The sequence below is a fragment of the Arvicanthis niloticus genome, chromosome 27 (assembly GCF_011762505.2).
Source record: "Arvicanthis niloticus isolate mArvNil1 chromosome 27, mArvNil1.pat.X, whole genome shotgun sequence".
Taxonomy (NCBI): domain Eukaryota; kingdom Metazoa; phylum Chordata; class Mammalia; order Rodentia; family Muridae; genus Arvicanthis; species Arvicanthis niloticus.
In genome coordinates this window covers 1,207,313-1,258,018 of record NC_133435.1, presented here as the reverse complement: position 1 = coordinate 1,258,018, position 50,706 = coordinate 1,207,313, and the positions used below count along the sequence as shown (strand labels likewise).

Here is a 50,706-nt window from a genome sequence, read left to right as displayed (position 1 = left end):
TAAACAAAGTAAATTGGTGCCATTTAAGAATTTATATCTTCATCTTGATATTAATTATACAGATTTCTACTAATAGGTTATGGCTATGCAATAAACCCTAGATAATCCTCTCTATTCCGACAAAACCACTACTTTTCCCTAGGGAGACAGCCCAACATTTACCACCTTAGTCCCCATGCCCAGGGAATAGGGGCGCTGACTCATCATTAGCTTCTTCAAGCTGATTATGGGCGTTGAGATATTAGAAGAGGAGTGGGGGGGAGAGCAAGTTGACAATCCTCTGATGCTGTGTCTTCGCTGCCTCCAGATGGAATTCACGGACCTCAGAGGTTTGAGCAGGTCTGCCCAGCTTGCTTGTTGAGTAGATACACCAAGGCTGATCATTCTGCAATATACAATTCTCAAAACAAATTTTAGTATCAAGATAGTTTTTTTTTTTTTTTAAAGAGGGCTGACATTTTATTAAGAATGTTGGTTCTAACCGCTTTTCTATTTTTCCCCTCTTTTATTGGATATAATATTTACATTTCAAATTTTATCCCCTTACCATATTTCCCCCACCACCCAGGAACCCCTTATCCCATCCCCCCTCCTCCTGCCTCTATGAAGGTGTTTACCCACCTACCCCCAGCCTCCCTCTCCACCCTCAGATTCCCCCCCCCCCTCAGTGCTCAGCCTTCAGGGTACCAACGATCTTGTCTCCCACCTATGCCCAACAGGGCCATCCTCCCCTACATATACAGCTGGAGTCATGTGTCTCTCCCTATGTGCACCTGGGCTGGTGGTTTAGACCCTGGGGAGCTCTGGCTGGTTGGTATTCTTGGTCTCCTCACAGGGCCACCAGCCCATATGGTTCACGGTTCCTTCAATTTACTCTCTAACTCCTCCATTGGGAACTTTGATCAGATTAATGGATAGCTGTGGGTATCTGTCTCTGGGTATGTCCGACTCTGAGAGACCTCTAAGGAGACAGCCTTATCAGGCTGCTGTCAGCTTTCCCATCCTGACATCCCTATCAGCGTCTATTTTTGGTGACTGCCTATAGAATGAATACCCAGACACAATGGTCTCCCTACAACCCCCCCTTCAGATTCTGACCCACACTTTGTCTCCATATTTGCTCCCTTGGTTATTTAGTTACTCCTTCTAAGAAAGACCTAGGCATCCTCACTTGTTCTTTCTTCTTCATGAGCTTCGTGTCGTCTGGTAGTTGAATCTTTGTTGTCTCAAACTTTTGGGCTAATCTCCGCTTATCAGTGAGTAAATACCATGTGTGTTCTTTTGTGATTGGGTTACCTCACTCAGGATGATATTTTCTAGATCCATCCATTTACCTAAGAATTTCTCGAATTCATTATTTTTAATAGCTGAGTAATATTCCATTGTGTAAATGCACCACATTTTTTGTATCCATTCCTCTGTTGAAGGGCATCTGGGTTCTTTCCAGCTTCTGGCTATTATAAATAGGGCTGCTATGAACATAGTGGAGCATATGTCTTTGTTATTTGTTGAGGCATTTTCTGGGTATATACCCAGAAGTGGTATAGCTGGGTCCTCAGGTAGTGCTATGTCCAATTTTCTGAGGAACCGCCAGACTGACTTCCAAAGTGGTTGTACCAGCTTGCAACCCCACCAACAATGCAGGAGTGTTCCTCTTTCTTCACATCCTCGCCAGCATCTACTATCACCTGAGTTTTTGATCTTAGCCATTCTGACTGGTGTGAGGTGGTATCTCAGTGTTGTTTTGATTTGCATTTCCCTGATGACTAAGGATGTTGAGCATTTCTTAAGGTGCTTCTCAGCCATTCGAGTTTCCTCAGTTGAGAATTCTTTGTTTAGCTCTGTACCCCATTTTTTAATGGGGTTATTTTGTTGTTTGGCGTCTAATTTCTTGAGTTCTTTGTAAATATTAGATATTAGCCCCCTATCAGATGTAGGATTGGTAATGATCTTTTCCCAATCTGTTGGTTGCCGTTTTGTCTTGTTGACAGTGTCCTTTGCCTTACAGAAGCTTTGCAATTTGATGAGGTCCCATTTGTCGATTCTTGATCTTAGAGCATAAGCCATTGGTGTTCTGTTCAGGAACTTTTCCCCTGTGCCTAGGTATTCGAGGGTCTTCCCCAACTTCTCTTCTAATATTTTCAGTGTACCTGGCTTTATGTGAAGGTCCTTTATCCACTTGGAGTTGAGCTTTGTGCAAGGAGATAAGAATGGATTAATTTGCATTCTTCTACATGTTGACCTCCAGTTGAGCCAGCACCACTTGTTGAAAATGCTGTCCTTTTTCCACTGGATGAATTTAGCTCCCTTGTCAAATATCAAGTGACCATAGGTATGCAGGTTCATTTCTGGGTCTTCAATTCTGTTCCATTGATCGTCCTTTCTGTCTCTGTACCAATACCAAGCAGTTTTTATCACTACTGCTCTGTAGTACAGTTTGAGGTCCGGAATGGTGATTCCCCCAGAGGTTCTTTTATTGTTGAGAATAGTTCTCGCTATCCTAGGTTTTTTGTTATTCCAAATAAATTTGTAAATTGCTCTTTCTATCTCTATGAAGAATTGATTTGGAATTTTGATGGGTATTGCATTGAATCTGTAGATTGCTTTTGGCAGGATAGCCATTTTTACTAAATTAATCCTGCCAATCCAGGAGCATGGGAGATCTTTCCATCTTCTGAGATGTTCTTCAATTTCTTTCTTGAGAGACTTGAAGTTCTTGTCATACAGATCTTTCACTTGCTTTGTTAGATTCACTCCAAGATAATTTATTTTATTCGTGGCTATTGTGAAGGGTGTCATTTCCCTGATTTCTTTCTCTGCCTGTTTATCCTTTGAGTAGAGGAAGGCTACTGATTTGTTTGAGTTGATTTTATATCCAGCCACATTGCTAAAGTTGTTTATCAGGTTTAGGAGTTCTCTGGTGGAAGTTTTAGGTTCACTTAAGTATACTATCATATAATCTGCAAATAGTGAAATTTTGACTTCTTCCTTTCCTATCTGTATCCCTTTGACTTCCTTTTGTTGTCTAATTGCTCTAGCTAAGACTTCCAGTACTATATTGAATAGGTAAGGTGAGAGTGGGCAGCCTTGCCTAGTCCCTGATCTTAGTGGGATTGCTTCCAGTTTCTCTCCATTTAGTTTGATGTTGGCTACTGGCTTGCTGTATATTGCTTTTACTATGTTTAGATATGGGCCTTGTATTCCTGATCTTTCCAAGACTTTTAACATGAAGGGATGTTGAATTTTGTCAAATGCTTTCTCAGCATCTAGTGATATGACCATGTGGTTTTTCTCTCTGAGTTTATTTATGTAGTGGATTACATTGATGGATTTCTGAATATTGAACCATCCCTGCATTCCTGGGATAAAGCCTACTTGATCTTGATGGATAATTGTTTTGATGTGTTGTTGGATTCGGTTTGCGAGAATTTTATTGAGTATTTTTGCATCAATATTCATAAGAGAGATTGGTCTGTAGTTCTCTTTCTTTGTTGGGTCTTTCTGTGGTTTAGGTATGAGTGTAATGGTAGCTTCATAGAATGAATTGGGTAGTGTTCCTTCTGTTTCTATTCGATGGAATAACTTGAAGAGGATTGGTATTAGGTCTTCCTTGAAGGTCTGAAAGAATTCTGCACTGAAACCATCTGGCCCCGGACATTTTTTGGTGGGAAGATTTTTAATGACTGTGTCTATTTCTTTAGGCGTTATGGGACTGTTTAGGTGGTTTATCTGCTCCTCGTTTAACTTTGGTACCTGGTATCTATCTAGAAAATTGTCCATTTCCTCCAGATTTTCCAATTTTGTTGAGTATAGGCCTTTGTAGTAGGATCTGATAATTTTTTTAATTTCCTCTGTTTCTGTTGTTATGTCTCCCTTTTCAGTTCTGATTTTATTAATTTGAATGCTGTCTCTGCGCCCTTTGGTTAGTCTGGCTAAGGGTTTGTTTATCTTGTTGATTTTCTCAAAGAACCAGCTCCTGGTTTTGTTGATATTTTGTATAGTTCTTTTTGTTTCGACTTGGTTGATTTCAGCCCTGAGTTTGACTATTTCCTGCCGTCTACTCCTCTTGGGTATACTAGCTTCTTTTTGTTCTAATGCTTTCAGGTTTGCTGTCAAGTTGTTGATGTATGCTCTTTCCACTTTCTTTTTGTGAGCACTTAGAGCTATGATTTTTCCTCTTAGTACTGCTTTCAATGAGTCCCACATGTTTTGATATGATGTGTCCTCATTTTCGTTTAAATCTAAAAAGTCTTTAATTTCTTTCTTAATTTCTTCCTTGACCAAGTTATCATTGAGTAGAGCATTGTTCAGTTGCCAAGTGTATGTCGGTTTTCTGATGTTTTTGTCCATGTCAAAGACAAGTCTTAATCCATGGTGGTCTGATAAGGTGCTGGGGATTATTTCAATCTTTTTGTATCTGTTGAGGACTGTTTTGTGACCAATTATATGGTCTATTTTCGAGAAGGTACCGTGAGGTGCTGAGAAGAAGGTGTATTCTTTTGTTTTAGGATGAAATGTTCTATAGATGTCAGTTAAGTCCAATTGGTTCATAACTTCTGTTAGTTTCATTGTGTCTCGATTTAGTTTCTGTTTCCATGATCTGTCCATAGCTGAGAGTGGGGTGTTGAAATCTCCCACTATTATTGTGTAGGGTGCAATGTATGCTTTAAGTTTTAGTAAAGTGTCTTTTATGTATGTGGGTGCCCTTACATTTGGGGCATAGATGTTGAGAATTGCAAGTTCCTCTTGGTACATTTTTCCTTTCATGAATATGAAGTGTCCTTCTTTATCTTTTTTGATTACTTCTGGTTGAAAACTGATTTTATTTGATATTAGAATCGCTACTCCAGCTTGTTTCTTGGGACCATTTGCTTGGTAGATTGTTTTCCAACCTTTTACTCTGAGGTAGTGTCTGTCTTTCCACAGAGGTGCGTTTCCTGAATGCAGCAAAATGTTGGGTCCTGTTTACGTATCCAGTCTGATAGTCTATGTCTTTTTACTGGAGAATTGAGTCCATTGATATTAAGAGATATTAAGGAAAAATGAGTGTTGTTTCCTGTTATTTTTGTTATTGGCAGTGGAGATATGTTTGTGTAGCTACCTTCTTTTACGGTTTTTGGAAGATTACTTTCCTGCTTTTTCCAGGTTGTAGTTTCCCTCCTTGTGATGGAGTTTTCCACCAATTATCCTTTGAAGTGCTGGGTTTGTATTGAGATACTGTGTAAATTTGGATTTGTCATGGAATATTTTGGTTTCTCCATCAATAATGATTGACAGTTTTGCTGGGTATAGTAGTCTGGGCTGACATTTATGTTCTTTTAGGGTCTGTATGATATCAGTCCAGGATCTTCTGGCTTTTATGTTCTCTGGTGAGAAGTCTGGTGTAATTCTTATAGGTTTGCCTTTATATGTTACTTTGCCTTTTTCCCTTACTGCTTTTAGTATTTTTTCTTTGTTTTGTACATTTGATGTTTTGACTATTATGTGGCGGGAAGTATTTCTTTTCTGGTCTAAACTATTTGGAGTTCTGTAGGCTTCTTGTATATTTATGGACATCTCTTTCTTTAGGTTAGGGAAGTTTTCCTCTATAATTTTGTTGAGAATATTTACTGGTCCTTTAAGTTGGGAGTCTTCCCCCTCATCTATTCCTATTATCCTTAGGTTTGGCCTTCTCATTGTGTCTTGGATTTCTTGTATATTTTGGGTTAGTAGCTTTTTGTATTTTGCATTTTCTTTGACAGTTGTGTCAATGTTTTCCATGGTATCTTCTGCACATGAGATTCTCTCTTCCATCCCTTGTATTCTGTTGGTAATACTTGTATCTATGACTCGTGATCGTTTTTTTAAGTTTTCTATCTCCAGGGTGTTCTCCCTTTGTGATTTCTTTATTGTTTCTACTTCCGTTTTCAGATCCTGCATGGTTTTGTTTAATTCCTTCTCCCGTTTGGTTGCATTTTCTTGTAATTCCTTAAGGGATTTTTGTGTTTCCTCTCTAAGGGTTTCTATCTGTTCTTTGAGAGTGTTATTTATGTCTTTCTTAAAGTCCTCTATCATCATCATGAGAAGTGATTTTAATTCTGAATCCTGCTTTTCTGGTGTGATGGGGTGTTCAGGGCTTGCTATGATGGGGGAACAGGGTTCTGATGATGCCGTGTAACTTTGGTTTCTGTTGCTTATGTTCTTGTGCCTGCCTTTTGCCATCTGGTTAGTTCTAGTGCTACCTGTACTTCTGTCTCTGATTGAAGCCTGTCTTTCCAGTTGTCTCGCTTTTGTTTGGTCTTCTAGGAGTCCAGATGTCTTTGTGATTTTTTTCCAGCTGCCCTGATTACAGTGGTATCTCTAGGATGCCTCAGGATATGGTGCCTCCAAGGTAGCAGTCCAGCTAGATGTCTGCTGTTCTGGGTGCAGTGTCTCCTCTTGGATATCTCAGGGTATGTTGTCTGACACTCTGAGTTCAGTTGTTCCTCTGTGGCTCTGGGTTGAGCGGACCTTCCAGTATGTCTCAGGTGGAATCCGGGGTCCACACAACTGCAGACCTGGTAGAGGTCTGGTCTGGGACTCAGACCCTGCAGGCCTCAGACCGGAGGGGGGGCGAGCAGCAGAAGGAGCGTGCTAGCGCTGGCTATGGGTTCTATGGATCCCCCAGAATGTGTCTGGGGGACTCCTGGGTGCACTCACCCGCAGGCCTCAGACTGCAGGAGGGGCGAGCGGCGGAAGGGGCGTGCTAGCGCTGGCTATGGGTTCTATGGATCCCCCAGAATGTGTCTGGGGGGCTCCTGGGTGCACTTACCCGCAGGCCTCAGACTGCAGGAGGGGCGAGCGGCGGAAGGGGCGTGCTAGCGCTGGCTATGGGTTCTATGGATCCCCCAGAATGTGTCTGGGGGGCTCCTGGGTGCACTTACCCGCAGGCCTCAGACTGCAGGAGGGGCGAGCGGCAGAAGGGGCGTGCTAGCGCTGGCTATGGGTTCTATGGATCCCCCAGAATGTGTCTGGGGGGCTCCTGGGTGCACTTACCCGCAGGCCTCAGACTGCAGGAGGGGCGAGCGGCGGAAGGGGCGTGCTAGCGCTGGCTATGGGTTCTATGGATCCCCCAGAATGTGTCTGGGGGGCTCCTGGGTGCACTTACCTGCAGGCCTCAGACTGCAGGAGGGGCGAGCGCATGATCTAGTTTTAAACTTCACCTCCCTTCATGGGAAACCTTCATCAAGAAGATAAATGTTAAACCAGCACAAGTAGACTAGGCAACCCTGTGTTGACAGATCACCAGCATCACAAAGAAGCAGACAAACCCACTGAAGGCACTGTGAGACCATGCTTTCCTGGTGATGGTACCAGTGTGCAAGTCTTCAGGTGAAGGAGACAGTGTGAAATGGAAAATAGCCAAGAAAGCCCTTGGCTTTCTTTTGAAGTATCTTCCAGAAATCCCCTAACAAAAGGCAAAATACAAAAAGACAGTATCTATTAATTTTATATTGGGAATGTTTGTTGGAAAAGTTGAATAATTTTGTACTTTTATTTCACTGAACTAAAAATGTTTTTATTAAATAGATACTCCTCAGGACCAACTTGGTTGACTGAGAACAGCCTACTTCATTTAAAGGAACTATAATCCCTGTTTTCCCAGACACTATCATCAACCCCCTAATTTTGGGAGTTACAGGGTCAATAATTAGGATTCAGTGATACTTCTGTGCTAAAATCATAAGCCACCTGAGAAATGGATTCTAGAGTCTTGCTAGTTCTTTTCAGTAATACTATCACTCATGAAGAATTATTTTTCTCATATTCAAACAGGCTTATCTAACTGCAAATAATTTAAAAAATCTTCCTGATGGTTAGATGATAAAATTATAACAGATTCTGGTTTTGACCTTGAAAAATAGCTGAAAAGATCAAGAAAGGAAGGAGAGAAAAGGAATAAGGGTGATCATGGTGGGGTCTAACAAACTGTCGGGCAGCTGATTCAATCAATGCTTTTTGTTCTGTACAAAGATCAACTGTGTTCAATGCTACCTATCCTAAGCTCCAAAATACATAAAGTACCCTCAAAGAAACATAGTTATCAAATTAGTATTTATTACTGATAGAAGAGTGGATTTTATTTTGACATTTGAAATAATAAATTTTGCTATTATTTCTGGATTCTCTAAAGGAACAGAACCGATAAAATGACTTGTAAAATTAACAGGGGATTTATTAGGTTGGATAATAGTATGTGGTCAGAGTAGCCCAACAATGACTGTCTCACAACCAGAAGGCTGAGAATCTAGTAGGTGTTGAGCCCGTGAAATTGGATGTCTCTGCATTGTAAATATGTCCCTAGGGTCCTGGGTGATTTCTAAAAAGTTAGTTGTCCTTAGTCTATGTGCTAATCTTAATGAAGCTGAATTTAATTTTGGCAAAAGCAATAAGATAAACAAAACTGCCAGATGTGAGGGCAAGCAGGCACAAAGCAAAAGCTTCTTCCATGTCCTTTCATTTAGACTGCCACCAGAAGGTTTGGACCAGATCTAGACTGAGTATGTCTACTTCTAATTATCTGATTTAAAAATTTTCTTACTCAGTTAGGTGTGGTGGAACAGGTTTTTGATCCCAGCACATGGGAAACAGGCAGATATATTTTTGTGAATTGAAGGCAAAGCCTGGTCTACATAATGCATCCTAGGAAAGTCAGAGGACAGGAAGAAAGAGAACTCCTTACTGGGGTAAGGAAGCTTAGATTAAACTGAATCAAGAATCACCATCACAGAAAGTTTCTTTGAATTTATTAACACCTCATCAATGAAAGAATCTATGATAGACCTACATCCTCCATCACACAACAGAAAAGTAGCCATGAGTGTAAAAGGACACTCAGAATGGGCCCAGAGGCCTAGGGGAGGAGTTTATAAAAGTTAATTGAATCATGAAAATAGGTAAAGACTCCACCTTAGGGCGGGGCTTCCTGTTCTCCTATATAAATTCTTCTGAACTGAAAAGAGCATTCAGTTCAGAGGAACGCTGTGGTTACCTTCTTTGGGTCACAACTTTCATCGAGAGAGTCCAGAAGATACAGCATCCCTGAAGCAAAGGGCAGATTTTTCTGCAAGCATTGAGGAGACCAGAGGATCTGGATGTAAGCTGAAATCCTGACTACAGGAATTTATACTTTTTCTAACTTCAAAGATTCTCAGGTAAAAGATCTGGTTACAGTTAATAAAGAGAATGTCACTGTTTTCAGTTTCCTGTTGAACTACAAAATTTAAATCTATTTCCACTTTAAATCTAAGATTAACATGTTTTTTCCATTTATTTTATGTTCCTTGTAAATCTGAATTTTAAATGTATGACCATACCATGCATTTCTATTTTTATCATGGCATCAAAACAGTGTACATTATTGGATTTCTAGAAAGCTGTGTATATAAAACCTTCCACAGTAAAAGAAGTTACAGTCTTGTGTCTCAAATCCAGTTTTTAAAAGTTATTTAAAAGAATATTTTGCTGGTGTCTTATTTTACGACACATTTGTTTAGTGATATTATATACTTAGTGAGCTCCTTCTGGTGGACTCAGCTCACTAACAGGTTGCCTAGCACAGGTTGTTCTTTGTCCCTAGCAGTAAGAAAGGGAATAAAAAACTAATTGAAACCACTCAGTTTTGCTACTTGGCTGATTCAGGCAGGAAGATCCTGAATCTGAAGCAAGCTTGTTGATAATGTTGATTTTGATTCAATTTAAAAATTAAAGGTAACTTTTCTATTTAGATCCAGATGATGTTGAAATCAATTCTCCTTGTAGGGAACTTCTAAATAATAGGTAAATTTATAGTTTTTACATTGTTTTACTTAAAAATAATTCACAGTGATCTTCTCAAATATTCAGAAGTTTTTTACTCTTAAGATTTCTCTCTCAAGAGAATGAGTCTCTCCCAGGGATGAGCCCTCTTATAGGTTATCCAACATAGAGCATTTATCCCTGAAACTATATATACACAAACAACAGACTCAGCAAATTACTTATAATTTGGATTAGCTAAGTTTCAGAGCATATTTTTTTGAAAAAAAAAAAAAACTATGAGAATATTCAGAGTGTTCTGTTGAACTACATTTCAAAGAAATTACACTAGAGACAACGATATTGGTGAAAGAATAGCAGTCCTCAGACTGTTGCTATGTGTTCAAGTTCTAGGCTCCAGATCCTTCACAGAATCTTTACAAAACAGGTGTTGCTTTTACTGAGGTTTATGTCTGTAGAATGAGTGACCAAATAAAATTTCAAGTGCATGTTTGAAACCTCAATTTGATTCAGCATAAAGCTCTTATATACGTGCAGAGTCCTGTAGACTATATAAATCCATCCTTTGTTAGAGATTTCACATTCAAACCATAGAGATGCCACAGGTGGATGTCTAGAAAGGCCACTCTCTTGCCTCCTGTTTTCAGCTCATGCGAGTGTAAGTGATGAACATTGGTTCTATTCTTTTCCTTCTAGTCATAATCATTTTCTTCTTTTTATTTTGTCCTTTTATTCCATCCCCAGGGCTACTTTTTTTCTTTTTTCTTTTTTGGTCAGCCTGGTGTTTATTATATTTTCTTTTACTTTCTAAGTCTCACTTTGTCATCCTGATAGTGTTAAAATTTGAGATATATACTAGACTGCCCTTGAAATTAGCCTTTGCAATGCTGAGATTAAAGATGTGCACCACCAAAACCAACTTCATTCCCTGTTAGGCAAGTTCTAGTAAGATTTCAAAAAAAGGGAAAGAGGGTATAACTGTATCACGTATAAGCAAACAACTTTTATTTCACAAGGAGAAATTATCCATTTATATGTTAATAATTAATTGTATAAGCAACACATTGTAAAGTGATATTTGATTTTTTTCCAAAAATTCCAATAATGAAGTCTAATATTCTTTTATCTCACCTCCAAAATACAGGTTCACACAAACTGTGAAATTCAGAAGTTATCTACAAAGTGCTCTCTGTGTGTCTAATCAGTCCAGTCTGCTATTGACCTGTTTGCACAACTGAGAAATTAGTAGGCATAGAAGTTAAGCTAGTAATGGCATCATCTGATAACCAAGCTCCATGGTCTGAAATAGACATTCTGAAGTTACTGGAATGCATGAAGAATAATATCCCATCAGATGACTTCAGAGAATTCAAAACCAGCCAGGCCGACCTAGACTGGAGCAAAGTAGCTTTTGGATGTTTTTCAGGAGAAATGTGCAAACAGAAATGGAAGGAGATTTCTTGTAAGTTAAGGAAGTTCCGCACGCTGGCAGAGTTGGTGCGTGAAGCCAAGGAACTTATGAAAAAAACTCACAAAAATAATACAGTCGAGCAACATTCTCACCGGCCCAAAAGACCCTTGACAGCCTATCTGCGCTTTTACAAGGAGCAGCGACCCAAATACTGTGAGATGTACCCTAACTACAGCAATACGCAGCTGACCAAAATCCTGGCTGAAAAATACCGTCAGCTGCCAGCGGAGATAAAGCAGAGATATATCCAGGACTTCAAGAAGGAGCAACAAGAGTTTCAAGAAAAGATGATTCAATTCAAGAAAAAGCATTCTGTTTCAGGGCATCCTCAGAAATCTGTGGTGCCCCAGAGTCACCAAACCAAAGTCTCTAAAAAGTCACAAGGAGCTATGAAGAACATAAAGTCTCTTCGAAAAAGGGAATTTCCCAAAGCATTTTCCTCACACATGAAATTTCAGGGAGAACCCAGGAAACCCCCTATGAATGCATATAACAAATTTCACCAAGATGCATGGTCAAGTCCAGAACTGAGGCATCTGTCCTTTAGGGAACGCTGGGTTGAGATTAGCAGGCTTTGGCATCGTGTCCCAGAAGACCAGAAGGAGCTGTATAGCAGACAGAGTGAGGAGTTACAGAAACAATACTGGGTGGAGCTGGACCTCTGGCTCAAGAGATTGTCTCCTGAGGAATATGCTGCGTACAAAGAGGCCAAGGCCATCTGTGGTAAGCGAAAGAACATGAGCATGTCTGGAGGCAGAAGCCCCAAATTTGGACGAACAGATGATCTGCAGTCCTCCTCAGAGAAAGAGCTTCAAGTAAAGCCTGGAGAGGGAGAGGAGCTGCTGGATTCTGGAACAGATTCCTCAGACATTAATCAAAGTAATAATGGTGGCTTCCAGGCATCCAGGCTGACAGATGAGAGCGAAGAGGAAGACAGGCTGACAGATGAGAGCGAAGAGGAAGACTCTAGCACCTCTTCAGATTCTAGCAGTACAGACGAAGATGATGAAAATCTTCCTCAGGGGAACCCTAATGTTTAGACTCCATTTTAGCCACTTTCATATTGTAAATCGTTGTTTACAACCATCCAAGCAAAACCCAAAACATTCTAGACAGACAGGGAACTGTCCTCTCTGTTTTTGTATTCCCTTGCTTTTCTCTCCTACACTCTTTGCTCTCTATATACAAAGGAGTATAGTTTGGAGAGAAGGGAATGCCATAGTACGGCCTACATCAGATTTCTAGGCTTATGAAGAGACCTGACTGAATAGCATGTATAATCTATTTACATTTTTTGAACTAACTATAAAGTCGGTATTACAAATTAAGCACTGCATATACAACTGGTATAATTTAATTTTAGGAAGGTCTCTTAGTCTTTGCTATTGCAAAGAGTAAATCTCACCTCTGATATTCAGAATAAGTAGAAACACAAACACATAGATATAGATAAATCCTAATTTATGACCTTATCTGATTTGCCTTTAATACAACTTCAATACCACAGTCCTGTAATTACATCGATTAGTGGAATATTAAATATATTGAATGATAACTTCTCACTGATTTTTCTTGTAAATATTCTAAGCTGTTTTCATGAATATTAGCTATACAGCAGTTGTTGTAAACTTTGAGATTTTATATTTGTACTTAAATATTTATTTTGATTGTTTTAGCTCACATATAAGTTTTAAAATATGTACATATTATTAGAGCATTAAGATGTTTTGATAGATATTTAAAATGTATAATGTATAAATCAGGTAAAATGTGTGCATCACTTCATATAGTTGTCGTTTATTTAAGTTGAAATTTACATTTTAAAAATTACAGTACAGTATCACTCACATTTTGGTGAATTATTATTTATTTGTTCTCCCAAGAAAACAATTATCTTCATGAATATTTCACAACATTTCCTATTTCCGTACTTCTCTGGTTTACTTAGGCTTCTAAAAATGTTGGAATAAATATGTATAACAATATCAAAAGATAGTAGTGATGAATTTGTTTCTTTTTATTTAATTAACTAAAATTTACAGGATTTGCTACCATACATTTGTGTTGATTTATGATTCTGATTCAAGCTATAGCATCTACTTATGGAATTTACTTATATAATTTGCTTATTCAATTTAACAACTCAAATGAATGATGTTTATTAATTTTGTCCTATCTTTAATCATATAATGTTGGAATTTCTCTATAGTGTACTCTAGAGATACACAGAGAATAAAAAAGTCAATGGGGACATGTTGAGAACTGTAATTATGGAGGTTGAGAGACCTCACTATCTACTTACTAGTGAGAGTCAGTAGTTGAGTGCAGTTTGCATCTGAAGGCCCAGGAATGAGATTGTGGAATACATTTCAGCATAAGGTCAAATAAAGTAAAATGTCCATGCTGTATTCTGGGTGTCTAGCAACAGCCAGCCTCAAATGGACCCTGCCATCTGTGAGTCACACTAAGAATGGCTTTTGTATCCAGTGCTTACTAGAAGCAGAGGGATTTTTAGGGTTCTTTCCAGAGTTTGGAAGTTTGGCTAGGTGAGGTCTTGCCTTGAGCTCATCCTTCCCTTTATTCCAGTGCAAAAACAAGGTATTTTTTTTATTACTGAGAGTAGGTTTATTTCCCCTCACATACTCTATTGTGAATATGGTTTCCCTTCTCTCTACTCCTACCAGTTTCTACCCAGATCCACTCCAATCCAGGTCTACTTCCCTTTGTTTCTGATTAGAAAACAAGCTTCCAAGGGACAATGACAAAATACCATAAAATGAAACAAACACTATCACATTGGATTTGGACAAGACAAACAAAGGAGACCAAGAGAAGACAAGAATCAGAGGCTCACTTGTGACCACACTCAAAAATCCCATAAAAACACTAAAGTGGAAGTCACAACATGCCTGCAGAGGACACATTCAGACCCATGTAGGTCCTGTGCATGCTGTCTCAGTCTCTGTTAGTTCAGGTGAACTTTGAGTATGTTGATTTAGAGGGAGTTGTATTCTTGTTGTCCTCTACCCACCCACTCTTGTTCCCATACTCCTTCTGCCTCCTCTTCTGTTCTGTTCCCTGAGCTCTCAGGGGAGGGATTTGAGAGAGACATCCCATTTAGGGCTGAATGTACCAAGGAGACAACCTTTTCTTAATGATGATAATGCCCTTAACAATTACAGCCTCTATCTGTGCAATTACATGCCCTATCTGTGTTGTTAAATTTCCTGGTGCTTCCAACCCAAGAGTACACATGGAGGGACCCATGGCCCAGCTGCATGTGCAGCAGAGGAATGCCTTATCTGGCATCAATGTGAGGGGAGGCCCTTAGTCCTGTGAAGGCTTGATATCCAGTGTAGATGAATGCTAGGGCACTGAGGCAAAAGCGAGTGGTTGGGTCAGGGAGTACCCTTATAGGAACAGGGGGAGGGAGGGATAGGTAGAAGGGTTGTAGAGGGGAAATGGGGAAGGGAGATAACATTTGAAATGGAAATAAATAAAATAACCAGTTAAAAAAAATAAAAATTCTTGTGCTCTTATTTGTCTCCTGTAAATTATTTATTTCTTTTTGTATTGCCATATTTTCTCCTTTTTACTCTAGACGGGTGTATGTATTATCAATAATAACCATACCACAGACTCAACATTCTACAGTCTTTTTGTTTGATTTTGAGACAAGTTTTCTGTATTTCATAGCCCTGGCTATCCTTGAACTTGCTATTTAGATCAGTCTTGTCTTAAGCATAGGGAGATACATTTGCTTTTGCCTCCCAAGTGATAGAACCAATGCAGTGTATATCACAGTACCTGCCATCATTATGCATTCTTGACACTTTGTGTGCCTAAAGACATTTGCCCATTACTTTTAAATTTCACACCAGGCAAATTGTTAGACCGAGAGCAGAAGGCAGCTTAGACTCTCTGCCAAAACATGAGAACTCTCCCCAGTCCAGTTATGAGTATTGTTTACTATTGAAATCTACCTCTGAAGGTACAACTCCAAAGTTCCCATTGAACTTAGAACTACAATTTTCCAGGCTCTATGAGAACAGCTTACTTTGCTCTGCTTACAGTGTCCCACCAACTTTAAAGTCCAAAATTTCAAATACTTTCACAATCCTTGGGGCCTGGGGTGGAGAGAACAATAACAACAAAAACAAAAACCCCACCACTACCACTAACAACAAAATCAACAACATGGTTTCTGGTACCAACTTCTGTATTAGTTACTTTTCTGTTTCTATGATATATTACCATGACAAAGGAAAGGTATAGAAGGTCAGAGAGGAATGATCTGTACAACAGTTGTCCTACTTCAGGAAGCTGGAATATTTCTTAAAATGTCCAGGCTTGTTAAATTCCCATATATTTTACTACTCATATTTACTTGTCTCTTTCTCCCTGGCCACCTATAAAGCAGAACCTTATACACCCTTTAACCATGGTTCAATGATTGTACACTATCTTTGCATGTAGTTGTTCCTCTCAACTTTTCAGGGCAAGAAATATACTGGATCCTTTGAGCTTCTTGCATGCTCTTTGGGTGTCCAACCTAAACTGCTGAAAATTCCCATTCTAGACTCCTGAGGCATATTTCAAGAAATGAGTTCTGCTATCTCCACCACAATGACACCTGGAAAGGGACTTGACTGGTGTGTAAGAATGGAACCATGGGCATCCAAGAGCTGTTTCAGAAGTTTTTTTTTTTCTTCTATCAAAATGCCTTGCCGGCAATAAAAATACATAAAATACATACTAAAATGCAAACCAAACCTAAAGTCACATTAAAAAAATTATGGCCCAGTGGTGGTGGCACATGCCTTTAATCCCAGCACTTGGGAGGCAGAGACAGGAGGATTTCTGAGTTTGAGGCCAGCCTGGTCTACAGCGTACAGAGTGAGTTCCAGGACAGCCAGGGCTACACAGAGAAACCCTGTCTCGAAAAACAAAAAACAAAACAAAACAAAACAAAACAAAAAACCCAAAGAAACAAACAGAAGTAAACCATGATAATGGATTTCATCACATTCCCATCATTATTTGGCTCCCTTGCACTGTTTCAACAAATGGAGGGTGTGGCTACTAAAATTATTATTACAGTGGACAATGCAAATGCCACACACATAGTTGATAAAAGGAGCATATCAAAATCTTCCTGAACACGGGGAGCCCACCTAGACATTCCTAAAATATTACAGGACTCTTCAAAAAAAAACATTTAGGGCTGACTTTTTTGTTTATGTTACAAAAGCAATAAAAGAAAAAGTAGTCATTTCTCAGTCAGCAGGTATCCTAATTAAACAATTGGCTTTTGGAAACATTAATATGGGTGTGCAAAAAGTTTTGTTCACATTTTAGACAAAAGAACACTATCAGTGATCACTTCAGAACAAGCCGAATTGTAACACAGCAACACAATGCCTCTTTTTAGCAGTATGAAAAGCACTTAGACTGGCTAAAGAAGCTTGTGTTAATAGTGGGAAGCTAAGACACCCAAGAAAAGGTTGTAACAGTGTCCTGTGGCTCCAAGAATAACAGTAAGTTTAATATGCCCAATTCTGTACCTCTCCCACCAGATTTTGTCAAGCACCATAAGGAGACTCATTGAGTAAATCAATGTCCATCTGATTGAATAAAGATGTACAACCACCTATGGCCTCTGACATTGAAAAATAGCTTCAAGGGTTCTCTCCCAGGTCAGCAATAATCTATGACTATAGCCAGTGGATAAAAGAGTATTTTATCTCTCTCACTGGCAACCCTGGGGTGTGCAGCATTAGACTTGCCAGGTTCTAGAAATGTGGTTCTTACAATTGCAATGGGCATTCAAGCCATGTCTACAGGAATTTGGGGATATAGTGTCCAAGGGACAAGGGGATTTACATTTTGGAGGAATGTAGGCTAAATTAAAAGGGAGTTACTTCTTTTCCTGGTGTAATTGATGAAGACAATAAATAAGAAATTTAAAAATAGTAATATCTTCTAATTATATATCAGTAGAATATTTTTTATTGACAAAGAATGTCCTATTTCTCAATTGATGTTGACTTCAGGTTCCCAAGAACCAAGAGTTTAGAAAGAGAACTAGAGATAAATAGAGGAAACTATCACATCGTATGGCCACAGCCTTTCTTTATCTCTTTATTTAGAGGACAAATCTTTTTCTTTTCTTACCAAGACTGTTGCTGATAATACTTTTATTGTTTTTCCTTTAGGGCCACAAAAATGGCCGAATCAGTCACTACCTTCCATTTTAACTGGTCTTTGATCACCAGTATGGATACAAAAAAGGTCTGAAGTACTAAAACAGCGAGATGAAAAACATACGAGACCCATATGAACATTTGTAGCAGATATTTCTGTGAAATATGGAGAACAAATTGTTGTCTAATATAAAAGTTACTATCTTTCAATAAAATTAAGGTACCTGTGCTTCTAAGACTGGAAAAAAGTTTAAGATGGTTTTGAGTTTTGTAGGTTTGGTACAGGATAGCCAAATTTATAGAAATGAAAACTGGGAATTTCCCAATAAACATCCATGGTATTTTTTTTTTTTTTAGACAGGGTTTCTCTATATAGCCTTGGCTGTCCTAGAACTCAATATGTAGACCAGGCTGACCTGGAACTCAGAAATCCGCCTGACTCATCCATACTATTCTTATCATATGGTTTGTCTCATTCCCCTATTTGAGTTGTCAGTGGCAATTGTTGTGGTGAGAAATTGTAACATCTTAATATGTTGGTACATAACTAATTGGATGGCCTAACTACTTGGGAGAGCCTAGTAATCCTTGGTTTTATTGAACCTTAATGTACTCTCAGGCAAGGAATTTCTGAAACGATCTTACAAACTCAGTTTTCAAAAAGACAGAAGAGATCAAATTTTTGTAGCCTTTAATCCAAGAACTCAAGAAGCAGAAACAGATGAATTTCTGTAAAATTGGGATCAGTTTGTTCTCAGAACAAGAACAAGACTAGCTTCCACACAGTAAGATGCTCTGTATTCGTAAGCATTCTCTAGAGGAACAGAAATGATAGAATAATCAAAATATATTTTTAATGGATATTTATTTATTTATTTGGTTTTTCAAGAGAAGTTTTTTTCTGTGTAGTCCTGATTGTCTTAAAATTCATTCTGTAGACATGACAAGCCTCAGACTCAGAAATCTACCTGCCTCTGCTTCCCAGGTGCTAGATTAAAGGCATGTGCCACTATGCCTGGCATACAACGGGATTTATTAGCAAGACTTCCCACACTGTGGTCTGATTAGACCAACAGAAATTGTCTTCCAAAAGAAAGGGCAAGAATACAATAGTTGTTGAGTGGTTCAGTGAGTTTGAATGCCTCAGCTGATCTTCAGTATTCACTGGAATTGTGAAGTAGTCTTGTAGTGCCAAGGAAGTGTTAGTGAACCCCAAAATACAGACAGGAGCCAATCTGAGGCAACCACATGGGGGCCATTATTAAAGCTCAAGCTTGGGCTCTGCCCATTGCCAACATATAGGATTGTTTTGCTGGAGAGGAGCCCCAAATATCTATCAGGTAATGTTTTATAGCAAATGGGAGTGAGAGTGTGTCTAGCCTGACACGCATATAATTAAAGAGCTACTGTGGCCTTTAACATAATTGGCTGCTGCTGGAAGTAAAACCTTAATCTTAACTTTTTCTTCCCTCTGCATTGGTGTGTGTTTGTTAGGCAGGGTGCTGACTTGTGGATTAAACTGGAAATGCTGGATTTGTTGGCAGAGATTAACCTGGAGAGGCAGGACTTGTTGCAGTTAGCCTAGCAACTGGAGCTATGCTCAGGTTTTGTTGGGGGTTAATTTACAAACTAGTGCTAGATACAAGCATGTTAGTTTACCTGAGTTTAACTTCTCTAAAATGGAGTATGAACTTAAAAGTCTTGGTATCTCAGTCACTAACACCAGATAAGAAATGCCTCAGGAGGAGCATACATTAACTTGTCAATGAGAGTGAGGAAAAGAATGAGAGTTAGGAAAAAGCAAAAGCTTTCTTCAATGTCCTTTTATGTGTCCTCTTACCAAAAGTTGGGATACAGATTAATTTAGGCTTGGTCTTACAACCTCAAATAATCAGATCAAGCAAGATCCATTTCTGGGAGGTGGTGGCCTCATGTCTTTCATTCCTGCACTCAGGAGGCAGAGTCAGACTTACTTCTGAGTTCAAGGCTAGCCTGATCTACCTTGTGAGTTCCAGAACATTCAGGGCTACACACAAAAACCTTGTCTTTAAAATCAAAGAAACAAAAAATGCAAGAATAATCCATTATAGTTTTGTCAAGATGCTTGGGTTTTGGTTGATTCCAGATGTGGTCAAATGACAACCAAAATTAGCCATCAGATTCACTCTAAAAAACTGAAAAGGACAGAAAGAGTGGGAAGATGGGTTCTTAGCAATGCTTTGAGATATAACCTGAGAGTTACCAAAATATGACACATATTTAATAATACTAAGACACAATTGAATTACCTTGAGAAGCTCACACTCAGTTCTCTGAACATCTCTCCTTCTCTTAAACTGTGTGCTTAAACTATGTTAAATATAGTTTATAAAAAAAGTTTGGCACATGCCTTCAATCCCAACATTTAGGATGCAGAGGTAGGCAGATCTCTGGTCTGTATGTGTTCCAGGACAGTTGAGGTCACAGAGGGAGACACTGTCAAAACAAAACAAAAAACAAAAAACAAAAAACAAAAAACAAAAAAAAAGGAAAAGGGTATGTTAGCTGTCTTTGGCAATCCCACAATCCTCCTCTGGGGTGAGTAATGCCTCACTTTTTTTTATAATTCCTGTGCTTAAAATCTGTATTAAAACCTCTTTCAATAAACTGCAGCCATGTTTCATACTAGCTTGTCCTGAACCTATCTTTTGAGCTGAACCCAAGTATGCTGTATTTGCTGGTGTCAAGTACTCTGAAAACAAATGCCTCAGGCACAAACATAACAGATTGTATCAGTCATTGCCTCTGTTGACATCAGAGCAATGTTGGATACCTTCCCCTCACAATTCAATAACCAAAAATGTATCCCGGCATCATAAAGTGTCTTCATAGTAGGTGAGGTCACTCTGCTTGGTTCAAACCTAGAGACTCCTTATTTCACATTTCTGGGATAGACAGTCCTATCTGTGGTGAAGACAATGGCTAGCTGTAAATCGGGTGCTGACACCTAGAGCTGTGTCTTTACTCTAAAAGAATGTAAGGCATCACCTAGAGTGCAACCTTTTCTCAAAGAAAGAAACAAGGAAAATGGAGGTACTTAACTGATACAAGACAGTTCCTGAGGCATAGTGGCCATGAAAAACTTATGCCTAGGCAAGGGGTAGTACATGCCTTTAATCCCAGGGGACTAAGGCAAGGAGATCTCTGAGTTCAAGCTCAGCCTGGGATCAAACATATCCCAGATCCAGGCATGGTGGCACACACCTTTAATCTGGGCCACACCTTCTGCCAGAGGCCTATATAAGGACATTGGAAGAAGTAAGGTTCAATGTTCTTCCCAGCTCTCATTTCCTTGCCAGCACATCTGTTGGAAGCTACTTCTATGGTGGGCCAGCTGAAACAACTAGCCTTGTAGGACTAGAACTACTAGATTCTTGGACTTCCAATTCACAGCTGACTGTTGTTCTGGAATTGAACTACAAACTGTAAGTCATCATAATAATTTCCCTCAATATGGAAAGACATTCCATGCTTTCTGTGACTCTAGAGAACCCTAAGACAGGACCCCATTTGACTTGAAATCTGTGGTGACCTTGTATATGGTATTCTAGTTCCTGTGAGTTCAAATGTGCAACAGTAATGCTGTGGCTGGAAAACAGGATACTTAGAGTCATCCATTTCCCTGTGACTCCTGTACTCTTTCTACCTCCTCTCCTGTGTGAGTATGTCTATTTTGAGGAACATTAAAATAGCTATGTCTACTTAGCTTTGAGTCCATTTGCTTGGAATGTCATTATCTATCCTTAGACCCTAAGATAATATCTACTGATAATGGTGGGGTGTGCTTCTTGAATGCAGCAGAAAGACAGATTCTGTTTCTAATTGAATTTTCTAGTCTGTGACTTTTGTCGGGGAATTGAGACAATTAATATTGAGAGTTATCAATGAGTAATGTATTCCTGTTATTTTTGTTTTTATGATGTGGAGCTAGTCCCACTTTTTTTGTTTGTTTGTTTACTGGTCTGGGATTGTTTGTTTTATTAGGTATGGTGTAGTTCCAGGGATATGTGAGCAATCTCCCCCCCCCCCTAAAATATTCAATCTAAGTCAATCACAGTAAGTCCTTTTTATTTTAGCTAGGTAGGGCCCCTCAGGGCACCATAGAACCAATGTCATGCAGGATGTATTTTTGTTATGAGGAGCCCCAAATGTCTATCAGGGCAAGACTTTATAGTAAGCAGGAAACAGAATTGCCTGGTGCTGAGAGTCATATCATAAATTTAATTTCTATTTTCCTCTGTATTGGTAGTCCTTAGGCAGGGGCTGAGCTGATAGCCTCAGAGTGTAGATCTGTTTGTGGTAATAACCTTGGAAAGGTCATTGTTGTTCAGGGTGTAACCTGGAGACACAGGTCTTGTTGGGGATGAGCCTTGAAATGGGAGCTAGGTTTGGGTTTTGTTCCTGTTAAGTATGTAACTAATGTTAGGTACAGGCCTGTTAGTTTACCTGACTTAAAACTTAGATCAGAATCTCTAAAATGGAGTCTGAATATAAAGATTTGACCTCTCAATGTTTAGCTCTTCAAACTGAAGGTTTTGTTTTTTAGTTTGTTGTTGTTGTTGATGTTGGTTTTTGTTTTTTTTTTTTTTTTTGTAAAGCTGGATTTGTAGATAGATATTGCTTAAATTTCATTTTACCTTAAAATGTTTATTTTCCTCATCTATTATGATCGATAGTTTTGATGGGTATAGTAGTCTGAGCTAGAAGGTGTGATCTCTTAGAGTTTGTAAAATATCTACCCAGGCCCTTCTGACTTTCAGTGTATCCATTCAGAAGTCAGATGCTATTCTCTAATAAGTTTGCCTTCATATGTTACTTTTTTCTCCCACTGCAGCTTTTAATATTCATGATTTGTTCTGGTACATTTAGTATTTTTATTATGTGTTGTGAGAAATTACTTGTACGTTTTATTAAGTGTTTGGGTTGCTTTTTGTATCTTGATAATCCTCTCCTTCTTAAGGTTCTAAAAACTGTCTGATAGAATTTTTGTCGAAAGTATTTTCTGTGCCTTTGACCTTGTTTTATTTCTTCCATTATTAGGATCAAAAATAAGATTACATGTTTTTCAAAAGATATATCATTAGACGTGGATTTTTTAAATTGTTTGTATTCAGGTGTTTAAAAGATTAATGACTTAGTTATTAGGGTAAGAACATAGATGTGTATATAATTATATCATGTTTATATAGAGAAAAGTAAAATATGTAACTCTAGCTGGGCATTGGTTGTACATGCATTTAAATTCAGTACGCAGGAGGTAAAAGCAAGCAGATCTCTGAGTAGAGGCCAGCTGGGTCTACAGAGTGAGTTTCAGGACAGCAGAGGTACACAGAGAAACTATATCTGAACAGCCAAATATGTATATAATTCTAAATTCAATTAAATCAATATTGACAAAGGGTTCATAAGTGGTTATGATTTGAGCATGATTTATCAGGAATGACATGAAATTTTCTCTTTTAATACCTATGTATTATATTAACAAATCTATATATGTATTTCTATAAAGTCTATAGTAATTGTTTCAAGTATTCTATTGATAAGCTTTCTAATTTAAAATTTGGTTTGTTTATTTGAGAAAGGGTCTCAGGAGGGAGGAGGTGGAGCTTGCTTTTAATCCCACACTTGAAAGGCAGAGGCAGGAGGATTTCTGAGTTTGAGGCCAGCCCGGTCTACAGAGTGAGTTCCAGGAGAGCCAGGGATACACAGAGAAACCATGTCTTGACAAAAAAGAGATAGAGAGAGAGAGAGAAAACAAAAAGAGGTGGGGGAGGGAGAGGAGAAAGGGTTTCAAAAGGTACCTCTGGCTTATCCACTCAGATCTGTCAGTCATTCCCTCCACAGTGCTGGTCTTAAAGGAGTGTACCACCACTCCCAACCCTGAGGAACATAAAAATATTCTCTAACTTTATCCTGCACAAAATTGATCACTTGGTATGGCCATGCACACCTTTAATTCCCACACTGGGATGACAGAAGCAGGAGGTCCTGTGAGTTCCAGGCTAGTCTAAGCTCCACAGCAAGAAAGTATCTTAAACTATAAATATGTCTATACAGACACATTTATTTCTATTCTTTTAGAATGTATTTGGAGCTGTTAAACCATAGAGAAAAAAATAGATGATATATAATATTGATACAAAAACTTTGGTGAGATGATGTTTATGCTGGGTAGATTAGTTGTGTCTTTGTTCTGTATGCATAGATCAAAATATTCATTCTTTATAGACAATTTTTTTGTGGTTTTTTGTTTTGTTTTTGTTTTGGAGACAGGGTTTCTCTGTGTAATCATTTTGGATGTCCTTGAAATAGCTCAGTTGAGCAGGCTGTCCTCAAACTCAGAGGCACACTAGCTCCTACCTCCCAAGTTTTGGGGATTAAAGGTGAATGCATCATGCCTGGCTTATAAACAGCTTTTTAAAGAGACTATTGTCACCTCATTTAAAAGTTTATTTCTCTATTAACAGTATCAATAATATTTTTGCTTTTGGTTAAAGACTTAGTATTATCAAATTTCATGGGTATGAGAGAGGATCTTCCATGGATTGCCAATTGATCATTTTATCCACATAAGTAAACTCTACTGCCCAGTTTATGCATGGTTTGGAATATGTATTAAATGATTCACTCCCTGAGAGTTTTATACTCATTGGTTTATCTGTGGGTTAGATTATATGATAATTTGCTTATCTCTCTCTTTTATTTATTAAAAAAAGGATTAGGTGAGAGACAGACATTGCCATTTCCAGCAACTCAAGCCTTGTCCGCATCTCTGACATTGAGTCTTTAGGACAAACTATACAACCATGGAGGGGCCTTCGGGAAGCTCAGTCTCAAGCCAGCCTTTCATAGTGAGTACACAGTTCACATTGATTGTGGAATATCCACCCTTGTTTTTGTTTTCTTTGTATTTAAACCTCCTTAATTTAGTGCATTGTTCTACTTGACATAAGTTGGTGTCCTGTGGACAGCTATTAACTACTTGTTAGTATTTGGTGGAAGAAATGTACTTCAAAAGACCATAATGACAAGGCTTTGCTCTGTGAAATTCATTGTTGGATGACTTTTATCTTTGTATGAACATCTAGTGTTCTTGTACAAACTTAATGTATTCCTGCACTAGTGATGCCAGTGAGTCACCGAGGTAGGTTTGAAGCATCAGCACACAATGAACATAAGAAAGAAAAGAGTATCATCCTTCAAGGAAAATGGAGGGAATCTGCATGTAACTGCTTTGATAGAGACCCTCAACTTCCTATCCTTGATAGTCACATGAGCTAGATGTCCTAAAAGCCTGGTAAATAGAGTGCTTATTGCAGCAGTCTTAAGGAGCTAGCCCATGCTGTGATTTGAGACCTATTTATTCAGAGAAAAGGGATGCTAGAAGATCCATAAACTAAAAAAGAAGTCTCCATAAACATGTAGTATATTTCATCCTGTGTTTAAACTTCACTTTGTTTTCAAAGGGAAGACTCACAAGAAGTATGTTACCCTACAAATTACAGAAGAGAAGAGAGACCCTGCTTGCCCAGATCAAGATAAAGACCAAGGCCAAACACAGATCTGGTGCTGCTCCCAAAGATCCTGTGAGGTTGACTAGTTGCATCTTCCCACGTCCTGTGACTGTAATAACTTCACACCCTGAGAATAAGACCAGGTACAGGAAAGACGAAGAAAAGCTGAAGAAACCCCAGCAGCTCTGTGCATTAAAGAGACTGCAGAAACATAAAGCTGAAGACAGTGAAGCTTCATTTCCATTGAAGCTTACAAACCCTATAGAAAGGATTGCACAGGGAATGCAGGATAAAGCCAATGACCAAAGCAGTGTTGAAGATCAACTCAATCCTGGAGAAGGCACCTCTGTCCAACCCCCATGCTTGGAAAACACTGAGCAAGTAGATCTTCAGGTGTCACCATCTTTCTCCAGTCAAGGGGTAACACTGCCATTGCCTCTTCATCTGTTACCATCTTACTGCATACAAAAAGTAACAACTTCAGACATTTTGAAACAGATCTGGAAGGTAAAGAAAGCCAGGAAGAGACTGGCAGAGGCCTTGGAGGCAGACAGGCTTGCCAGACAGGCTGAGAACATGAAGGAACAAAGATAGAGACCTGTTGTGGCCTCTGAAAGTTCTTGAAGAAACATTTTTTTGTTTGTTTTGGTTTTTCAAGACAGGGTTTCCAGATGTAATCCTGGTTGTTCTGGAATCATGTCTCTGCCTCCATGGTGTTGAGTTTTAGGACAAGTGCCACCATCACCCAGCATGTATGTTACTTGTATTTCTTTAGGTAACAAATTTAATGTACTCAAGTCATTCCCTTTTAAGCTTTTGGCAAGGCATAAAATGTAATCAATAGTGTTTTAAATAAAAGTGTTTCCAGTTTGGATAGAAAAGGATGTAAGAGAATTCATGTGCAACTACCTTTTGGTCAGTTGTGATCCACAGTAAAACTCTGGGATAGCAACCCACATAGCAAAGGGAACACCTTATTTTATAGAACTTAGATGAGAAGGGTCTATGTATCTGGCAGCTAGCTTTGTGAAGCTACTAGGTGGTTACAAAAGCTTAACTTAGGCTAAGCAGGATTTGTGGCCTTGAGGCCTTGAATTTGATATTCTGTTGCTCCCTACCATGGAACTGCTGCTTGCTAGGTGTTTAAGACTGGACCTCTGGTTGCCTCAGGCCTGTGAAGGGAGAGAAGAATCAGCAGGTATGCTAACCCCCTCTGTACAGCTGTCTCTATGATTTAACAAGGAGATCCATCCGTTCATATTAGTTTTACTGGGAGAAGAGTTCTTTAGTCAAAATTGTTCAATTTCAGGTTACAATTTTTAAAAGTTTGGTCATTATAGGAGTCTCACTATGTGGGCCAGGTAGGCCTTGAATTTGATGGTTCTGTTATAGCTTGGTTGGTGACCCATGTGCTGCAGCTTCCTATGCCATTGTCTTGGGGCTTGTTTGTTTTTGTGGAACTCTCTGTTGCAATCCTAAATGACCAATAAAGGTTGCCATTTTAAATTCAAGTCCAGAGAATCTTTTCAGTTATAGTAATTTAATATCATACTAGCTCTCTCTATCATGAGCTACTCCTTCATGTCCTATAGCTAATTTTAAAACAAATTCATTTTTCATGAATTACATAAGAATTAAATAAGGTTATTTGCATGCAAGACCATAACAGCTGTGTGTGGTAGCACACACCTTTGATCCCAGCAGTGGCAGGTAGATCCCTGTGAGTTTGTGGCCAATGTGATCTGCCAAGCTGGTCCTAGGAGAGAAATACCTGACTCCAAAACCCAATAATGGACTTTGACATGTTTCCTTATTCCCTACTACCACACTATGCTTCTTGTTCTACAGATCTTTTCCCTCCAGTCAGTTCCACTTCATCTTTTAAGTTCCCATTACATTTATGATTCTATATAGCAATAAAGTCTAGGGTTCACAAAACATGTTTTTGAGGCTTAAGTATCAAGAAGACGTTTTTCAGTGACACACCTTGATATCAGGGCCAATGCCTTCATCCCCACTTCAGCTATATCTTCCTAGATATAAATGAATTGTTTAATATGATGAATCAGAGCCAATGGAACAGCACAGTGTCCCAAGGAGGAGAGTTTGAATAACCAGGAAGGGAAAATAGCCATGTAGATGTAATGCAGTACTTATTCATGGTTAATTTGTTTAGACAGTGAACTATAAGGCATTTTGATAGAAGTAAAAAAAAAAAAAAAAACACTTCTGAAACAATTCTTGGATGCCCATGAAGTCATTTCCAAAGTTCATTAGGTCCTGGAGACTTTGTCCTAATTAATGGATGAATGCATGAATACATTCAAAATCTATCTGAATAGAAGTAGATTGCTAGAGGTTTATTTTGAATATTACATTTTATTTTGTTGGCTTGGCTTGGCTTGGCTTGGATTTTTATTTTGAGATAGCATTTCTCTGTGTAGCCCTGGCTGTCCTGGAACTCACTTTGTAGACCAGGCTGGCCTGGAAGTTAGAGATCTACCTACCTCTGCCTCCCAAGTGCTGGGGTTAAAGGCAAGTTTCACTGCTGCTAGGCTTGAAGATTACATCTTGATAATAGGTCCTATCTCTTAACCTCTGACTCCTAAGCTTCACTAAGTGATCCTCTCTTACCTATACAATATATTCCCAACCTTTTGACATTGGGATGTTATTTTTTACACAGCTCTTATTTAAGAACTGCAACTGACTTTTGTAAATGCATTAGAAAGTATTTTAAGTAACTTTGGAATTTTATGATGGACTGAATTCATAGTTTTTCTCAGCTACATGTGCTTGCATATTGCCCTTGGTCCATAGGTTGGACACAGCTGTCAGTGATCATACACTGCTCCTATGATGCTTTGTCACACCACAGGTCAGGAACAATAGAGATCTAATTATATGTTTGAACTTCTGAAAATGCTCTAATGATTTACATTCTCCATTGAACCATTTTAAAATACATATATATATATATTTGTTACAGTAGAAATGTTGTGCATTTTTGCAAGCCTAAAAAGACCACCAAAGAGCCAACTCTGATGTAATCACATAAGGTTTTCTTTATTAAAAGCTCAAACTTGCACTCTGCCAACCCTGAAAAAAGCAACACAGGAAGGTTAGCAACCTCCAGCCCTCATCAGTATATAAAGAGAATGGCAAGCAAGTAAGGGGCTTAGGCAAACAGGTGTGCACTTTGAAGCAAAACTACTAACAATCACAAATGGTTTGAAAGTACATCTGAAAGAATCAGGCTAATCTTTGATTGACTGGGGCTAGGAAGTAGCTAGGGAGTAACTGGCCAAGGACAAGCCCCAGGGTCCTTCCTGGTCCTTTCATGTAGCTTGGGTTCAGCTGAAGGTCAAATTTTCAGGCTTATTTTCTGTTCAGATGGAGGCTGGTCCCAAGATGGAGTAGGGTTGGTCTCTCAGTAACCTAATAGAATAGGTTTGGAAGAAGGCAGAAATTTTTTGGACTTAAAGATCTTTGGAATATTTGCTGCTATGGTGACTGGAGTAAACATGATTATAGTGTGTCAAATAGTGAATAATAAAAATGCCAAGAAATAGGTATGCTGTGTACCTCTGATAACAGGTTCTAAGGGTGCCTTGTGGGTAGTTTCTTACCAGTTCTATGGGTTTTGAGAAGGGATTACTCCATCCCTAGTCTGTAGTGGTTCGAACTCTCCTTAAATATCTGCTGTGGTCTTGCCCCTCTCTTTTCTTCTTGATCAGTAGGTAAATCGAGTCCACTGATAGTCAGACCAAAGAATAAATTTAGTCTTATCTTACTTTTTCCTGTCTGACTCTGAGTACCCAGGCTGACATATAGTATGAAACCTCACCCCATAAACCTGTAAGATTAAGAAATCTACTCCTCCTAACCTGAAGTTTCTCTCCTAGGGATTCTGTCACATTGTCTGTTATAACTCTCCAAATTAAAAAAAAAAAAAAGAATTGCATCTGAAGACAAACTGTCACTTCAGAATTCTGTAATTTCTATCAGACCCATTTCAAATAAATTAAAAATTCAGGATATGATTGTGTGCTACACTTATTTATCATAATCAAACATAGGGAAAGAATCTTATAGTACATACTGTTGGGTCGTGTGAATATCAAAGGCTTCCTTCTCTGTAGTCAAGTAAAAGACTCTTTGTACAAGATTAGATATCCAGGCCAACCAAGAGTCTCTTTAGTCCCATTAGGTTGCTACTTGTGTGGTACAAGCTTTAACTCTAGGAACCTAGAGAGTGAGGCTAGTCCTTAAGTTTTCTGGCAATGGTTGCCTTCTCCCACCCCTTCACACAAACCACAGGTGGAAACAACTCCTAGGATTCAAGTGGGAGTATTGGTACTTGGGCATCAGTCAAGGCAGTAATGTAGTTAGGGTTCCTAGGAAAGAATATGACCTCTCCATTCAGATGACAGACACAACTAGACAAGATTCTGAAATACAAAAGGGTACCTGAGTTTTCCACTTGTCTTCGTGGTGTTCAGTTAGATCATAGGAGCTGCTGCCTCACAGGGTGGCCACACACCCTGGATGCTTCTCCACTCCCCACACTGTTGTAATTCAGTCTTTCAGTAGTTCCCATATCTGGGCTCTTGAAAGGACTTGAGAATATTTTTCTGTTTTTATCAAAAGTAATTAGTTTTTTCCCCCTCCTGAAAGTTGTAACTTTCACAAGGACTAGTGTTTCCTGAATGTCCCCTTTCCATTGATTGGGCAGTTGCATCAGAATATGAAACTGAGCTTCCACCAATAAGATAAAATGCAATGAGCACTTTAAGTTGGGATAAAGACAGAATCTATCCTGGCCAAGTTCCTATGCTAGGTCATTTTAGGCTTAGTTGACCCTTTTGGATTTTTGTTTTTATTTTTATTTTTAATTTATGTTCTTTATAAAAAGAATTTCTTCCTGGGATACTTTTGCTTTGCTCATATTTTCTTTTATATAATACAGAAAATTATTTTTTCTAATGGGATAGACCTCTGAAGGCATATTCTTTAAATTTTTAAAACATATTTTTCTAAATTAGAAGGAAAAAAAGATTAGAATGTGTGGAGTGCATGTGTGCCAGTGTGCATGTGTAAAGGTCAGAGAAGTCTGGGGCAGGGTGGGTCAGTTCCCTTTTATGGTGGGTTCTGGGGACAAGGCCTACATTGCAAGTGTTCTGACTAATCTATCATGCCAAACATGTTTAGTTCTTTATCCATTATTTCCTGATGCCTGATATTCACGAGTACCTTAGTAAAAGGCCAAGTGCTGCTTCCCTTACCCCCAATAACTGTTGAGTCATCATGTGTGGCAATAATTTTACATATTTATATAACATATATACATTTTATTTTCTCTTATGTAGTTACCAATTTAAGGAAGAAGTAGTCATGGTACTTCAGTTTTTGGTTCCCACTTAGATTAATCTCATCTGTGCCACAGCCTCACATGCCTGGCTTCCACAGTACTCACTTATTTCTTGCTTAAAAATCTTCTCTAAGCAGTTCTTTAAGCAGTTCAGATGCAGTTTTCCGTAGAAGACAATGAAGGCACCCATCTACATGATAATGCATGCTTCTTCTATATTAAAAGTCATACCTGAAAGATAAATTCTATCATTTCTACTTTTTTCTTTTTTTAAAAAAAATTAGATTTTATATTTACATTTCAGATTTTATCCCCTAACCCCATTCCCCCCACCACCCAGGAGCCCCCTATTCTATCGCCCCTCCTCCTGCCTCTATGAGGATGTACCCCCGAATACACCCTGACTCCCACCTCCCCACCCTCACATTTCCCCCCACTTAGTGTTTGTCCTTCATGGGACCAAAGATCTCCTCTCCCACCTATGCCCAGCAAGGCCATCCTCACCTACATATACAGATGGAGTCATGGGTCCCTCCCTTTGTGCTCCCAAGCTGCTGGTTTAGACCCTGAGGAGCTCTGGTTGGTTGGTATTTTTGCTCTTCTTATGGGGTCACAAACCCTTTCTGCTCCTTCAGTCTTCTCTCTAATTTCTCCATTGGGAAACCCTTGATCAGATCAGTTGCTAGCTGTGCGCATCATCCTCTGAATGTGTCAGTCTCTGGCAGACCTCTAAGGAGACAGCTATATCAGATTCTTGTCAGCATGCACTTCCAGCCATCCATATCAATGTCTAGCTTAGGTGACTGTGCATGGAATGGATACCCAGGTAGAATGGTCTCCAGATGGCCCCTCCTTCAGTTTCTGTCCTACATTTTGTTTCCATATGTGCTCCCTTGAGAATTTTTGCTACTCCTTCTAAGTAGGACTGAGGCATCCACACTTGGTTTTCCTTCTTCATGAGCTTCATGTGGTCTGTGAGTTGAGTCTTCGATATTCCAAGCTTTTGGGCTAACATCCGCTTATCAGTGAGTAAATACCCCTTGTGTTCTTTTGTGATTAGGTTAACTCACTCAGGAAGATAATTTCTAGTTTACCATCCATTTACCTAAGAATTTCTCGAATTCATTATCTTTAGTAACTGAGTAATACTCCATTGTGTAAATGTACCACATTTCTTGTATCCATTTTTCTGTTGAAGAACATTCGGGTTCTTTCCAGCTTCTGGCTATTATAAATGAGGCTGCTATGAACATAGTGGAGCATATGTCCTTATTATATGTTGGAGCATCTTCTGGGTATATGCCCAGGAGTAGTATAGCTGGATTCTCAGGCAATGCTATGTCCAACTGAGGAAACACGAATGGCCGAGAAGCACCTTAAGAAATGCTCAACATCCTTAGTCATCAGGGAAATGCAAATCAAAATAACCCTGCAATACCACCTCACACCAGTCAGAATGGCTAAGATCAAAAACTCAGGTGATAGCAGATGCTGGCGAGGATTTGGAGAAAGAGGAACACTCCTCCATTGTTGGTGGGATTGCAAGCTGGTACAACCACTCTGGAAATCAGTCTGGTGGTTCCTCAGAAAATTTCTATCCTTTATTTGAAGATTGGCCTTATTATAGATGTTCCCTTTATAATTACAAGAATCACACCAGTAATGAGGCCATAAGGCAGCACTAGGAAGGAAATGGTCATAGACCACATGATATGGTTGTTGAGTCAGCAATGCTTACTTTCCAAAATGCAAATGTTTAGTCTCTTGAGTACTTCCATTCATGAGAAGAGAGGCATTCCTATGAACACTTCTAAGATTCTGGGTCCAATTACAAACATAACATGAGATGTTATAGTGTTTGCATACAGATTAATATACAGAGACCTGTTGGGTAGATGAAAGATGAAAGTACGGTGGTGAGAAAAGACTAGCAAAAGGAAGAAGAAATTTAGAGAAAAAGGAGAAACTATGATCGGATAGCTTTTTTCTGATGTCACAATTATTTTACTCAACATTAAATGTAGAAATTAGGGAACGAGCCCCCCCCTTCCCCCACACACACCTAGTTTAAGTGGAGATAAGGTCCTCTGACTCATGGTTCTTGTCAAGCAGACATTACATCTGGAAATGAAATACTGGTATGTTACATAAATTGATTTTTAACCCAGGTCTTCCAATTTAGCACCCATCTTCCCTCACCATTAACACAGATTCAGCCTGTCACCCATGACACTTTGCCAGCATTAACTATCCTGGTGCCTTTTCTTTCTGTGTTCTCAACATTGCATCAGTGACTCTTGTGACCCACTGCCTCTACATCCTCTGTAACACTCTCTTTTTCTGATACCTATTTTCATTTGATGATACCGTTTCCTGAAAGGTAGCTAACCAGCCATTTTCTCATCCCTAAGCAGAGGTCAGAAGCAAACCAGACTTTTGGTTGTCCTCATTTTTCTGCTCTTTAGTCTCTTTTGAAGTCACTTTAGTATATTTGCTTCCTGTTTGTACCCTTCCTGCAAGCTGAGCCCTGAGATCCCCTGTTACCTTTTCTGGGGTGGAAGGCTGTCATTTAAGTTTAATGTTTGCTGGGTAGTGGTGTCCCACACCTTTAATCCCAGCACTTGGGAGGCAGAGGCAGGTGGATTTCTGAATTCGAGGCCAGCCTGGTCTACAGAGTGAATTCCAGGATAGACAGGGCTACACAGAGAAACCCTGTCTCAAAAAACCAAAAAAAAAAAAAAAAAAGTTTAATGTTCACCTCATCTTTGACCCCTGTTTTTCATATTACTTGTCAGTTTCTTTCACATCTCACAACTAAACCTTCAGAAGACTGCAATGATTCTGCAATCCAAACGACGCCTGCTTGCCACCTTCTCCAGCATTCTTCTAGCTACTGTATAGAGAGCATTTATATTTGAAGAAAGACAATGTTCTTTCTAAAGCAACAATCACATCACTCCAAAGCCTCCCTTTAAACTTAAAATCAAGATTCAGACTTGTAACAACGCTACCAAAGTCCACATGATCTAGTTTTAAACTTCACCTCCCTTCATGGGAAACCTTCATCAAGAAGATAAATGTTAAACCAGCACAAGTAGACTAGGCAACCCTGGGTTGACAGATCACCAGCATCACAAAGAAGCAGACAAACCCACTGAAGGCACTGTGAGACCATGCTTTCCTGGTGATGGTACCAGTGTGCAAGTCTTCAGGTGAAGGAGACAGTGTGAAATGGAAAATAGCCAAGAAAGCCCTTGGCTTTCTTTTGAAGTATCTTCCAGAAATCCCCTAACAAAAGGCAAAATACAAAAAGACAGTATCTATTAATTTTACATTGGGAATGTTTGTTGGAAAAGTTAAATAATTTTGTACTTTTATTTCACTGAACTAAAAATGTTTTCATTAAATAGATACTCCTCAGGACCAACTTGGTTGACTGAGAACAGCCTACTTCATTTAAAGGAACTATAATCCCTGTTTTCCCAGGCACTATAATCAACCCCCTATTTTTGAGAGTTACAGTGTCAATAATTAGGATTCAGTGATACTTCTGTGCTAAAATCATAAACCACCTGACAAATGGATTCTGGAGTCTTGCTAGTCCTTTTCAGTAATACTATGCCTCATGAAGAATTATTTTTCTCAGATTCAAACAGGCTTATCTAACTGCAAATAATTTAAAAAATCTTTCTGATGGTTAGATGATAAAATTATAACAGACTCTGGTTTTGACCTTGAAAAATAGCTGAAAAGATCAAGAAAGGAAGGAGAGAAAAGGAATACGGGTGATCATGGTGGGGTCTAACAAACTGGTGGGCAGCTGATTCAATCAATGCTTTTTGTTCTGTACAAAGATCAACTGTGTTCAATGCTACCTATCCTAAGCTCCAAAATACATAATCTACCCTCAAAGAAACATAGTTATCAAATTAGTATTTATTACTAATAGAAGAGTGGATTTTATTTTGACATTTGAAATAATAAATTTTGCTATTATTTCTGGATTCTCTAAAGGAACAGAACCGATAAAATGACTTGTAAAATTAACAGGGGATTTATTAGGTTGGATAATAGTATGTGTTCAGAGTAGCCCAACAATGACTGTCTCACAACCAGAAGACTGAGAATCTAGTAGTTGTTGAGCCCGTGAAATTGGATGTCTCTGCATTGTAAATATGTCCCTAGGGTCCTGGGTGATTTCTAAAAAGTTAGTTGTCCTTAGTCTATGTGCTAATCTTAATGAAGCTGAATTTAATTTTGGCAAAAGCAATAAGATAAACAAAACTGCCAGATGTGAGGGCAAGCAGGCACAAAGCAAAAGCTTCTTCCATGTCCTTTCATTTAGACTGCCACCAGAAGGTTTGGACCAGATCTAGACTGAGTATGTCTACTTCTAATTATCTGATTTAAAAAATTTCTTACTCAGTTAGGTGTGGTGGAACAGGTTTTTGATCCCAGCACATGGGAAACAGGCAGATATATTTTTGTGAATTGAAGGCAAAGCCTGGTCTACATAATGCATCCTAGGAAAGTCAGAGGACAGGAAGAAAGAGAACTCCTTACTGGGGTAAGGAAGCTTAGATTAAACTGAATCAAGAATCACCATCACAGAAAGTTTCTTTGAATTTATTAACACCTCATCAATGAAAGAATCTATGATAGACCTACATCCTCCATCACACAACAGAAAAGTAGCCATGAGTGTAAAAGGACACTCAGAATGGGCCCAGAGGGCTAGGGGAGGAGTTTATAAAAGTTAATTGAATCATGAAAATAGGTAAAGACTCCACCTTAGGGCGGGGCTTCCTGTTCTCCTATATAAATTCTTCTGAACTGAAAAGAGCATTCAGTTCAGAGGAACCCGGTGGTTACCTTCTTTGAGTCACAACTTTCATCGAGAGAGTCCAGAAGATACAGCATCCCTGAAGCAAAGGGCAGATTTTTCTGCAAGCATTGAGGAGACCAGAGGATCTGGATATAAGCTGAAATCCTGACTACAGGAATTTATACTTTTTCTAACTTCAAAGATTCTCAGGTAAAAGATCTGGTTACAGTTAATAAAGAGAATGTCACTGTTTTCAGTTTCCTGTTGAACTACAAAATTTAAATCTATTTCCACTTTAAATCTAAGATTAACATGTTTTTTCCATTTATTTTATGTTCCTTGTAAATCTGAATTTTAAATGTATGACCATACCATGCATTTCTATTTTTATCATGGCATCAAAACAGTGTACATTATTGGATTTCTAGAAAGCTGTGTATATAAAACCTTCCACAGTAAAAGAAGTTACAGTCTTGTGTCTCAAATCCAGTTTTTAAAAGTTATTTAAAAGAATATTTTGCTGGTGTCTTATTTTACTACACATTTGTTTAGTGATATTATATACTTAGTGAGCTCCTTCTGGTGGACTCAGCTCACTAACAGGTTGCCTAGCACAGGTTGTTCTTTGTCCCTAGCAGTAAGAAAGGAAATAAAAAACTAATTGAAACCACTCAGTTTTGCTACTTGGCTGATTCAGGCAGGAAGATCCTGAATCTGAAGCAAGGTTGTTGATAATGTTGATTTTGATTCAATTTAAAAATTAAAGGTAACTTTTCTATTTAGATCCAGATGATGTTGAAATCAATTCTCCTTGTAGGGAACTTCTAAATAATAGGTAAATTTATAGTTTTTACATTGTTTTACTTAAAAATAATTCACAGTGATCTTCTCAAATATTCAGAAGTTTACTCTTAAGATTTCTCTCTCAAGAGAATGAGTCTCTCCCAGGGATGAGCCCTCTTATAGGTTATCCAACATAGAGCATTTATCCCTGAAACTATATATACACAAACAACAGACTCAGCAAATTACTTATAATTTGGATTAGCTAAGTTTCAGAGCATATTTTTTTGAAAAAAAAAAAAAAACTATGAGAATATTCAGAGTGTTCTGTTGAACTACATTTCAAAGAAATTACACTAGAGACAACGATATTGGTGAAAGAATAGCAGTCCTCAGACTGTTGCTATGTGTTCAAGTTCTAGGCTCCAGATCCTTCACAGAATCTTTACAAAACAGGTGTTGCTTTTACTGAGGTTTATGTCTGTAGAATGAGTGACCAAATAAAATTTCAAGTGCATGTTTGAAACCTCAATTTGATTCAGCATAAAGCTCTTATATACGTGCAGAGTCCTGTAGACTATATAAATCCATCCTTTGTTAGAGATTTCACATTCAAACCATAGAGATGCCACAGGTGGATGTCTAGAAAGGCCACTCTCTTGCCTCCTGTTTTCAGCTCATGCGAGTGTAAGTGATGAACATTGGTTCTATTCTTTTCCTTCTAGTCATAATCATTTTCTTCTTTTTATTTTGTCCTTTTATTCCATCCCCAGGGCTACTTTTTTTCTTTTTTCTTTTTTGGTCAGCCTGGTGTTTATTATATTTTCTTTTACTTTCTAAGTCTCACTTTGTCATCCTGATAGTGTTAAAATTTGAGATATATACTAGACTGCCCTTGAAATTAGCCTTTGCAATGCTGAGATTAAAGATGTGCACCACCAAAACCAACTTCATTCCCTGTTAGGCAAGTTCTAGTAAGATTTCAAAAAAAGGGAAAGAGGGTATAACTGTATCACGTATAAGCAAACAACTTTTATTTCACAAGGAGAAATTATCCATTTATATGTTAATAATTAATTGTATAAGCAACACATTGTAAAGTGATATTTGATTTTTTTCCAAAAATTCCAATAATGAAGTCTAATATTCTTTTATCTCACCTCCAAAATACAGGTTCACACAAACTGTGAAATTCAGAAGTTATCTACAAAGTGCTCTCTGTGTGTCTAATCAGTCCAGTCTGCTATTGACCTGTTTGCACAACTGAGAAATTAGTAGGCATAGAAGTTAAGCTAGTAATGGCATCATCTGATAACCAAGCTCCATGGTCTGAAATAGACATTCTGAAGTTACTGGAATGCATGAAGAATAATATCCCATCAGATGACTTCAGAGAATTCAAAACCAGCCAGGCCGACCTAGACTGGAGCAAAGTAGCTTTTGGATGTTTTTCAGGAGAAATGTGCAAACAGAAATGGAAGGAGATTTCTTGTAAGTTAAGGAAGTTCCGCACGCTGGCAGAGTTGGTGCGTGAAGCCAAGGAACTTATGAAAAAAACTCACAAAAATAATACAGTCGAGCAACATTCTCACCGGCCCAAAAGACCCTTGACAGCCTATCTGCGCTTTTACAAGGAGCAGCGACCCAAATACTGTGAGATGTACCCTAACTACAGCAATACGCAGCTGACCAAAATCCTGGCTGAAAAATACCGTCAGCTGCCAGCGGAGATAAAGCAGAGATATATCCAGGACTTCAAGAAGGAGCAACAAGAGTTTCAAGAAAAGATGATTCAATTCAAGAAAAAGCATTCTGTTTCAGGGCATCCTCAGAAATCTGTGGTGCCCCAGAGTCACCAAACCAAAGTCTCTAAAAAGTCACAAGGAGCTATGAAGAACATAAAGTCTCTTCGAAAAAGGGAATTTCCCAAAGCATTTTCCTCACACATGAAATTTCAGGGAGAACCCAGGAAACCCCCTATGAATGCATATAACAAATTTCACCAAGATGCATGGTCAAGTCCAGAACTGAGGCATCTGTCCTTTAGGGAACGCTGGGTTGAGATTAGCAGGCTTTGGCATCGTGTCCCAGAAGACCAGAAGGAGCTGTATAGCAGACAGAGTGAGGAGTTACAGAAACAATACTGGGTGGAGCTGGACCTCTGGCTCAAGAGATTGTCTCCTGAGGAATATGCTGCGTACAAAGAGGCCAAGGCCATCTGTGGTAAGCGAAAGAACATGAGCATGTCTGGAGGCAGAAGCCCCAAATTTGGACGAACAGATGATCTGCAGTCCTCCTCAGAGAAAGAGCTTCAAGTAAAGCCTGGAGAGGGAGAGGAGCTGCTGGATTCTGGAACAGATTCCTCAGACATTAATCAAAGTAATAATGGTGGCTTCCAGGCATCCAGGCTGACAGATGAGAGCGAAGAGGAAGACAGGCTGACAGATGAGAGCGAAGAGGAAGACTCTAGCACCTCTTCAGATTCTAGCAGTACAGACGAAGATGATGAAAATCTTCCTCAGGGGAACCCTAATGTTTAGACTCCATTTTAGCCACTTTCATATTGTAAATCGTTGTTTACAACCATCCAAGCAAAACCCAAAACATTCTAGACAGACAGGGAACTGTCCTCTCTGTTTTTGTATTCCCTTGCTTTTCTCTCCTACACTCTTTGCTCTCTATATACAAAGGAGTATAGTTTGGAGAGAAGGGAATGCCATAGTACGGCCTACATCAGATTTCTAGGCTTATGAAGAGACCTGACTGAATAGCATGTATAATCTATTTACATTTTTTGAACTAACTATAAAGTCGGTATTACAAATTAAGCACTGCATATACAACTGGTATAATTTAATTTTAGGAAGGTCTCTTAGTCTTTGCTATTGCAAAGAGTAAATCTCACCTCTGATATTCAGAATAAGTAGAAACACAAACACATAGATATAGATAAATCCTAATTTATGACCTTATCTGATTTGCCTTTAATACAACTTCAATACCACAGTCCTGTAATTACATCGATTAGTGGAATATTAAATATATTGAATGATAACTTCTCACTGATTTTTCTTGTAAATATTCTAAGCTGTTTTCATGAATATTAGCTATACAGCAGTTGTTGTAAACTTTGAGATTTTATATTTGTACTTAAATATTTATTTTGATTGTTTTAGCTCACATATAAGTTTTAAAATATGTACATATTATTAGAGCATTAAGATGTTTTGATAGATATTTAAAATGTATAATGTATAAATCAGGTAAAATGTGTGCATCACTTCATATAGTTGTCGTTTATTTAAGTTGAAATTTACATTTTAAAAATTACAGTACAGTATCACTCACATTTTGGTGAATTATTATTTATTTGTTCTCCCAAGAAAACAATTATCTTCATGAATATTTTGCAACATTTCCTATATCTGTACCTCTCTGGTTTACTTAGGCTTCTAAAAATGTTGGAATAAATATGTATAACAATATCAAAAGATAGTAGTGATAAATTTGTGTCTTTTTATTTAATTTTAGCTAAAATTTACAGGATTTGCTACCATACATTTGTGTTGATTTATGATTCTGATTCAAGCTATAGCATCTACTTATGGAATTTACTTATATAATTTTCTTATTCAATTTAACAACTTAAATGAATGATGTTTATTAATTTTGTCCTATCTTTAATCATATAATGTTGGAATTTCTCTATAGTGTACTCTAGAGATACACAGAGAATAAAAAAGTCAATGGGGACATGTTGAGAACTGTAATTATGGAGGTTGAGAGACCTCACTATCTACTTACTAGTGAGAGTCAGTAGTTGAGTGCAGTTTGCATCTGAAGGCCCAGGAATGAGATTGTGGAATACATTTCAGCATAAGGTCAAATAAAGTAAAATGTCCATGCTGTATTCTGGGTGTCTAGCAACAGCCAGCCTCAGATCGACCCTGCCATCCGTGAGTCACACTAACAATAGCTTTTGTATCCAGTGCTTACTAGGAGCAGAGGGATTTTTAGGCTTCTTTCCAGAATTTGGAAGCTTAGCTAGGTGAGGTCTTGCCTTGAGCTCATCCTTCCTTTTATTCCAGTGCAAAAGCAAGGTATTTTTTTTATTACTGAGAGTAGGTTTATTTCCCCTCACATACTCTATTTTGAATATGGTTTCCCCTCTCTCTACTCCTAATAGTTCCTACCCAGATCCACTCCCATCCAGATCTACTTCCCTTTGTTTCTGATTAGAAAACAAGCTTCCAAGGGACAATGACAAAATACCATAAAATGAAACAAAAACTATCACATTGGATTTGGACAAGACAAACAAAGGAGACCAAGAGAAGACTCAAGAATCAGAGGCTCACTTGTGACCACACTAAAAAATCCCATAAAAACACTAAAGTGGAAGTCACAACATGCCTGCAGAGGACACATCCAGACCCATGTAGGTCCTGTGCATGCTGTCTTGGTCTCTGTTAGTTCAGGTGAACTTTGAGTATGTTGATTTAAAGGGAGTTGTATTCTTGGTGTCCTCTACCCACCCACTCTGGTTCCCATACTCCTTCTGCCTCCTCTTCTGTTCTGTTCCCTGAGCTCTCAGGGGAGGGATTTGAGAGAGATATCCCATTTAGGGCTGAATGTTCCAAGGAGACAACCTTTTCTTAATGGTGATAATGCCCTTAACAATTACAGCCTCTTTTCTAGCACATGCCCTATCTGTGTTGTTAAATTTCCTGGTGCTTCCAACCAAAGAGTACAACCATGGCCCAGCTGCATGTGCAGCAGAGGAATGCCTTATCTGGCATCAATGGGAGGGGAGGCCCTTGGTCCTGTGTAGGTTTGTTGCCCCAGCATAGGTGATTGCTAGGGCAGTTAGGCGGGAGTGAGTGGATGGTTGGTGAAATACCATCATAGAATCAGGAGGAGGGAAGGATGGAATAGGGGTTTTTGTGGGGGAAACCAGTGTGGGGATAATATTTGAAATAGAAATATATTAAATAACCAAATAAAAATTTAGAAAAATTTCCTGGTGCTCTTATTTCTCTCTAGTACATGATTAATTTCTTCTTGTATTGCCATACTTTCTCCTTTTTACTGTAGACTTGTATAAGTATTGTCAATAATAACCACACCACAGACTCAACATTCTAGAATCTTTTTGTTTAATTTTGAGGCACGTTTTCTGTATTTCATAGCCCTGGGTATCCTCGAACTTGCTATATAGATCTGGCTTGCCTTGAGCGTAGAGATTCACCTGCTTTTGCTCCCAAGTGATAGGATTAACGTAGTGTATATCACAGTCCTTGGCATCATTATGCAGTATTGACACTTTGTGTGGTAAAGACATTAGTCCATTACTTTTAAATTTCACACCAGGGCTGGAGAGATGGCTCAGCAGTTAAGAGCACTGACTGCTCTTCCAGAGGTCCTGGGTTCAATTCCCAGCAACCACATGGTGGCTCACAACCATCTGTAATGGGATCCAATGCCCTCTGCTGGTGTGTCTGAAGACAGCTATAGTATACTCATATAAATAAATCTTTAAATTTCACTCCAGGCAAATTGTTAGACCAGGAGTAGAAGGCAGCTAGCTACTTTGCCAAAACATGAGAACTCTCCCCAGTCCAGTTATGAATGTTGTTTACTATTGAAATCTACCTCTGGAGGTACAACTCCAAAGTTCCCTTGTGCTTAGCACTACAGTCTTCCAGGCTCTACTAGAACAGCATGCCAGGCTCTGCTTATAGTGTTCCACCAATTTTCTAGTCCAAAATTTCAAAGGCTTGCACAATCCTTGGCAGGCAGGGGGAGAGAACAACAACAACAACCACATAAACAGAAACAATAACAAAAGCACCACTGTGGAAGAAATTTCCTGCCCAATGTATTTGCATCAGAAACCCTGTCATTCGAGTAGGAAGAGGGAGGCAGAGCTAGGAGTTTGGGGAGAAGAAGGAGGGAGAAGGAAGTTGGTGGAAGATGTATACCCACGTGTCTCTAGCAGTCTCAGGTCAAAAGGTTAGATAATTGAGATAAAAATTCTAATTATGTGGGCATCTTGTATATTGAGTATTTTCTGATATATAAATCCATTGGTTAACTTTAAGCATCTAGAGTTTTGATTTACTTGGTTGTTAGGTGGTGTGGCAGATGACCGTGAGGTAGACAACCATGGTTGGGCTAGTGTGGTCCCACCAGAGAGCCTGCTGAGATAAGAACACCCAGCTGGAACAAGGTACCCCTCCTGTAATGCTCAATTCTGTCAACATGGCACCAGAACCTGAAGCTTTTGGTCATCTTTGCAACATGGGTACCACTATTAGTGTGGGAACTGGCAGCCAGTTTTAATACCTGCTGCAAGAGACCACCACCACAAATGAAAACAACAGCTTGGTCTCTGGTACCAATTTCTGTATTAGGAACTTTTCTATTTCTATGATAAAATACCATGACAAAGGAAAGGTATAAAAGGGCAGATGGGAATGATCTGTACAACAGACATCCTATTTTAGGAAGCTGGAATGAGCTACTTCTTAAGATATATAGGCTTATTATATTTTCACATATTTTCTTGCTCATATTTACTTGTCTTTTTCTTCCTGGTGATCTATTAAGCATAACCTTCTACACCTTGTGACTGGGGTTTAATGATTGTACAATATCTTTGGACGTAGTTGTTCCTGACAAAATTTCAGGGCAAGAAATACACTGGATTCTTAGAGCTTCTTGCATGCTCTTTGGGTGACTAACCTAAACTGCTAAAAATTCACATTCTAGACTCTTGAGGCATATTTCATGAAATGAGCTCTGTTATCTGCACCACAGTGACAACTGCACAGGGGTATGATTAGTGTGTAAGAATTGGGCTCCTGGACAGGAACTTGGCTGGTGTGGGCAAGAATTGGGCTCCTGGCCAGGCAGTGGTGGCGCACGCCTTTAATCCCAGCACTTGGGAGGCAGAGGCAGGCGGATTTCTGAGTTTGAGGCCAGCCTGGTCTACAGAGTGAGTTCCAGGACAGCCAAGGCTATACAGAGAAACCCTGTCTCGAAAAAACAAAAAACAAAAAACAAAAAACAAAAAACAAAAAAAAAAAAAAAATGGGCTCCTGGACAGGAACTGGCTGCCCAAGACAATGGATTTCATCACATTCCCATCATTATTTGTTTCCCTTTCACTGTCTGTTTAAACAAATGGAGGCTGTGGCTACTAAAACTATTACCTTGGATAATGCAAATGCCAAGCACATAGTTTCCAAATAGAGAATATAAAAATCTACCCTAACCTGGGGAGCCTACCAGGACCTTCTTAAAATATTCCAGGGCTCTTGAAAAAAAAAATTGTTGACTTTCTTAAATAAGTTACAAAAGTTGTCATCTCTCAGTCAGTAGGTATCTTAATTAAACAATTGGCTTTTGAAAACATTAATATGGGTGTACAAGGAGTTTTGTTCATATTTTGGATGAAAGGGCTCTATCAGTGATCACTTCAGCACAAGCCAAATTGTAACATAGCAACATAAACAATGCCTTTGCTTCAGCCATATGGAAAGCACTTAGACTGGCTAAAGAAGCTTGAATTAATAGTGGGAAGCTAAGACACCTGTGAAAAGGTTGTAACAATGACCTGTGGCTCCAAGAATAACAGTAAGTTTAATATGCCTAATTCTGTACCTCTTCCACCAGATTTTGTCATGTGCCATAAGGAGACTCATTGAGCTAATCAATGTCTATCTGAACTGAATAAAGATGTATAACCACCTATGGCCTCTGACATTGAAAAATAGCTTCAAGGACTTTCTCCCAGGTCAGCAACAATCTATGGCTATAGCCAGTGGATAAAAGAGTATTTTATCTCTCTCACTGGCAACCCTGGGGTGTGCAGCATTAGACTTGCCAGGTTCTAGAAATGTGGTTCTTACAATTGCAATGGGCATTCAAGCCATGTCTACAGGAATTTGGGGATATAGTGTCCAAGGGACAAGGGGATTAACATTTTGGGGGAATGTAGGCTAAATTAAAAGGGAGTTACTTCTTTTCCTGGTGTAATTGATGAAGACAATAAATAAAAAATTTAAAAACAGTAATATCTTCTACTTATATATCAGTAGAATGTTTTAAACCGACAGTGTTCTATTCCTCAATGGCTGTTAACTCCATGTTCCCAAGAACCAAGAATTTAGAAAGTGGACCAGAGAGAAATAGAGGAAGATGTCACATCACGTGGCTACAACACATTACAAGGGAACACCCTTTTTTTATTTTATATTTTATTTACATTTAAGATGCCATCCCCTTTCCCCATTTTCCCTCCCTATAACACCCCTGTCCCATGCCCCCTTTTCCTTTTTGCTTTTATATGATTTTTTAAAAATGTTAATCAAAGGATTTATAAGTTTGGTAATGCTCAATCAGAATCGTAACCCAATACCCAACCTAGATATAAAAACTATCTTTGACTGGTGGAGACATGTGAACATCTGCCTCCATGCCCCCCCTCTCTTTCTCTCTCTCATCACCTAGCTTCTCCTCTTCTTCATCTTCTCTCCTTGTTCCACCTCTTCCTCTCAGTACTCCTTCCCACTTAGCTCCTCCTACGTATCCCTCTTCCTGTTAAAGTAGAACTTTTCTCTCAAAATACAATTAGAGCATACTTATTCCTAATTGTACCAGTGAGGTACAAGATAGTCCTAATACCCAGTCCATCATTCTGTTGACTAACCAGAACCTCTGTCATCTCTTCTAACTAAAACACTTACTTTTGATCCTGGCTTTTTGGCTTTAGAATGAATGTCAGCTGAAAACCATCTACTCAGATCTTTTCTCTCAAAGTAAATAGCCAGGATTGGTTATGAGACTATAGGTCTTCAACCCCATCAGAAATCCAGAATGACTGAGTTAACTGAAGTTATGGGAAGCACTAAGCATAGCTTCTAAGACTTAGCCAATTTATAGAGACTGCTGAACACCTGAAAAGCCCCTATACTACCGAACATTCGAGCATCAAATCTTCAGCCTTCTGGCCCAGAATCATCTGACAGACCTTAGTGATGCAGGATTATTAAGGGCTGATTACTCTGTCTAGGCAGATATAATCAGTCGACTCTTCTGCATGTGTGTCCTTTTCTGGACAGTAATTTGTCTGTAGATGGAAAGAGGCAATTCTTGCCTAGTGTCTGTCACCGCACAACTGGAGTATCTCCAAGGATGCTCAATTTCTTCTTAGAATCCACGACAGGAAGCTGTCAGGAGCAGACAGGTCTCTAATCAAAATGAACATTAATATATAAATATTTGTAGCATCAGTTCTATGGACTTCTGATGTTTTGAAAACCAACTATCCATGTAAGGTAACCTGGACTGTTGTCTGTTCACTCCTCTCAGCTATTTCTAAATAAAATATGGGAAACACCCTAACAATAAACTCAAAACCATGAATTTGCTATAGTCCCTTAACTCATAGGTTAACCGTCACAAATCAGTTTAAAAAGTTAAAAAAGGGGTGGGTCTAGGCCTTGTATTCCTAAATGTGTTATACAGGCACAATGCCCATGTGAGTATCAATATTCATCTCATTTTTATATTAATAAGAGGCTTATGAGAACACCCTTCTTTAACTCTTTACTTAGAGGACAAATCTTCTGGTCTAACCAATACTATTGCTGAAAATACTATTATTGTTTGTCATTTAGGGCCACAAAAATGACCTACTCAGTTACCATCTTCCATTTTAATTGGCTTTTGATCACCACTCTGGATAAGAAAATGCTGTGAAATACTAAAATATAGAGATGAAAAACACATAGGACCATACAATCATTTGTAACAGACATTTCTGTAAAATATGGGAAATATTTGTTGTCTAATATAAAAGTTACAATCTTTCAATAGAATTAAGGTACCCATGCTTCTAAGATTGGAAAAGGTTGAAGATGGTTTAGAGTTTTGTAGGTTTGGTATATGATAGCCAAATTTATAGAAATGATCACTGATAATGTACCAACACTCATCCAAGCTATTCTTATCATATGGTTGACTGATTTTTCTATTTGAGTTGTCAGTGGCCAATAAATGGTGAGCAATTGTAACATCTTAAAATGTCTATACAGTAGCAATTGGATGTCCTAACTACCTGGGTGAGCCTAGTGATCCCTGGTTGTATTGAATCTTAATGTGTTCCCAGGCAAAAAACTTCCAGAACCACCCTAAAATTTCAGTTATCAAAAAGACAGAAGAGATCTCAGTCTTGTAGCACAGGCCTTTAATCCAAGAACTCAGGAAGCAGAAACAGGTCATTTTCTATAAAATTGGCATCAGCTTGATCTTCAGAGCAAGAACAAGACTAGATTCCAAACAGTAAGACCCTTTGTATTAGTCAGCATTCTCTAGAGGAACAGAAATGATAAAATAGTCAAAATATATTTTTGGAGAATATTTATTTATTTATTTGGTTTTCCAAAAGATTTTTTTTATGTAGACCTGGTTGTCTTAAAATTCATTCTGTAGACATGACAAGCCTCAGACTCAGAAATCCACCTGCCTCTGCTTCCCACATGCTAGATTAAAGGCATGTGCCACTATGCCTGTCATAAAACGAGATTTATTAGCAAGGCTTCCCATACTGTGGTCTGATTAGACCAACAGTAACTGTCTTCCAAAAGAAATGGCAAGAATACAATAGTTGTTGAGTGGTTCAGTGAGTTTGAATGCCTCAGCTGATCTTCAGTATTCACTGGAATTGTGAAGTAGTATTGTAGTGCCAAGGAAGTGTTAGTAAACCCCAAAAGACAGACAAGAGCCAATCTGAGGCAACCATATTGGGGCCATTATTAAAGCTCAAGCTTGGGCTCTGCCCATTGCCAACATGCAAGACTGATAGAGAAGAGCCCAAATATCTATTAGGTAATGTTTTATAGCAAATGGGAGTGAGAGTGTGTCTAGCCTGACACGCACATAATTAAAGAGCTACTATGGTCTTTAATATAATTGGCTGCTGCTGGAAGTAAAACCTTAATCTTAACTTTTTCTTCCCTCTGCATTGGAGTGTGTTTGTTAGGCAGGGTGCTGAGTTGTTGATTAAACTGGAAATGCTGGATTTGTTAGCAGAGATTAACCTGGAGAGGCAGGACTTGTTGCAGTTAGCCTAGCAACTGGAGCTATGCTCAGGTTTTGTTGGGGGGTAATTTAGAAACTAGTGCTAGATACAAGCATATTAGTTTACCTGAGTTTAACTTCTCTAAAATGGAGTATGAACTTAAAGACTTGATATCTCAATCACTAACACCAGATAAGAAATGCCTCAGGAGGAGGCATTAACATTAACTTGGCAGTGAGAGTGAGAAAAAGAATGAGAGTTAGGAAAATGCAAAAGCTTTCTTCAATGTCCTTTTATGTGTGCTGTTACCAAAAGTTGGGATACAGATTAATTTAGGCTTGGTCTTACAACCTCAAATGAGCAGATAAAAAAAAAAATCTATTTCTGGGAGGTGGTGGCTTCGACTTTCATCCCTGAACTCAGAAGGCAGAAGCAGAGGCAAAGGGGCAGAGGGGCAGAGGGGCAGAGGGGCAGAGGGGCAGAGGGGCAGAGGGGCAGAGGGGCAGAGGGGCAGAGGGGCAGAGGGGCAGAGGGGCAGAGGGGCAGAGGGGCAGAGGGGCAGAGGGGCAGAGGGGCAGAGGGGCAGAGGGGCAGGGGGCAGAGGGGGAGAGAGAGAGAGAGAGAGAGAGAGAGAGAGAGAGAGAGAGAGGCAGAGAGGCAGAGAGGCAGAGAGGCAGAGAGGCAGAAAGGCAGAGGCAGGCCTATCTCTGAGTTTAAGGCTAGCCTGGTCTACATAGTGAGTTCCAGAACATTCAGGGCTACACATAGAAACTTTATTTTGAAACACAAAAACAAACAAACACACAAAGCAAGAATAATCCATCATAGTTTTGTCAAGATGCTTGGGTTTTGGTTGATTCCAGATGTGATCAAATGACAACCAAAATTAGCCATCAGACTCTCTCTCTAAAACAATTGAAAAGGATGGAAAGAATGGGAAGATCGTTTCTTATCAATGCTTTGAGATATAACCTGAGAGTCATCAAAATACAATACATAATCAACAATACTAAGACACACCAGCAGTGGTGTCGCACACTTTTAATCCTAGCACTTGGGAGGCAGAGACAGGCAGATTTCTGAGTTCGGATAGCCTGGTCTACAGAGTGAGTTCTAGGACAGCCAGGGCTACACAGAGAAATCCTGTCTTGAAAAAAACAAAACAAAACAAAACAAAAACAAAAAACCACAATTGAATTCCCTTCAGAAGGGCATTCACTTCTCTGAGCACCTCTCCTTCTCTTAAACTGTGTGCTTAAACTATGTTAAACATAACTTTTAAACCTGTTTGGCACAAGCCTTCAATCCCAGCACTTAGGATGCAGAGATAAGCAGATCTCCATGAGTTCAATGCCACCAAGATCTACAGTGTGTTCCAAGACAGTTGTGGTCACAGAAGGAGACACAGTCTCAAAAAAAAAAAAAAAAAAAAAAAAAAAAGTGGAAAGGGGTACATTGTTATCTGTCTTTGGCAATCCCACAATCCTCCTCTGGGGTGTGTCATGCCTTACTTTTTTTTTTTTAATAATTCCTGTGCTTAAAATCTATATTAAAACCTCTTTCAATAAACTGCAGCCATGTTTTATACTAGCTTGTCCTAAAACTATCTTTTGAGCTGAACCCAAGAATGCTGTATTTGCTGGTGTCAAGTACTCTGAAAACAATTGCCTCAGGCACATACATAACAGATTGTATCAGTCATTGCCTCTGTTGACATCAGAACAATGTTGGATCCCTTCTCCTCACAATTCAATAACCAAAAATGTATCCCGGCATCCTAAAGTGTCTTCATAGTAGGTGAGGTCACTCTGCTTGGTTCAAACCTAGAGACTCCTTATTTCACATTTCTAGGATAGACAGGCCTACCTGTGGTGAAGACAATGGCTAGCTGTAAATCTGGTGCCTGACACCTAGAGCTGTGTCCTTACTCTAAAAGAATGTAAGGCATCACCTAGAGTGCAACCTTTTCTCAAAGAAAAAAACCAAGGAAAATGGAGGTACTTAACTTATACAAGACAGTAGAGGTAAGGTGGTCAGGAATCTCCAGACTTGTAACTATGGTGGCTCCTCTGGCAAGTGCTACCCTCAGTTCCCTGCAAAGGCCTGGGAAGCAAATGTGAGCATCCCCATATCTTTCAGACAAAGTGTTTGAAAAGAACACAGGTACACTATATATTCCAGGCCTGAGTAGTAGCTAGAAATAGGGCCGTTTAGTCTTCCCTCCAGGTTGGCCTCACGCTGTAAATGTCCCTATGTGAACATTCCCTGGCCTATTTTTCCCTGGCTGGCCCACGACGGCAGTAGCAGGGAGAGGGATGGAACGCTATCAGAACAGAAGTTCATCAGGCTTTAGTTTCAAGCTGCCAGACATTTGTCCGAGGAGGAAAAATGCTGGAAGCTTGCCATCTTTACTACCTAGTCATGGTCTTGAAAAACCCCTGCATGGGGACCCCCACTCAAGTCCGGGTAAGCACACACCCAATGACACACGAAGACCTTCTTGATGCAAAAGCAGAGGAGGTTTAATAGTGAGGGACCTCGGATCGAACTGTATCTCACGCAGGAGAAAGCAAGTTCGATGAAGAACCCAGAAGGCAGGGGGTATTTATGGGCAGGGATTGGGGGAGGTGGGGAATTCCAGTGTGATTACATGTGATTAGATACTTCAAACATTAGCAATTAAGTCATACAGGCAGGATATTGAGTTGGCAAGCTGTCTAGTTATTTTTAACTACGTGCCAGTACGTGTCTGGACATGTCCTTGTGACCGTGAAGTTTTGGACTTTCCCAGAAGGGTGGGAAAGGAAAAACACCAGATGGCCCATTACTCACTTGGACATGTTTAGACTTGTCTAGGGCATGTCCCTTTGTTTTTGGTCATCCTGTCCCTGGCAAGCCTGAGTGTTATTATTTCAACTATTTTTATCACAATATAGGTGGTCTTTTGCTGACCATGGATTATTATGTTTTTAGAATTAGTCTAATGTGGGTCTCTTAAAATTTTGTTCTCACATTCCCTACTCCTGTTGTTTTAAGTAATTCTAATCTTAGAATTAAGGATCAACATCTTCTTCTTTTCTTACCATTTTGTATTCATGCCTCAACACCATTAAATGAACAGCTTCTAGCCTGGTCTTAATAAAAGCTAATAATCTATTTATTACACATGGGCCAAAAATCAATAGTAGAAGAATTATTATTACGGGACCGGCTGCAGCTGAGAGCAGGGTAGTTAGCCAAGGAGAATGGGTGAACCAAGACTCATACCAATTTTGTTGAGCTTCTCTTTCTTTCTGTCTTTTCTCTAACCTCTCCCTAAGTTTCTGCATTGAGTCTCGGACCACTCCAGTATGATCAGCATAAAAGCAACATTCCTCTTTAAGGGCTGTACACAATCCTCTATCTAGTAAAAATAACAGATCTAATCCTCTCCTATTCTGCAGGACTACTTCTGATAATGACGTCAAAGATCTTTCTAAATTAGTAATAGATTGTTCCAACATTTTTAAATCTTCATCAATGGCTGTAGAGAGAGCATTAAGGCCTTGTTGCCCAGTAACTAATGCGGTTGCTCCTGTCCCTATCCCAGCAGTGACACCAGCACATAATAGAATGGCTAGAGTGATGGATACAGGCT

General features: G+C 39.0%; 3 protein-coding genes across 3 annotated transcripts; all 3 read left to right on the top strand.

Annotated features, from left to right (window-relative positions):
- The first annotated feature begins 11,046 nt into the window (after positions 1-11,046).
- Ubtfl1 (upstream binding transcription factor like 1) lies at positions 11,047-12,288 on the top strand. Its single transcript, XM_076925894.1, has one exon. The coding sequence runs from the start codon at positions 11,047-11,049 to the stop codon at positions 12,286-12,288; it is 1,242 nt and encodes a 413-aa protein (XP_076782009.1).
- Positions 12,289-24,296: 12,008 nt separating this feature from the next.
- On the top strand, positions 24,297-25,598 carry LOC143439557 (methyl-CpG-binding domain protein 3-like 2B). The gene is made up of 2 exons (XM_076925914.1): positions 24,297-24,341; positions 24,957-25,598. The coding sequence occupies exons 1-2, from the start codon at positions 24,297-24,299 to the stop codon at positions 25,596-25,598; spliced, it is 687 nt and encodes a 228-aa protein (XP_076782029.1).
- An 11,683-nt stretch (positions 25,599-37,281) lies between these two features.
- On the top strand, positions 37,282-38,523 carry LOC143439514 (upstream-binding factor 1-like protein 1). The gene has a single exon (XM_076925893.1). The coding sequence runs from the start codon at positions 37,282-37,284 to the stop codon at positions 38,521-38,523; it is 1,242 nt and encodes a 413-aa protein (XP_076782008.1).
- Positions 38,524-50,706: the final 12,183 nt, after the last annotated feature.

Bases quoted from the DNA above. Each gene is read 5' to 3' on its own strand.
- Ubtfl1 (XM_076925894.1), top strand. From the start codon at position 11,047: ATGGCATCATCTGATAACCAAGCTCCATGGTCTGAAATAGACATTCTG.
- LOC143439557 (XM_076925914.1), top strand. From the start codon at position 24,297: ATGGAGGGGCCTTCGGGAAGCTCAGTCTCAAGCCAGCCTTTCATA. The intron at 24,342-24,956 runs GTGAGTACACAG...TTGTTTTCAAAG, and splicing joins TCTCAAGCCAGCCTTTCATA to GGAAGACTCACAAGAAGTAT.
- LOC143439514 (XM_076925893.1), top strand. From the start codon at position 37,282: ATGGCATCATCTGATAACCAAGCTCCATGGTCTGAAATAGACATTCTG.